Source organism: Caretta caretta, chromosome 7, assembly GCF_965140235.1.
Source record: "Caretta caretta isolate rCarCar2 chromosome 7, rCarCar1.hap1, whole genome shotgun sequence".
Classification (NCBI taxonomy): Eukaryota; Metazoa; Chordata; order Testudines; family Cheloniidae; genus Caretta; species Caretta caretta.
This window is the reverse complement of record NC_134212.1, coordinates 110,738,292-110,810,380: the sequence shown is the minus strand read 5'-3', so window position 1 is coordinate 110,810,380 and position 72,089 is coordinate 110,738,292. Positions and strand designations below refer to the sequence as shown.

The following is a 72,089-nucleotide window of genomic DNA, read 5'->3' as shown; positions in this document are numbered from 1 at the left end:
TTCCAATTTGTTATTGAGATACAACTGATTCTGAGTAGAGGATTTATCATCCTTTGCAACATCAAACAGATCTTTATTTGACAATATACCTAGATATAGCTTATCCTTTTCATAACCAACTTGAGCTGGCAATTGGCTAACATGATCCTAGGGTAAAATCATATATTAAAAACTTACATTTATACTTGTGACCTCCAGAAAAAGAATTGTTAAAAATTCTATTAATTTTATCAATTTAAGAACACCTTATGTGATATATCATTTACTGTTATGGTTTGTAACACTTTGAATATCAAGTTTCCCTCTGAGACCTAGAAGGTAAGTAATTCTAATGCCAGTATGGTGATAACATGTCTTTACACATTGCCTCTCTCATACATTTACAACTGTTGATTTAAATCTATTATTATAAGACTATTTTTAGTGGAGAAATCCTTGTTCACTGAAACATGGATCCAATCCTATATCCCTGATTCACAACTATAGTCCCGTTAAAGTCAATGGGACTACATACAATAATAAACATTTCAGGGTCTGACCCTGTATTTTCTCTGCATCTTAAAGAGATATCCCAATTCCACCCTGTTAATACAACATAAAGCCATTGGGAGAGCTGGTGAGACAATATGGCCTGAAGTGGCCGCCGTGTGCAGATGACCCCCAGCTTTTACATACAGCTTCTTTATGTTAGACATCAATAGCACTGTCTATGGTAGTCCCATAGATACTGAATAATTGGTAGGAGAGAATCAAGCCTTGTGGATGGTGCAAGTGAGGGCTCTGAAGAATAAGGAGCAGTTATCCATAATGACCCTGTTTGGTTTGGTCTGAGAGGAAGAACTTGAGCCAGGACTCCATTCACTCCTGCAGCCTCTAGGAGGTAGAACAGGTGTATTTGGTGATCAACAGTATCAAATGCCAGCAGGATGCCCACGACCTATTTAGTCAGGACTAGTTAAGGGTTCAGGATTCGTAAATACTGGCTCAGGAACTGAACAGCAACATTTACAAACGTACTTTAATGTATAACTTCAAGTTTAACATAGCATACTTGCCTTGACAAAAGCAACTTTTAAAAATATTCCAGTGGAACAATCTTGGAATCATTTATTTGATTTATTACAGATCTTGTGTCTTATTGTTCATGTAAGTTACTTTCTTATTTATTATAGATGTCATAGCAAATCCCAAAATGCACAGCTGCTTATAAAAATGGGTGGAACAAGGTTCCTATATCAGATGCCTGAACGGAGTCCAGTATAGTGTCATTTTTCAGAAAAACCCGTCCTGAATAATTATTATGGATCAGTGAACCTGTCAGTTTTGAAACTCTTAAACAGTTTCCAGGCTAAAAATGGGAGTTACTTGAGGGAGAAAATGCTGACAAAACCAAGCTACTTTGGTTTTTTTTCCCCCCTGAAGTTACAAGAATTTGTGTACAGTAATGTAATATTTGCTAAAATGGTGACAATCCCTTTTAATTGAATAAATTTGTTGAAGAGCTTCATCGATGTAATGGTTTTATGAGTCATTTAGTAGAAAAGATTGAGCTCTTTAAGAGGATCCAGCTGTAACTTGCCCTGAGCATTGTATGAATTCTTCTGCAGAGTTGATGACTTTTTTTTGTACGGGTGGTTGAAAGTGATACCCAGTAGTTTCTTGTTTATCAGTGGGAGAACTTGTTTAAACACATTCAGGACTTTGCTGCTGTTTTTTATTGAACTGAATCCATCTGTTTCCCTTATTTAGAATGGTTTAAGACAAATACAGTCAACTTTGTGAAACTGTGCACTTAAGATTCTTATTTAAATTAAGAAACAATATAACTGCAGTGTAGGATGATGTTTTCCAAGCCACAAAGAATGGCGAGGCTACAGTAGATCTGCATAGTATTTTTGGCAAAGCAGCAGGGTCTTTCATAATAAAGAAAATGACTTTTCTCCTTTACCAAGAAAATTGAAGTAAAATTAGTTTTTGGCAAATTAGTCATCCAATTTTACACAAAAGTCAACCAAATAAACTGCATTTGACCTCATATTGTAGCATGTTGGAAGTCACCATCTCACACTAATGAAGATTGTTTTACTAGTTCCATTTATCTGAAGGTATAGGAGTTAGATCTTGGAAAAATACTTAAAACAGCTGTGATGCTGTTTGTTTTAAACTCCAAGAATTTAATAAGTTAAGTCTCTTATGCCTTTGTCTCTCTCTGACTGATTATTTCTAGATCCAGAGCTGTTGCCTATAGGTTTAACCCAGGCAAACTAACAAAACACTATGTGGTGCCAAGATGCTGCAAAAGCCACATGGTAAGTCAATTACCTTCACTGAAATTATGCATTTACTATATTGTTTCTTGCACAACAGAATTTTCTGTTTGACAGGATGGGCATACAAACACATTAGCATAAAACTGGTATGTGTGTCAGAATTACTTGTCTGAAGAATTATTCCTGTCTGAAGAAGCTGAAAAATCAAATTGTTCTGTCATTTATACCCATGCAAACCCACAGAAGCTAAGGAAGCTGTATGGACATAATGCATACAGGATTTGGTCCATTGTAGGTTTCACACAAAATCTGAGCTACCTTCAATTGCTATAATCAGGTGGATTCAGTGGATTCTAACTGTGGATTCTGATGTGCCTTTGTTTTTGAAAAGCTGCTTTGCTGAGACCCTCCCCTCCGTTTCACCAATGATGGGACCAAACTTCTTGTACTCCTGATACCATTTTAAATGGCAGAGATATTTGTAAAAGTGTGTGACTTAAAAGCGCCTTGACTTTCTGGAGAGGATATTTTAGGCGATATATTTTTTAATCAGACTGTGCTTAAGATGAACCTGGCACAAACAGCGGTTAACTAATACTATACTGAATTTAAAGGAGAAGTTATTAAGATACATGCTTGGGAGTGTGCAAATATATCTGGAAAATGTATCTGGTGTGCAATTAAGGAAAACAACGTGGATGGGCAATATATTATTTTATTTAATTTATTAAACTTCTTAAACTATTTTTTCCAGCTTACCAGAGCACATGTTCCATGACAATTTGAATCCAAATCAAAATTTTAGGAGCACCAAAAAGAGCATTTGACAAATTATTTTAGTAGCGGGAAAAAAAGTTAATGTTCAGAAATATCAACTAAAACTGCAGATCTTCTTCCAACTTCTGCATAAACATATTTTTAGGTTGAGAACAAACCAAGAAATTTCAGCCCTAATTGTCACTTTTCAGAACAATACACTTTTCATATATTTCAGTTGTAATATTCTACAAAAAGGAAAAGTGTAATTGTAATTGGTGATAGTGATAAGATTAGAAATAAATAGAAAGTGACTAAGTAGACAAAATTTACAATTATGCCTTTTCACCTAGGATGGAAGTCACTTTGACATGGATCCCCTGGCTCCTGTCTCTCACAGTTGTGTTCTGGATCTGTTCAATGCACCCAAAGGGAAGTTAGCAGGGTTGGTAAATAGCCTGTATCTTTTAAATAAGGATCAGGAGCAGGGTAAGCATTAGAACAGGAGATAACCTGATGCCACTGACACCTTTTCAGAATCCTAGGCTATGGGCAAACATTTTAAAATTGATCCATGGGAGAGGTCAACATGTCTACTTCATAGAGACTGTAGAGTCATATTCAATCTTTATTAATTACTGCTTTGTAGACATGTGGGATCAGCTTCTATGTTGCCCTACACCTACACCGTATGTAGTCATTTAAATCAGTTCTAAGTGCATATAATGATTATTATTCTGCTTTAATAGCATTTTACACACACTTTGACCTAGTGTAAATTACTATACAAGTTGCAGGGACATGAAGATCTGGCCTAGGTTTGAAAGATCAGAATTATGTGAGGTCCACAACTTTATATTTGGTGAAGGACCAATGTCAAATAAACTATAGTATGACTTCCTGAAAATTTAAAGGAGTCTGAGTTTTGCTGCTCATGAAAGGTCATCTAAGAGCAATGACTAGAAATATACATAATGTTGGTAGGCATTGGGCAGGTTTTCTCCAAAAAGCAGTAGACAAAACTCCTGGACTATGTGTAAGCATCATCTTGAGAAACACAAAGACTAGATATGTACGCTTTATGCCTCTGAAAAGCTAGGTGTTTTGTTTTCCCAATAGTTTAATTAAATATCCAACAGTTTGAGAGATATTCACTACTAAAAACATATTGTATTTGCACTAAGTGGAATAGAAAAGCAAGATAATTATCAGAATGATGTGATTTTAAGATCTGAAATCTCAATCTGCATGAGCTAAATAGCAAAGCTTTGTCAAATATTTTTGGAACAAGTAAACTTTCTAAGCACTAGTCCTGCTCCAGCAATCAAAAAGAGTGATGAAACCCTGGGATTCTTTCTGAAAAATTATAATTCTATTCCTTAGTATGTTTTTGTTCTCCATATAAGGCTATGTCCTTTTTAAAGATTTAAGACAAAAAATGTGGTTTGATAACTGGAGTTCTGAATACTTGAACTTGGCAGTGTTAATGTATTAATAGCATCACCTTTACAGCTGTGAACCTGTGAGAGTGGCAACTATTCTGTTGTGGTATTAACTAAGGGAAGCAAATTATGTTAGGAGCTAGGATTCATGATGTGACGGAGAGACTGCCGAGACTCATCAAGCCCGCGGATCGCTACCCCTTCCTGCTTCTCCACATGGGCACCAATGAAACTGCCAAGAATGACCTTGAGCAGATCACTGCGGACTACGTGGCTCTGGGAAGAAGGATAAAGGAGTTTAAGGTGCAAGTGGTGTTCTCGTCCATCCTCCCCAGGAAAGAAAAGGCCTGGGTAGAGACCATCAAATCGTGGAAGTCAACGAATGGCTACACAGGTGGTGTCGGAGAGAAGGCTTTGGATTCTTTGACCATGGGATGGTGTTCCAAGAAGGAGGAGTGCTGGGCAGAGATGGGCTCCACCTAATGAAGACAGGGAAGAGCATCTTCGCAAGCAGGCTGGCTAACGTAGTGAGGCGGGCTTTAAACTAGGTTCACCGGGGGAAGGAGACCAAAGCCCTGAGGTAAGTGGGGACATGGGATACCTGGAGGAAGCACGAGCAGGAGAGCACACGAGGGGAGGGCTCCTGCCTCATACTAAGAAAGCAGGACAAACAGCAAGTTATCTCAAGTGCCTATACACAAATGCAAGAAGCCTGGGAAACAAGCAGGGAGAACTGGAAGTCCTGGCACAGTCAAGGAATTATGATGTGATTGGAATAACAGAGACTTGGTGGGATAACTCACATGACTGGAGTACTGTCATGGATGGATATAAGCTGTTCAGGAGGAACCGGCAGGGCAGAAAAGGTGGGGGAGTTGCATTGTATGTAAGAGAGCAGTCTGACTGCTCCGAGCTCTGGTACTACGGAAGTTACTAGATTGCAGGCCCTGGTTTCCATGGGAGACTTCATTCACCCTGATATCTGCTGGGAGAGCAATATAGTGGTGCACAGACAATCCAGGAAGTTTTTGGAAAGGGTAGGGGACAATTTCCTGGTGCAAGTGCTGGAGTAACCAACGAGGGGCAGAGCTCTTCTTGACCTGCTGCTCACAAACCGGGAAGAATTAATAGGGGAAGCTAAAGTGGAAGGGAACCTGGGAGGCAGTGACCATGAGATGGTAGAGTTCAAGATCCTGACACAGGGAAGAAAGGAGAGCAGCAGAATACAGACCCTGGACATCAGAAAAGCAGACTTTGTCTCCCTCAGGGAACTGATGGGCAGGATCCCCTGGGAGAATAACATGAGGGGGAAAGGAATCCAGGAGAGCTGGCTGTATTTTAAAGAATCCTTATTGAGATTGCAGGAACAAACCATCCCGATGTGTAGAAAGAATAGTAAATATGGCAGGCGACCAGCTTGGCTTAACAGTGAAATCCTTGCTGATCTTAAGCACAGAAAAGAAGCTTACAAGAAGTGGAAGATTGGACAACTGACCAGGGAAGAGTATAAAAATATTGCTTGGAATGAAATCAGGAAGGCCAAATCACACCTGGAGTTGCAGTTAGCAAGAGATGTTAAGAGTAACGAGAAGGGTTTCTTCAGGTATGTTAGCAACAAGAAGAAAGTCAAGGAAAGTGTGGGCCCCTTACTGAACTAGGGAGGCAACCTAGTGACAGAGGATGTGGAAAAAGCTAATGTACTCAATGCTTTTTTTGCCTCTGTCTTCACGAACAGGGTCAACTCCCAGACTACTGCACTGGGCAGCACAGCATGGGGAGGAGGTGACCAGCCCTCTGTGGAGAAAGAAGTGGTTCGGGACTATTTCGAAAAGTTGGACGAGCACAAGTCCATGGGGCCGGATGGCTGCATCCGAGAGTGCTAAAGGAGTTGGTAGATGTGATTGTAGAGCCATTGGCCATTATCTTTGAAAACTCATGGCGATCGAGGGAGGTCCTGGATGACTAGAAAAAGGCTAATGTAGTGCCCATCTTTTAAAAAGGGAAGGAGGATGATCCTGGGAACTACAGGCCAGTCAGCCTTACCTCAGTCCCTGGAAAAATCATGAAGCAAGTCCTCAAGGAATCAATCCTGAAGCACTTAGAGGAGAGGAAAGTGATCAGGAACAGTCAGCATGGATTCACCAAGGGCAAGTCATGCCTGACTAATCTAATTGCCTTCTATGATGAGATAACTGGCTCTGTGGATGAGGGGAAAGCAGTGGACGTGCTGTTCCTTGACTTAGCAAAGCTTTTGACACCGTCTCCCACAGTATTCTTGCCAGCAAGTTAAAGAAATATGGGCTGGATGAATGGATTATAAAATGGATAGAAAGCTGGCTAGATTGTTGGGCTCAATGGGTAGTGATCAATGGCTCCATGTCTAGTTGGCAGCCGGTATCAAGTGGAGTGCCCCAAGGGTCGGTCCTCGGGCCACTTTTGTTCAATATCTTCATTAATGATCTGGAGGATGGTGTGGATTGCACTCTCAGCAAATTTGCGGATGATACTAAACTGGGAGGAGTGGTAGATATGCTGGAGGGCAGGGATAGGATACAGAGGGACCTAGACAAATTGGAGGATTGGGCCAAAAGAAATCTGATGAGGTTCAACAAGGACAAGTGCAGAGTCCTGCACTTTGGACAGAAGAATCCCATGCACCGCTACAGACTAGGGACCGAATAGCTCGGCAGCAGTTCTGCAGAAAAGGACCTAGGGGTTACAGTGGACAAGAAGCTGGATATGAGTCAACAGTGTGCCATTGTTGCCAAGAAGGCCAATTGCATTTTGGGACACTGGTGAGGCCTCATCTGGAGTACTGTGTCCAATTTTGGGCCCCACACTACAAGAAAGATGTGGAAAAATTGGAAAACGTCCAGCGAAGGGCAACAAAAATGATTAGGGGACTGGAACACATGACTTATGAGGAGAGGCGTGGGAATTGGGATTGTTTAGACTGTAGAAGAGAAGAATGAGGGGGGATTTGATAGCTGCTTTCAACTACCTGAAAGGGGGTTCCAAAGAGGATGGATCTAGACTGTTCTCAATGGTAGCAGATGACAGAACAAGGAGTAATGGTCTCAAGTTGCAGTGGGGGAGGTTTAGGTTGGATATTAGGAAAAACTTTTCCCTAGGAGGGTGGTGAAGCCATGGAATGCGTTACCTAGGGAGGTGGTGGAATCTCCTTCCTTAGAAGTTTTTAAGGTCAGGCTTGACAAAGCCCTGGCTGGGATGATTTAGTTGGGGATTGGTCTTGCTTTGAGCAGGGGGTTGGACTAGATGACCTCCTGAGGTCCCTTCCAACCCTGATATTCTATGATTCTATGTTATGGTCACAAATTATGTTACAGTTACAAGATCATCATCATTTTGCGAAACAATTTCCGGCACAGAAAGGGATCTACCATTTTAATATCTCACCTGAAGAACAGCATCATTCCTGATCTTCATTTGTTTTTTGAACTAAATATTAGGTTCCGGTATTTGTCAGATTAAATCTCACAGTTTTCTTTGTCCAGAATCAAGGAGGAAATCAACTAAGACTATGGATGTCCTAATGTAGCTTATACTGGTATGTACATGCAATTTGTTCCCTGAAAGATCTCAGGGGCAAGTAATTCATTATTTAATCCAAGTTTGTCAGTAATAAGGTCCTGGAGCTGTGCCTGCTTAGTCTCCTGACAGCCTAATGAACACATCTGGGCTTCATCAGCTAACCTGCCTGAAGGAAAGTCTTGCCTGATTGGATGAAGAAGCTAACAGGCTTGCACTTAAGCCCAGCAGCAGCAGCAGCAATTCACTGCCTGCTCAAAGTGTTCACCCTCGGCTGTAATAGCTCCTGTACCTGCTTGTTCCCAGCTTTGCTTCTGTCCCACTCCTGCCTTGTTCCAGCCCCACATCTCCCTCGCCTCACTTCGGGTAGCCCCAGTCTGACCCTCAACTCCTATTCCTAACTTGTCTTTGGCTGGCCTCTGACTTCAGCTCCAATCTCTGGCTACCAAATCCTGCTCCAACCAATATGCATGATTGCCCATGTCCTGGTCTCTGACTAAATCTTTCATTTTTTTGTTTTAATTAGGATTATTTATTTTTGGCAATTACAGATCACAGTAATTTGTGTACTCTCCAAGTGGGAAACTTACTGTACCAAGTCAGAGTTGTTGTTTTAGTGACTTGAATGTTTTTTCTACAAATATAGCTGTTCCAAGATCCAGCTTTGGAAGTATCTAATTTGTGTTATTGGGAAGCTCATCAAGCCACGTTTTTCCCTTTCCTATTTTATATGAAACATTGTCAGAACTAATTTTATATGTTGTCTAGTAGCATCTGAACAAAATTTCTTTTGTAAAGTGACTATCCAAAAAGTGTTCCTTCCCTTCCAAAATTAAAATGTCCTTCTCTCTTCTGACCCTCCAACTTCCTCCCTCCAAAGAATAATATTTCCAAGAGGGTTTTCTCCCATTTTTGTTCGACTTTTTGTACACCTTCAAATGTCTGACTTACATAGTGATGACAGGGAGATACACTATTTGTGAGGGGAGCTGTGGCTGGATTTCTGGGACTTTTCTATAGAAATGGTCTCACTGTCAGGTAGATTCCAGAGCCGAGTTCTGCTCAACGTTATGCTTCGTTTAAGTACTGTTTCTCTTTTTCATCTCCATAGAATACTTATATCTCTCTCTCTCCAGCAGAGCACTGCATCCTCCCCGGTTAACATCAGCTACCTTTGCCTGGCTACACAATTTTTATTAGAAGTATAATAATGAGGTAACAAATAATAGTTTAGGACTGACCAGATACGCACACAGAGAGGAAAGATGTGGTCCCTACTTTTCCAAGCAAATAGGGTGAAATTAATGAATTTAAACCAGACACTGCCTTAGCCCTAAGTAAGATGGAAAAAAGACAGTCTACCCTGTCATTGGCTTATTCAAAGTTAGATAGATTATTTTTCAGAAAAACTGATCGCATACTTCATCTTATTGGAAGATGCAATAGTTTGTTTTTAAATGCCATTTAGCTAAGTCACTGTCAATTAGTCAGATGTAGCAAGAACATGGATCCCTTTTTTAAGCTGCAAGACAAAGGAGAGCATGGCCACGCTGACCTATATGCACTCAGCAATTCACCTGTGCAGTCACTTCCTTTTCCCTGCAACGTACGCTGGCGTATTATTTTAAACTTTCACGACTCAACTCAGCTTTTAGTTGAACTATGTTTCTCATTAGCTCTGCTGCTGCTGCTTCATTTGAGTTAGCCTCTCAAATCTCACCTTCTCTGTCAAGACCTTCAAACAATTACCTTGTTCCTGTTCCACTTCTAGTTTTACCAGTCAGTGCAGTTACTTAGGCCCCAATCCAAAAGAGACCAGGAATTGAAAAAAGAATAGCCTTTAAAAATGACTACAACTAAACTTTTTCCTAAGCTGGTTTAGCCCACCAATATGCATGGGAATGGTATGTGATGGAAGGAGTTTTTAAACATTGTCCAGAAATACTACAGAGACGGGCACTACGGAGTAACTAAAACACAATTTGCAAACACAATTTTAACATGGCTCAGCTCCATCAGTGCTATTTAACTCTTTGAAATCAATTAAACTGAAACAATGGTTAAATACAATAGAACTTGATTTGAAGCCCACTTTCTATGGAACCCAACAAATCTTATGCACTAGGACAGTTATGTCTCTGCGTTTCTATACTAAAGTGATTATTCTTTAAGGTTAAAATGAAAATACCAGTGAAAATACTCAGCAGTATTTACCATTCAGATCAAACAACATCAGTTTTTTATTTTTATTAGACTTATTTCTCTTCTTCCTCACTCTTGTTGCTGGGTTCCTTCATTTGGCATCTCAATTTAAAGTGCACATTATTCCAGTGGATTTTATGTTGAGTTATGATGAGGTCACCTGAAAAGGAGTCCCAAACTGCAACTGTCATGTGACTGGTTTAGCCAATCATAATCCATTCTTTAAAAAAATAAGTTCATGTTTTAGAAGGCTTATATAAATCTAACAAAAGACAGACAGGCAGTAGTCCTACAATTAATTGTAAGTGCACAATCCTGGAAACACGTTAGCCCCTTTTCTTCACGCTCAGTATGTCCTAACAAGAAACAAGATTAGACCATATCTCATAAAATGTGTCACCCACCTTTTTCCTTGATCCTTTAAGAGCAACATTTAGCATCTGCTGTAATCAGATTCTTTCTATTTCTCTACATTCAAAAAACAGGACAGTGAATTTGAGGCAAGCCTATTTGATGAACTAGTCCTTGAGACTCTACACAGAACTTTAGCTACATTAGTTTAACACGAAGATTAACAGAAACATATAGGTGTAAGTTTATTTTTAAAAAGATCATTTTTAATTTATACATGCAAAATAAAAGTTATACCAGAATTTGCCCAGATACCAATTTAATCTTTCTAATGTTATTCTTTCTATATATAAAGCATATGTATATTGCTGCAAACACTTATTTAAAAAAGCCCAAATAATTCTACAATACTGCCCAACACTACAATAATTATTGATGTATTGTAAGTTGTGGTGTTTTAGACCATTACTGTAGAATATTGTAGCATATTTTTATAAGGGAATGTGAAAGCTATTAAAAAAGATTAAATGAAATTTCTAAATCTAGAATGGAATCATGTATGAAACTATTTCAGAATGATTGTGATTACTCACAGCCTAGACAAATGGAATCATTGAGTCCATAATTCAGGTCTAAAACAAATATATAAAAAACCCTACTTGGGAAGATCAGGTTCATGTTCATTAACATATTTATTAAGTAAATTATGATTATAAAATATCAATATATTTAAGCCATATAATTGTTCACTATTTGCAAGTTAGTTAAATGCACAATCCTTTATAATTACAAACTTTATAATAAAGGGACAATAGAACATACTGATAACTGAACAGTCAACAGCTGTTATTAAAATAGGTTATTATGTGGTTTCTGACTGTGTTCTGGAATCAGTATATCGACATAACTGGTGCAATAAGAAGACATCTTCCTTATGCCATTGTACGAGTCTTTTACAAATGACTTAAAATTCATTAATTTTAAAACTAGTCACTTTGATGGACCCTCTAAAGGGATCCAGGGGAGTCAATTTTCAAGGAATTCTTAATGTAAGCAGCAGATATCTGAGAAGGAAGCCCTCATCACCTAAGCATGAATCATTTACAGAAGGAGGTGACGTGACACATTTCCGCATTTTCCTTGTTATAGTCATTGACACCTTGTGACAGACACCTATATGGGGCAACAATAGAGGCAATCTGGTCTGCCACGTGATGAATCCAACACCAGATCTCTTGAGGCACTTTCTAACTTCCCAGTGAAACTGGTTAGTTTAATCCCTAAAGATTATAAAAGTGTCCAGGTGGAGGTGACAGCTGGTTGAAGCTCTTCACTTTTGCCTGACATCTGCCTTATAGGTAACACCCTACTAACTAATCCATCTGCTAAACTTCCCAGTGTTAGCTACTCCTGCTGCATTATTTCATTTCTCCCATTTTCAGTGTGATGCTGATCCTGCTAATAAAGGATGCCACATTCAGTTCACTTGAAGAAAGAATCTGGCACATGTCTAGCAATTGGTTCAATGGGATATTAGTGGTATTTGGATCAGATGCCCCAATGTATAGCCTAAAGACAATTCTTCTCCCTTCATCAATTTGCTTTGTTATATTCAATATTTTATTAGCTCAAAGACAAGATGCATGGTGAAAAGAGAAGACAATCATAGGAAATGGTTCTCTTTCCCTTAATTGGTTCCATTTTAAAATGTTTGGGATATAAGCATGAGTGCTATCAATACCTTTTAAAAATGATTATTTTTAAACTAAAAGCACATCAGAACTTAGTCACAGATTGTGCTTCTGAGTATAAGCCAATCGTTTTATAAAACGCACTCAGAGTATGTCTAAATGCTGTACAAAAAAACCACTATATAAATATTGCAAATTCCAGATGCCAACCAGCCCATGCTGATTCTGTGTGCTGACCTTTATTTAGCTATTGCAGACACAATGTCCTGAAGTCCCCCACTTCTCAAGTTGCATTTTATTTTGCATGATAACACCTTAAGAGCCTGCCTTGGAGAAACAGCACCATTTTAAGCTGACAGCACTGTATGGGCACCAGGACTAGGCAGATTTCCTTAATAGTTATTCTTACTCTTACCTCTCATAAAATGATGCTCATTATAGAATAATTCCAACATTTAATGTACTAGTGCAGAGCCAATGATAGGCTTTTTTGGTCATTATTTATAGTTTTACTGAAGAACCCAAAATTACAAAAAAGGGCAACATGTCCTAAATAAGCTGCGGACCAAGCTAGCAACAATAATTAAATAAAAATAGTATACAGTTTGGTCTGTTATTAAAATACAGAAATGAGATCTTGAGCTTTGTTCTAATGAGCACTGCAATCAACCAATTTTGGTTTACATAGTTGGAGAGGTACTGCCCCCTTCCTGTCCCTTGTAGATTATATCTAAGGATTTTAGTAGCCCTCTCAATTTATGTTGGTTTTTTTTTAAATCTGTAATTCAACTTTCATTGAGGGTTTTGGAGGGCGGGGGGGGGGGGGGGGAGAATAAAAAGATTACAACCAAATCTAATATAGAGAATCTGAAAGCTATAGAATCTATCCAGAACTATATCTAAGAATTTATATTGCCCCTATAACCACAGTTTTTGAGCACATAACAAACACTGATTTTATCTTCACAACAGTCCTGGGATGTGGGGACATATCTTCATTTTACAGGTTTAGAGAGATTAAGGTCTAGAACATCTGTGGCATAGCTGGGGATTGAACCCATATCTGCAGTGCAGTGCTTTAAAAGACCATTTTTATTTTCTTCAGCTGGAAAGGACAGACCTTTTAGCCCCCTATTCAGTGAGGAGAGTTGCAAAGCTCCTGAGGAGGGCAAGTAGCTAGGGCGAAGGGAAAGCTAGAGCCAAGGAAAAGTTGCAGAAAAGTGGGGGGAAATCTACAGTAAATTGACTAAAATTTTCCATTACCAACACTTGGCATAGATGCCTCAAAACACAGCAGCACTTGTGAACCTCATTCTCAAGACCGTATTGAGAACTAAAAATCAGTAACTTTCTGGTGGCATAAGCTCCAGAAGGCAACATGTAGGGACTGACCTATTCAAGAGACAAGTCCACCCACTGCAAGAAAGTCAAAATCCAAACAGCTGTGCATGTATCGGAATAAATTCTCCACCTTGAGGACCGTTGCTCTCAACTCCTCCCCAACATCAGGTGAAATTACTATTGTCCTGGGTTAGGCTCCACCCTCAGGTTGCCCCAAGGAAGTAGAGGGGCAGAACAAGAATTAGACTGGGTGGCTTTAGTATGGATTCATGGGTTCAATTGCACCCACAGAAATCATGAAGCCCAGGCCCTGTGTCACGGTGGCTCTACTCCCACCCATCTCATCCCACTGTGCGATGTTATCAGTCATATGCTGCTTTGGATACCGAAGAGTAAAATCTCCCAGAGGGAATTTGGGAGGTGGGGCTTGGGAGATGCCCCCAAAAGTCCAGGAAGCAGATACACGTGGCCAGGATGCTGGCTAAGGGCAGGGCCTTCCCCCACTCTGAGCAGCCGGATCTCGATGCTGAGCAGAACTGCGTTCCCCAGAACATATCAGGTGGGGTCTCTCTCACTGACTTGTGTAACTGGGACCGTCCCCAGGGTGGCTGTGCAGAGTAAAGCAGGCCCTGTGCTAAGGCCTGGTGTACCCATTGAATCAGAAGGCTACATCTGCCACTGAATGAGGTCCTTTATATTGATAAAAACAGGTGAAAACATCATCCTTATTGATGGGATTGTGGAAAATATGACTTCTTTGGAGCGCCCTAGTTGTAATCTCTCTCTGAATGGATTCTGTTTTGAAATTGTTAGAGAGGGAAAGTGATGTGGATTATATATCTCCTATCATTATCTTCCATGGATGATTGTCAGCATGGTAAGTGCCACCCCAGACATTAGTATCAAAGCCCTCATTACTATATGTCAGGTTTCAGAGTAGCAGCCATGTTAGTCTGTATTCGCAAAAAGAAAAGGAGTACTTGTGGCACCTTAGAGACTAACAAATTTGCTTGAGCATAAGCTTTCATGAGCTACAGTAGCTCATGAAAGCTTATGCTCAAGCAAATTTGTTAGTCTCTAAGGTGCCACAAGTACTCCTTTTCCTTTTGCGATTACTATATGTGATGTTTTTGCTGTATGAAGTCAGAAGGGGATGGGGTTTGGTGACTGTTTCCTCTATATTAAAAGACACACACACACACACACACACACACACACACACACACACAGCACAATGGAACAAGTCAGGTCTCTTTCAACAATTATGTTCTCAAGAGGGTATTCTAAGAGGAAGCTTCCAAGCAGCTATGAAATACATTTACAACTGTCCTTGAGAAAATACACTCTTTGTAATTCTCAAAAGCATGGTCACTATGTCCTGAAACTACACATTTGATTAGAATGCTGAAATCTTGCATAATTTTGCACACACACATTAGACACACACATATTAAACTACAAGACATTTGCTGTTGTGCGCTGTGTTTTATTAGCGTTACGCATGCAATACTGAATGAAAATGAATTCAAATATTAAAATGACGTATTTTAATCAACTGAAGAGAGTTCAACACCTTGTGCATATAATATAACAAAAACGTTTCATGCAATATCGTATGTATACAGTTGTCACGGGTGCATATAGTTGTGAATCTCTAACTTTAAAAATGTACACAAGCTACCATTCATTGCACGAGACAAATCAACCCTTTTGTTTTAAGTAATGCTCACATCTTTTACAGACCTCCTATGTAACTTGGATCTTCAGCATTTTATTGTACCTAACATAATACAGGCCAGCTGGAAGCTTCTAAGAAGAATAAGAGTGACTGTATCATTTGTAATACACTTAACAGCAAATAGAGTGGATTTTTCAACATACAAATTATGAAAGATAAAATAAATGCTGTCTTTGCCTTTCTCAACAGAAATAAATCTCCCAACCTTCATAAACAGATTAAAGTGCCACCTATTGCATATTAAACACTTCCAGCGACTATATCTAGATTTAGAAGTTATAAATCCCTGAAAACAGGGGTTTAGAATGAAAATACTGATAAACCCTTAAATCTAATATCAGGAACACAGCAGTGCTATAACCCTTCACCATTTACCTCAAAAGAGAGCAAGTGGATCAAGAGGCTATAACCATTTTAAAATGCACAACTGACACCTCTAACATAACTACCGTAGTTATGGATACACAAACAGCAACAAAGCATGAGTTTAGTTTAAAAATTTGGTGTAGGACAACTTTTTTTTTTAAAGCTATAGGTGTAAATAAAACTCCAGTGCAGTAGTAAAAATATTAAGACAGCAGTTCTGTTTCTTTTAAGATGCACCTAGTTAAAGAAAGGACATCCTTACAGCAAAATAATGCAAGCTGGTTACTAATGAGCTCAGTTCTGTTTGGGTCCCCATTTGTAGAACCCTTTCAAATACAAGGCATTTTTATAGTTGGAAAATTACAACTAATTCTTGATTTACAGACAACAGCACTAGATGGAGTTATGTATAATCTATGGATAATGCTACACTCATTGGTAGGTGGCAAAACCAAGCTCAACATAAAATACAGCAGCAAAAAGTAATACATAAATATTAAACAGACTTATTGAATGACAAGAAGTTCATTGGTTATTTACAACTCTAAAATATTGCCTTGATATTCATTCAATAAAGTAGTTAAACACATTGCTAGTACCAGAGCTGTTTCAAAGGAATATTTCAAAGTACAGTACATATACTGATGAAGCTTCATGTTAATTTTTCAGAGAAAAGATCAATAAAAGTGTGTGGATTGCCACTGTTTTCATCTTTAGATTTTAGAGTACTGAAAGATGGATTGTGTGTGGTAAGGTATTACAGATTCAGAAGCTGTTAGAAGATGCATTTATAGTGTTATGCTTAAGAGTAAAATCAACAGAAATTTCCTTGTGTCTTATACACATACGGAATATTCTGCATGAAGTGTTTTGATTTGAAAATTTTGCATGGTCCATAAAATACTTTTACAGTCAAGATGTCCTTGAAAAATAGCCTGTAAAAATCCCCACAAAATGTGAATCATTTTAAAAAACCTACTTAAAGAAGAAAAGCATGTGCATTTAATATCTTTCCAAAATTAAACCAAAAATAACTTGTACCTTAAATTACACAAACACTGTACAAATATTTTTATAGTTGTACATGCTTCATTCTGCATACTTTAGTAATTGTACCTTTTTCTAAGCTACATTTGTCTTTTTCAAGACATAGTGATAAACTAGGAGAAACAAAAGGTGCTTTTATTCAGTTACAGATCAGATAAAGAACTAGATAGCACATTAAAAATTTCACTAAATTTCTTCACTAATGCAGTAAAATTGATCTTTTTGCTACCTTTAATCTGCTTATCATTTCTGCTATGCAAATATGTCAAATGATCTACTTTTAATCAATTATGCATTTTGATATTCCACATTAACATTCCAATAGAAGTCATTTCAGAGGTTCTAAATACAGTAATGTTTCATTTCAATAACTATAGGTTGGCTTGGAGAAGTTTAAAGTCATTGGGGAATATTTTCCTACTGGTTTGCTTGTGAAATTCCTATTGATATGTATAAGACAGTGATGAGAGAAGAAACCTTACAAACGTAGGATCACATAGCGCTAGTGATTTTTGAAATTAATGTGGAGTTCAGCTTCAAATTCAATGGCACATTTCCCCAGTATATATAGAAGTCATTAGCTTTAGACAAACTACTCTAAAATGTTTGAGAATCTTTGTGGGAATACTGAACAATTGACATACAACCTTGTATAATTTCTAAATTAAAATCTCCTTCAAGTGCAAAAACTAACTGAACAATAAATGAACTGTAACTTAATATGCTATCTTTGGCACTCTGAATATATTACAATAAACTTAGTCATTTAGAGTTAAGTAGACAAAAGAACATTCATATTAGTTTATGAGGTACAATACCTGATGAATCCTTGGGTGGTCTTAATAGCAACTACTTAGTAAATCAGGCCTTAATCCTGAAACATGATCTGCTAACGCAGAACACTACAACCAGGAGGAGTCTCACTGTAGTCACTCCGCCCAAGCATAATGGTTCATGCTAATATAGCCCAACACAGGGTCAGGACTTTCATACTTAACACTTTTTATGAACCTGGCACAATCAATCTTTTTTCCCATCCCAGGTACTGTCCCACGTCATTTTGGAGAATGAAAAGTAAAACAAGAAATAAAGTCAAGAAGTGAAAAGTTATTTACACTGTACAAAGAAATAATTTTCTTCGGAGTACAATGCAATGCTGTTGTAATATAGTTACATTGTCAAGAGGTCTCTGATTCCAATGGTTTATCTCATAGTGTCCAGAATCAGAACAATTCAAGGTGGATTTATTCATTTTTGAAGTCTTAAACATGAAAAAAAAAAAGTCTTATTCTTTAAAACAACAACAAAAATTGGAAGTTTAGGCTTTTTTCCTCCTCAAAAAAGCCCACCACATGCCAGTGCAAGAAAAATAAGCAGTTTACAAGAACAAATGGAGAAAACAAAAAACAAACAATCCTGCCACCATGCACATAAAATTTTCTTTCAAAACCAAGAATTTTAACTTCTTAAATCCAATGCTATTATATTCTCCTGCATAGGTTCTGATACACCTCAGAATTTCACAGTAACAGACAACCCATTTAAGACTTACAAGGCAATTAAAATAAAATAATTTAGTGGATATTAGTACAGTAAAGTTTTTTTTCCTTACATCATTGTTTCCCATTAGAAGTTGATTACTGTATTTGGCTGATGTGTGAAACAGTACATACTTTTGTACACCATGTTACATGCAAATATAAATGATTAGATGCATGCTTATTTAAATACCTCTTCCATCATCCTTATTAAAAGCAGACCTTCAAAATGGTTGAAAAGGAATACAGATCTCCTCTTTTTAGTTTCAGGTCTTTGTGAGGCATGCCTAAGCAATACACCCTTTTCCTAGCAGCCTTGGAAATCAAAGGAAAGATGCATCACATGAAAAACCCAACTTGAGATTGGGTCACTTTAGTTCTTCAGAATCATACCTCTAAGTCAGTCTTCTTATTTCTCTTCCTAAACTTCTTTTTTCTGCTGTAGGATTTGAGTGAAAAAAGTATTAACCTCTTTATCCACCACTTTCTTCAGTCCTACTTCTGACTTGGTTAGCATTTTGTTTACACTATTTTAATGTATAAAAAGGCATGCAATAACTTTACACCAAAAACCCATATCGTAATTAGCTTTTAACTTACTGATTTCAAAGTTCAATGTTCATTGTTCACAAAATCCAGAATTTACGTGTGAAAATAACTGATTGAAATACATGCCATTGTTGAACTGACATGACATTTTAAAACATTCTTAAAGTGTACTGTACAGGATATGGCATTTCCTCTTTGTTTCCACTGCTTCTCTCTAATAAATGCTGAGAATTAACTATATTGAAATATCACATTGCAACAATCCATATTCACATCTGGCAAAACGTACCATACAGACTTTAGCATGACACCCGTGATGGAATGCTGTAATACTAAAAAGAGTGACTCTGCATAATAGTGTATCAATAAGTAGTAAAAGTAGACATATGGTATCAAACCGCAACAGGGCTAGGAGTAAGTTATCATGTAAAACAACTGAATGGACATTTTCAAGGTGTATTATTTACAGTACTGCAAGTAAAATATAGCTAACTGTAATTTCCAAAAAAGAATGTGAGAAATTCATCTACTATATCTCCTATTTGTTTTTTCAAAGTTCTTTAATAAACATAGCAGACTACTAGTTTCGACGGTCCCTGCTAGCATTTGGAGGACAAAACCCTGAATCTCTCAGAATGGGAAAGGAGTGGACAATAGAACAAAATTAAGAAATCAAAATGTGTAGTGCAAAATGTCCTTCCATTAACACATTCAATAAAAAGAACCATGAAGCGTTATTGCCTTAGCTTTTGGAAAATTTGCCAGCTCTTCGAGAAGGTTCATATGGCACTCTGAGAATACTAGGTGTTTCCTCCATTACTCGTACAAGAAGATTGTCAATGTAGTCCTCAAGTTCACGGATATGGGTGTCTTTCTTCCTAAGTTGCTCTTTATGTTTCACCAGCTCCTGCAAGACCTCTTCATATGTAAGATTACGGTACCCTGCAGTGGCATCAAAAGGATTTCCATCCTATAAATGAAAAAACATCACAAAATTTTAGTAGGCATATGGAAGACAATCCAATATTGTGAATTAGTTGAGAGGTTATGAAACAGAAAGTCACTTATGATATTGCTTTCAAGCAGGGTACACCTCACATCCAGAAATAAGCTTCTCTCCATGGTAATATAATGCCCCTAAAATGACTGACCCACCAAGGAGGGGAAGAAGCAAGACAGCCCTGGACTATTCAAACCTTACCACCACTATTTTGAGTCCTCTTTCTTTTATTGTTCATCTTTTGAGATGACTACAACAAAGACGCTATCTAGCTTTTTAATGACATCAGGACCCATCTGTCTCTAATTTTCCATTCTTGGCCTTCAGTGGCTCTCCAAGTCCTGGCCTCACTCTCTGCTTATTGTATATTAGAACTCCTTATTTTATATTTTGGATGAAGTTAAAAAGCTGCACGAGAGCACTAATTGCACAAGAGCACTTACCTAGAAAGGAGAACTAACAGAAGCTGAAAAAAGCATGTGCTGCACTGAATTCTAAATTAAGTAGCAAGAGAAACAGCAACATTTCCAGCAGTGCTTTCTGATGATTCACTACGTGTAGAAGTATTAACAGAGATGGGTACGTTTAATTCCCGTAATAAAAGCAATGTACAATCCAGGAAACTATAACCCTGAGTGCCTTATTTTCTACTGGGGAGAGATAACATATAATTAAGAAAACGATAATTAGCAAGAGTGGGTTTATGAAAATAATAGCACTGTTAGACGTGTATAATAATTAGCTTTATCTAGTTCAGAGACTGGGACATTTAAAGATATAAAACATTTGACTAAGTAAAATCATCTAACCTCTCAATCCTGAACCACTGACTTGAATATAAGGTGAAGTAATTCTTGCTTAGGAGATATTTTTTGTTTACATTTGAATCTTCTCATTAAAAATGATAAATCAGGCACAATCAGCAACCACTCTGAGCAGTAGATACATACAGAAGTAGCCTGCTTCACTCCTTTTCATTTCAGCACAGCTCAATATTTACACTTTGGCACCCATCTCATCATTAAAATATGCAGGTGGCCAAAGTTTTCAAGTAGGGCTAATTAAAAGTGATGGTGTATTGCAAATCAGTTGGAATGCTACAAGTTAACCAACCTCTCTCCATCAATTGTTTTCTATTAGTAACTCTTGGCACTATTTAACATTTTAGGATTTCTGACTGATTCTGTGAGATTTAATTTCAGCTAAACATCAGCATTTACTAACAGTTAATTTGCTATTGTCAATTTACTAAAAAATCATCATAGCAGATAATTTCTTTCCCTTCATAAAAATACCTAAGTTGGTGAAACTTCCAATAATATGTACAGAATAGAAAGCATTTCCAATTCTTAGTCATTCACGTATTCTGCACATTTTCTTCCACCCTGAGGAAGGAAATTTTTCTGTTTACAGTACTAATACTTCATATATATCAGAAAAAAATATTAACACTTCCATGTCTAAAAATAAAGGGCTTGCTCAATTTTATAAATTGGAAAACATTTAGATCCAGTATGCAATGATGTTTTTAACTATTAAATATTGTTTCCCATACATAATATGTATGTTTTAAGAGGTTTTCTTACATTCTTTTTTCACCAAAACATCAAGCAGATATACAAGAAAATTCCAGCTAAAGAAAAATAAAGATTCAACTATATATCAGTATGTCTTTAATACTTAAGGAAAGGACAATGCCAACACTATGGGGATAACTCACATTTTGGTTGTAATTTTCCATTTGAACATTTAGGCAACACAGCACGTTAAAAGATTAAGGAATAATCTAATTTTTACTTTTCAAAAAAAATTGCTACCAAAGTTTTACTAGGACACAATTATCTTATAAAATTTAAATTTTAGCAAAAGATTTTAAATAGCAAAATATTTAAAGAAGGGTTGTCCTAGTAACCAACTTTATTGGGGTACAAACTGACATCCACAGCAACTGTAGGAGAGCTACAGAGATAAGATAAAGGCTTGACATTCTCTGATCCTTTTGTTCTAATGAGGAATTTTGCTCTGGGAATATCATCTCAGCTGCTTTCACATCTTTTGTCCTACATGCTTCATCTCCCTTTCAGTTCTTAATTAGGCCTTAAAGAGCTCATGCTGCCCTTTCAATTGGCTACTGCTCCTGTTTAAACATTGCTTTCAGAGACAGGTGTTGGCACCAGAGTAGAAGATATACAAACTTAATTGCTAAACGCTACATCCAAGGGAAGAAGAAAAAAGTTACTTGGTGGAGGGCTATTATTGCAGAATCTAATATAAATGACTTCAAATATCTTAACAATAATCATGAACATTCAAATTTTTCAAATAGTTTCCTTCAAAAACTAAGGGATATAAAGATAGTGTCTTCTCCTCTTAATTATATCTTACATTAAATGAACACCACCTCAGAATCCTGCAACTGACATTTAGCATAGCTGGTATTCCAAAGAAACATCACAACATCAAGGATTTCTTTTATCACCTTTAAATAAAATAATTCACATCATATTTCTTAAAAGAATTCTAACGATGCTTTTACCAACAATAAATTACATGATTTGAGGTAGTACATTTACAAGCACATGGAAACTGTAATTAAGGTTACTTTACAGACAATAGCTGCTAAGTTAAATCAATTTTTTGATGTTGCTTTTTGTCAGAGATTAAGTAACTGCTTGGTAGAATTCAGCTTACTATCTGATCAAAGGCAGTCTTCATACATTACGACATCTCCCACCAGTTTCTCACATTATGAAAACATTATGAAAAGGCATTTATTATGAAACATCAAAAGTTATTGCAAGTCATTTACATAATATAGTGAAATACAAACAGTATAAAGTCCTATCTATTTGTCTATGCAACTTATTTTTTTAAGAGGGAAAACAAACCCACTTTTAAAGATCTGATCTGCTCATAAAAGAAATTGTAGCAAGATTATATTTTCTTTTGTACAAAGAAATTACATAGTAAATGTGTAGAATTTTTTTCTTTATTTCTTAGTACACACTATATTTTTGCTATTTCTAGGGCCAAACAACTATTCCAAAGAATAACTTCAAGTTTCTTTATTACAAGGCCTTATTGCTGTTCTTCATTAGGTTGTTCATTTGTTATTTGTACTTCTAACCATAACATAATTTACTCATTTTCCTAAACCTGCAGATGACTTGCATTTTGATTAGCCTGCTAAAAACTGTCCTTCATAAAGAATCATAGACTTCACAGATGGGAAACACCTGTTAAAATCATCTAGACCAGGGGTTCTCAAACTTCATTGCATCATGATGCCCTTCTCACAACAAAAATTACGGGGGGACTGAAACCTGAGCCCACCCAAGCGGCGGCGGGGGTTGGGGGGTAAGCAAAGCTAAAGCCCAAGGGCTTCAGCCCCGGGGAGGGGTCCTGTAACGTTAGCCCTGCCTTTCAGGGCTGAAGCTCTCGGGCTTTGGCTTTGACCCCAGGCGGGTCAGGCTTCGGCTTCTGCCCCAGGCCTCAGCAAGTCTAAGCCAGCACTGGAGACCCCATTAAAACGGGGTTGCGACCCACTTTGGGGTTCCAACCCACAGTTTGAGAACCGCTGATCTAGTTCATCCCCTGCCAATGCAGGATTGTTTGCCAGGCAACACATTCTAGTGCTTTGTCCAAACTTATTTCAAAATGGCTGAAGCAAAAAGTGTCTCACTACTTCCCTTGGGAAGATCTATTCTACACTATAACTTCAGCGGTTATTCCAAATACTCTGCAAAGTCTCTTTTCAGTTCCTTTGAATTAACCCAGTCTCCGACCAGGAAAGAGAGACTTTTGTTAAGAATTGCTGGATAAAACAAGCAGGAAAGTTTTTAAAATGTTCATATTAGAAGTTAGAATAAATAACCAAACATGGTTTTTATTATTTCAGGCACCAAGTAGGTGGAGAACTGATAGTTCTCCATTACGTTGTCACTCACCATTGTTTTCCTGAGGTCTTCAATGCTTGCAGGATTCATAGTAAAACTACGGGAATAACAAAAAACAAAATATTACAGGAATGTACTCCAACAAAAACACCATTTTGAAAATAACTTTGTACCGAATGTCAACATTACTAAAATAGCTTATATGAAATGTAGAAACAGTCACATAATTTCTTGACTTCAAACACATTTAAGAAAGACACAAAATCAAAGATAATTTTCATAAAACAATATGTAAGCAACATTTCTAAAACCTGTAAATATATTAGAGTTAAAATCATGATATTATAATTATAATGACCATTAAACACAGAAATTAAGGCTTTGGGGAGATGGTTGCAAATGATAATTCAACAATTTGCTCTGCAGTAGTATGCAAAATGCATTTTTCAGAACTTTATGATTTTAGATCAAGTTAAAACTCACATTTTCATTTTTTGAAATCATGTTTTCTACTCTAAACATACATGAAATTGCTATAATTTTTCATTGAAAAATAGAAAAAAAGCCTTTTAAAGATTTTTGTTTTATTTTGTTTTTTTGGTAAGTGAATCAACTGTTCAACCCACAGCCCTGGAAATTCAGGTTCTCTACAGATGAGACCAGGTAAACTTCAGATAATGAAAGTCACAGTTTGCACATATCACAGTGCCATTATGCTTCAACTTGACCTGAGAAAGATCATCTCCAGAGATGAGATGCTAATACAATTTCCATGTCCACTTCGTCATACACATCTAGACTGAAATTGTCATTACAAAGGTACCAATTAATGCCAATTTTTCTGGTGTCTTTTTACTGGAGATCTGCTTTTCAGAAACCCAGTTCAAATCACTAGCTCATTTTATAGGTTGAAAAACCATCTCACATTAACAATGCTTACCCCTACCAGATCTAATATGAAACAATTTTTTTCTCCTTCCAGTTTTATACTACTTGTCTAGCTTTTCTTCCTTGCTCAACACTACTGCTGCTAGTTTTATTCTGATCCAATTCTTTTAACACATTTAGCTCCTCACCCCTCTTGCTCAATTTTCCAAAATCCCCATTAGTAAACTTCCCACAGAACTTCTTGTAGCCCATTGCTTTCATTTAGCACGTACCTCGGACTCCCCTACTCCCTGCAGCAGTCATAAACAAGTATTTTTGGTGATCCAGTAGTGCGCACACACATTTAGAATGCTTTGGTTACAGTGTATTAATAAAAATTAAATAAGTATTTAACACTGGACAATATATACTTAATTTATCTGTTTTTATATGGTCAGACTAAAGGACAAGGTACAAATATAAATAGCAACATGCTTTAAAAGAAGCATAATAAGATCAATAAATAACCACTCAAACCTATTAAATTATTCACATATAAAAACACAGCTATTTTAAAATTTTCCCAAATTAACTGGGACAACAGACTGCTGATATGGATAATACTAACGTTGCCATTGTCAAAGTGGCAGGCATGTATGTATATATGGTAATTTTCTGAATATATTTTCATTTTCAAAACCAATGCTTTTGTATCCTTTTATAGTTGTTACAAATGATTACTGAAATAACATTTACTCTCTGGAAAATGGGTTCAGATTCTGGATTATAATAATAAATTATTCGACAGCATTATTTTTAGTCCCTGTATTATATATCACAAAATCTACTATTTGGTAAGACTGTAAAGGTTATATATAGCCCAGGAGCACACATGTACTGAAAGTGCTGAGGCTGAAGCTTGCTGGCAGAGCTTTTGCCAAAGGGCCCTTCTCAATGCTTGCTTGCATGTAACCTGTATCAAACCATTCTGATCAATCCAAAGCCTTCTTGGCTCATGAGTAATGAATTCACCTTTAAGTTTTAAAAGGAAGAAGAAAAAAAAATCTCAGTAGCCTAGTACTCATGAATACATTAAACAAGCTGGTGCATGAAAAAGGAAAATTAAATTTGGTAATGAAACATTTCAATTTCAGGCTACTGAAAGGTTATTACAAGCATCTGAAAGAACAATTTTAAAGCTATGAAAACACTGTACAGCATTTGTAGTTTTAATATAAAAAAATTAACCTAAAATAAGTAATGACTATTTTGTTGCTGTCCATTCCTTCCTTTGCTAAGCCTATAAACCTTTGATCATATATGTAGTTGATATGGAAGGGTGGAATGGGCATATTTTATATAGAGGCTTGGAAGGATTAAATTTTTGTTGGTAAATGTCAATTTCACTACACACACACAGTGGAAGAAGTAATGACAGAAATAATAACAGAAATTCACAGACAGACAAAGTAAGAAAAAATGCTGCTTGAAAACATATTAGAGTTTGATTTAAGATCTACTTTGTATATTTTAACATCTGATGTTGATGACTTGTGTTTTAACGGTTATAAAGCTTTAACTTTTTGAATCTCAACATCTACTGTCATTAAATAATTGTTGTCTATTGCCCCTCCCCGCATACTTTCCTGCAATGGTGAAAATTTAAATTGATAAAAAAATGAAAAAAAAAGTTTAAAAAGTAATATACTTCCAAATTATAAAAAAATTAAACATTGAATTTTCCCAAGCCTATTTATATAGCAAGTATTTTGCAATTATACAGCAATTAAAGGCCAAATGAGCTCTAGGAAAGTTTGGTCTTTGGTTTCTACTGAAGCACAGTGAACCAATTGCAATATTTAGAATATTACATAAAGGCTGGATTACATGAACAGTCACAATTGTGAGGGAAAAGTGTCTGAGGAATCAAGTTCTGGTTGATTTCTATTATACCAGTTTGTACAGTGATCTGAGGCGTTCTGTCCTGTTCACTAGAGAACAGTTTTGAATGAGGGGCCTCTTTCATCAGGTATTGTCCACACATCTAAAGGCAGGAACCCTCTCACAAGGTCTGCCTTTTAGTCTCACACTGATGTGTCAAACACATGATGAACTACTCATTCATGGCTGTCTTTTGTGATCTGTTCTGAGAACAAAAAAAATGAGTTAAGTGAACTGGATCGAATTAGCTTGGTGAAAACCAAGAATGTCTTTATTTAATGAAGTGTGGAGTTAATTTGGGATACCTTTCTTTTGGAACGGTTTCCTCATGTTAGACAAGATACAGAATAATACAATGACTGCTCAACTGAGTTTCTGAAAGGTTAAGGAAGCAAGATCTTTTATAGCATTGAACCACTTAAACGCTCCTGTGAAGTAAGTTCTGAGATACCTGCTCTTCTTTATCTGCTATTATGGAAGAGTAACAGTCACTACACAATAAATCTGTATTTTGAAATTAGAAATGTAAACCATTGGGAGTACTGACTTTTTTAAAACTGAAAAACATGCACACTTATTATGACACAGTGGGCATCTTAATTCCATCTACAAAATTAGCAAGTGTTATGTTTGGTACGTAGTTAACTGCAATTGCACACAAATATGACAGCAAGATTACAAATGAAGCACACACTATTCAAGTTTTAAGACATAAGTGGGAAATATTCTCCTTCCCAATGAAGCAGGAAGAAACAGGTGCTCTGAAACCTTGTAATTTTTTAATTTTTATTTTTAAATGAGAAGGTCTACTAACTAACTTGGGAGCTCCATGGTCTCATTGAGCCTAGCATGGTTTCCTGCCAGCTCCTCCAACCAGAGGTGAGCCTGAGCAGTTCCAGACTCTCTCAGCTGTACTCATAACTCACTAACTGAGAACCCTAGAATACCTTTAAAATTGCAAATATAGGTTTTTCTGCATGTGTTGTGTATTTGAAGTTACTGGGTTCTTTTTGTTTCTTTTGTTTCATAATGCCACACCCTTAACTTAAATTTATTATTTTATTTGACTATAATTATGTAAAAAGAAACAAAATGACATACTCCTTTACACTATATATAAATACAGTATTGATCATAAGCCTTTCCATCTCTTCAGCAACATTTTCTTAACTACACAAGGCCATTCTGATTTTTTAACTGTCACTGATGTAAGTCACTGATGTAACCAATGCAACATGTTTCTATAGGATATGTATATCTGACTGATAAAACAAAGTATATCAGTTTTGCTGTTCTTCTAATGGTAGCAGTACACAACATAGCCAAAATAGTTAAGGTCCTATCCTTATTTTTCCCAGGGTTTGATATACTGGCAGTGAAGTTTTTCTGTGGAAACATGACAAAAATATGTTCACAGCTTGGAAGCATTTTTTTCTGTTTGTTTTTAAAGTGTGGTTCCACTGTCAAAAATGACGGTAAAAATTGGCATTGTGGTATTTTATATTTATTGTTTCTCATTTACTTCAAAACTAAATTTGCTCAGTTTACTAAACAGCTCTGTCAACTCCTCCTGGGAACCAAAAGTCAAATTGGTTCTTTCGGGCTCACAGGTTATCACCATCAAAACTGTGTGATGTGTATGCCTGGTTACTATTTCACAAAATGGATTTTGTATGTATTGGCTATTAGAAAGGCATGCTCACATGCAAAGTAAAAATCAATTTTAACAGGATTTTGCAGCTCCACAAACAACCGTTCCAGAAGACAGGGTACCATTGCTCAGTCAGCACATGCATGATCCTAATGTAAATGATCTATTAATTTTAGTAGGAATAGTATGTAAAGTGTAGTTTAAAATTGCCATTATAATCCAAAATGACTAAGACAGATATTAAAATAAGCTTCATTAAGATGACATTGGGCCCAAAGACGCTTAAGAAAATGAAAGAGATAATTGGTAGATCAGCTGACTTCTGCTGCTACTAAACACTGCTTATTTATTCCTTCTGCTCTTTTTTTAGCACCATGATCCATGTAGCTCCTTTAACTCCCATCCTGTGTAGTAAAATAACCTCCATGTCTTCTTTCAAATCCCTCCCGTGTAATACACTACTCCTCTGAAGTGTTTTCAATGATAATCCACCCACCAATCTGCCACAAACATTATACCACCAACTTAAGATCTAGTCTACACTTAACAAGTTTTTCTGGCAGAACTATGTTAATAAGGGATGATTTTTTTTTAATTAGCTTAGTTATCCCAGTAAAACCTCTACTGTAGACACAGTTATACTAGAATAAGGCGCTTTATACCAGTAATGCTTATTGTGGTTCATTAACCAGAATAAACTATACTATCATAAATATTTTTATACTGGTATAATGGCATCTACACTAGGATTTGTTGGGTTTTTTTGCCACTTTAAGTATGTCAGCATAGTTAAAGCGGAAAAGCTTTTAACCGTATACAAGGCTTTAGTATTTGTGTGTCAGAATGGTGTTATTCCAGTTAATTTTAATGGGATTATCTATGAGAGTAAAGTTAGGCTATGCCTACACTGCACTGTCGTTGGTAAAACTTTTGTCGGTTGGAGTGTGAAAAAAACAAACCCATCCCCCAACCGACAAAAGTTTTATTGACGAAAAGCGCCGGTGTAGACAGTGCTTTGTTGGCAAGAGAAGCTCTCCCGCCGACAAAGCTACCGCCCCTCGTTGGGGGTGGTTTTATTTTGCTGACAGGAGGGCTCTCTCCCACTGACAAAGAGCGGCTTAAATGTGTACCCTACAGCAGCACGGCTGTAGTAACACAGCTGTGCCGCTCTAAGGTGCGCAGGGTAAACGTAACCTTAGACACATACATAAGTGTCTGCAGGATTAGGATCTTAAAACGTAAGAACTTTGAGGCAGGGACCAGATTTTTCTCTATGAATGTATAATGCAAAGCATTCTGATGCCACTCAAATGAGAAACAATAATGAAGTGTGTTTTTTCCTAGGGGGGAGAGATCACAATTAATAAAAGGGGAAAAGTACAAAAGATTGTTAAAACAGAATAAAGGGCTTTGCTTTTATCATCAAAGCAACAAAATATTGAGATGTTTGAAATGATGGTTGTCACTGCCCTGAGCTGTGCAAACTTTTGATGTAGAAGGAGTTTCAGACAAGTCCTACATGCCACATGTACAGTATTTAAGCACAATGGTGAGAAGTAGACACTTAATCCATACAACATTAAGGAAGCTCTTCTAGTTCCTATTTCGTCCATCACCCTAAAGGAATCAAGGCATTTCACACCCCTCCCATGACTCCAGATTGCCAGAACCACTCCCAACAACCGCACACACTGCCCACAGCATGCTCTCTTCCCAATTTGCCACTGCTAGCCACATTGTCAGACTCTACACCCAGGTGCCATGCTGGCTTCCATGAATGTTCCATACCTGGTCTCTCAATGCAAACATCCCTTTATCAGTTCTACTCTCCAGAAGAGGGGTCATGACTTAGCAAAAGGGAAGTAAATCAAATCAGCAGAACAGGCCAATGAGAAGAGTATAGATGCAAAATCAGCTGCCGTGAAATGGTGTAGGAAGAAACATATTCCAATCAAGAGACCTGTCCAACATCCAAATGCCAGAAACCTAAGCTCCCTCCTAAGCACAGAAAATTCTACCTAGCATAGTCATTAGCCAATTCCCCCATGTCACTCACCTGGGAATCAGCTAGCTTCCTAAGGGTTATATTATTTATATCTGTTATTTTTATCAGGTTAAATCAGACCCTTTATTTTCCTGGAACTATTTTTTAGAATCTAAATTTTATTAAATAGTAAAACCTGTTTGAAATTTCCTGGCTTTTATTACTTTGACTTCAACTTTAACTTATTTGAAGTCACAGCTGAAACTCCCCTTAACTCCTGTCACAATGAAAAAAAGTGACTAGAAAAAAAATGACATAAGCTAAGATAGACAGACTTACCATAGTTATGATTTTATGGGTTGTCTTGGTTTGCATCACGACCATAAAAATATATTATTTTATACTTAATTTATCATGTGTGTATGATTTTTCCACCAGTTAAATACATTTATTTAATCACAGTGATATAAAATATCTAATTTTCCTTCCAATACAGCCACCTGGAAAGAGTTAGGTAGTTTGGTGGTTGTACATTACTTGAATAGTCCTTTCTAAGTTGCTCTGATCAGTTTTATGATTGAGACTTATGTTCTTGAAGATTTATGATGGTAAACAAATAAAACATTAGACATATTGGCTGTTTAAATACTTGGTTTCTAAATATCTAGAGATTAAAGCAATGTTTATAAAAAACTGCTCAACAACAAATTTAAAAATATTACAGCTGGAGCAGTTTACTTTGACACTGTGATGAATATGCGGCAAACATTTCTAACATACTGTATGTAAATCATATTTCCCCTAAGGAGCAAGAGCTTTTTAGATATCATCTTTCACTATTCAGATTAGTTATACAATCACTACTGTGTATAACTTTTCAGTATAAAGTATGTATTTACATTAGTCTTTACTATTCAAAGTATTAAAATCATCTTGGTTAATATAATATCAACACAGTTCAGTGAGTGCTTTCATCATATGTTACACAATGCCCATTTTATAGGTAATTTGCAAGTTACACCAATTCTTTTTTTACTTTACTTAACACGGGTATTTTTAAGGTGAAGTAGATCACTCCTATCCAAAATCTTTAGACTGTGGAATGTTTCTTTACTCAGAAGTGATGCACCTTTCAGGTTTCTTTCTTTCTTTCTTTTAAAGTAAGTTTCATGAACTTAAAATTAATTGTAAATTTATTTTCATAAAAATATATATGAATATAATCCTACCACCAACATACTCTAGGGGGAAAAAAGGAATAAATGCAGATGATATAGTTAATGAAATTCAGACACTAACTTTCCTTCAAATATTACCAGCCATAGCAGGCTAGTAATGAAGACACCACTTCCTAGGGGAAATTACAGTGCAATATGGCAGCTATGGAAGGATGGATTGGGCACATTATTGCCATCTACTTCCCAATGAGATTCTGGTGAACAATGTTTTGGGATTCACTGCTATATAAATTGTTCTGCCACAAAGCAATCATTCAGGGCTTTCTGGAGTTTATGTGACCCACAAGGTTGCAAAAATAATACCAGGAATTGGTTGTTGCCATCCTTCTATTTTGTTAACATTTCTATGAATTTGCGAGTTAAGGAGTTAATAACAAATCTTGGATGGAAGACACTTTTTGTTGCATCTCATCCTCCATCTACATGTTGTGTATACAGACCCTGATTCTACAATAAGTTATGCACGAGCAGACTTCTGCATTCTTATGGAGCTCCATTAAAGTCAGTGTGAGGCTCCCTGTGGATTCAAGAAGTCTTGTACACAGAGAGCTCATTGCAGAATTGGGGCCTTAGACTGTAAACCCTTCAAGGCAGGAACCTTTTCCTCATATCTGAAGAGCACTTACTTTATAACTGATTTAGGGTATGTCTACAGAGGCGAAGTTCAGCGCTACGGCGGCAGGGCTTTAACATGGCTGTGTAGTCTCGGCTCCAGCGCTAGGAGAGAGCTCTGCCACTGTACACTGCCACTTTACAGAGCTGAAACTTGCATCACTCAGGGGGGTGGTTTTTTACACCCCTGAGCGAAGGACGTTTCAGCGCTGTAAGTGTAGACAAGGCCTTAGTACTATACCAATAATGTTAATAATGAAACTTTACATTTACGTAGAAATTTTTATGCAGAGAACCCAAAGAACTTTGCAAAACTTAGACCACGTCACCCTCTCAATGAGGAGTTAGATTAATTTTAAAGATTGGTGAACTGTGGAAAAGTGGTTGTGACTTGTCCTGGGTCACATAATAATATTCTCCACAGATCGGATAACGGAACCTAGACCCTTTGTTGCTCTAACCAATAAACCGCAATTGTTCTCAGATATTGGACTTAATCTGATCCATTGTACTAAGCAACCGTCAGCTGTTACATTGAGTGTCTATCACAACTAACAGCCTGCCTATTCATATATAAAAGAAAAGAGTGCCTGCTCAATAGAGGCAGAGAGAAAAACAGACTGAGGTGGAAGTGAAATATAGGTCAAAAACTTTTCTTAGTAATTTAGAAAACTCCAACCAAATACTTTTTAATCTGGGATTAATATTAATGTAAACTGCAACAATACTTCTTTTAAAAGTACAATTTATGTGATTTGAAATTACGTTTTTTCTTTTGAAAAAGTGCAATCATGAAATATAATAACTTTAGAACACCTTACTGGAGGTCGCTTTGTTATATTTATAAACAAAAGATAAAGGACATAATTCTCCACTGCTGTGTACCTTATGTAGCCATTTACATGTGTGCAAAGAAAATAAAAAGTTGGTGTAAAATGCCAAATGAGAATGGTAGTTTTACCCCCACTTTGCACACGTATAAATTGCAGCAGAAGTGACATGGCAGTGGAGAATCAGTTCTACAGTGGGTTGAAGGCAGATTCCGAGACGCATAATGGGGCTTTCTGAAAGTGCTGAGAGAAGAACAAGTGTGGTAGGCCATGCACAGGGGCCCTGCTGGGATGATGGTTTAAACTCTCTCAGGCCTGGTCTACACTAAAAAGTTAGGTTAAGCCAGCTATGTCACATCCCTGAGCGATGTAGTTAAGCCATCCTAACCTTTACGATATACAATGCTAGGTTGAAGAAAAAATTCTTCTGCTGACCTAGCTATCACCTCTTGGGAAGGTGGATTACCTACGCCAATGGGAGAACCCCTCTGCCTTTGGCATAGGTGGCATCTATACTGAAGCACTACAGTGGTGAAGATGCACCGCTGTAGCTTTTAAGGGTAGACAAGCCCTTAGAGGCAGTTTCAAATATAAGTACCTTGAAATAAGTGAACTAGCACTTTGAATACAACCACTAGATGTAAGCACCACTATTTCCAGATTACTATTAAACTTGCAAGTGCAATAATTGAATAATTGCACAGGGATTAAAAGACTATTTGAACCTCAAATATAAAGCTGCAGTGATTTTGCACTTTATGCCAGACTGAATTTTATTGCAGTTTCTATAAACAAAATTGGCTAATGACAATAACCTTAAATAAAAAAGGAATATTTCTAAGCATTTAAATATTTTTCTTTTTATTAGGCATTTTTATACCAAGCTAAGAAATCTAGTTTTGAACAGATGGTGCTCTACCTGAATGATTAATGATGTTTCATCCTCAAGAGATGTACTATGGATCATTCAGGTCATTCTAGTTTAGGTTGTGTAAGCACTTGAACTATAAGGCACAAATTCAGGGATCTATAACTCAGCTCGAAAAATTCACTCCAGATTGAAATTAGGTATTTAAAGTCTCAAGGTCAAGAACTATTTCTAAAGACTTCAGAACTAGTTCTATTATTAATTTATTTTTACATCAGTGAGAAAAAAAGGGAAGTTTATCAGTTTTAGATTCTTTATGCATTGGTTTAAATTAAAAAAGAAAAAACAACTTCACTTGAATAAATGAAATTTGAGAAAATAATCTAAAGCAATTGCAATTTTTTAAAGACTTGAATAGCCAATGCAGTCTGCTTTGAGTGGAGTCTACTATATATGCGCAGGAACTGAATTTCAAAGGATTTTATATGCCTTAATATGCATTTACAAGACTGTAAACGCTTGTAAAAATCTTGTAATTATTTAGTAACATGAACTTTAAGCACCATCAGTATTTATAAAATAGGTATTCTAATCAGAGATATCTGATTCGTTTACTCAAGTCAAGACCAATTCAAACAGTTAATAGAATATCCCGTAAGAGTCTATCACTGTTCCAGTCCAGCGTAGGTAGTGACTCAATCATGGAAAAGTTGCTTTGTAATGGCCTGGGGGTTGGTGGTTTCAGCCCTGTTCAGAGTTCATTTGTGTGCGCATCACAAAACCAAAATCACAGCTGGCAGGTTTAGCTCAAATGTCAAGACAGAGACATGAAGATGTAACTACTTTCTCATTACAAGAGATGATCCTTCCACATCAGAGATTAAGCACACTGGCAGGGTGGAAATTCTGTACTGCTCCTGCAAGCACTGTACTTGTTCTGTGCTTCAGAAAAAGGTCGGACTGGTGCCTTGCGTACTGAATTCACAGTTCATATTAAAATTCTATAATAATACAATACACTGACTCATTCTATCATTTTCATAATATTCTCAATAGGTTAGGCGATCAAACCAGTAATCTAATTTAACTAGAAATGTGGCAATTTAGCTATAATCTCGTGAATACCAGCAGAGGAAAGTGAAGAAAATAAACAAAATGCCATCCAAGTTAAAGTTAATACAGTAACAACGTATGCAGCTGCTTACAGAGAAGAAATTTTACAAAGTCAGGAAAAAGAAATAAAAATTCAAAACAGTGTAGCCTACACACCTATGCTTTATGAATGATTGACAAAACACAAATACGTTGAGAGACTTCATTACTGCAGCAGGCACAATAATGGGTTTTCAGGAAGCAGGATCTCCAAAACAAAGTGTATGAAGGAAAGTAGCTAAGAAGAGAGATGCATTGCTTATTCCTTTTAAAAGTTACAACATTGCACTCCTTTGCACCGTTCCTGTAATGGGCTCTGTGCAAGAGCAGGGGTCCACTCACACGGAGCTTATTGCAGAAAGAAAGCCCCAGTGCATCGTGCTTAAGGGCGAAATTGAGAAGTAACAGTGACACATACTAAACTTTAATGAAATTTTAAAGCCTGAAAATATACTGTGTGCTGCTCTTTGTTCTCAGTTGGTATGTTCTGGTCACTTTGATGCTCTCAAAATTCCTGTAATTTTTGTGCCATCTGACTCTCAAACGTTATGTTCTGTGAAATAGCATCTGAAAATGAAGAGACGGCAAGAGCTGTTTGGTGAGAACACAGTGATGAGAGGTCAGGAAGACAGGAGCAATGCAAAAATCTGTGTTATTTCAGACTTTCACAATTAGTTGAAGTATTTGTAAAGAGGAAGTTATCATCATCATTACTAACAGCAGACACCCAGCAACAGCCAGGGCTGACTGTTAAGCATGACGAGATGCACAACCATTGAGATTCACTGAAGAGACAAACTGTCAAATCTAGGAACGGTTCTCAAAACAAGAAAGATAAGCAAAACAGAGTAAATAAAAGCCTTATTTTTTTTTAAATGCAACTTTTAGGTGTGTTTGAAGTAGCAAAAGAACATTTAAAAACACAGTAAGTTGTCACTATAGATTACAGGATAGAAGGAATGCAGGTTTTATTTGTATTTGTTGTTATGCTATATATTCAAATTGAAATCTATTTCTATAAGAATTTTGTAAATATTTCTTACAAACACAATTGTATGTAAAGATGTTAATATTACAGTATTAATGTAATACACATAAGAGGTGACAAAGTTAGTATGGGAATAACGCCTATATTTTAAGCACTATAAATTCTCTTTTGGAATCAACACAAAGGATGGGTAAATTTCCACCCCCCGTACGCTATTGTGACCTTTCCACATTAACATTCTTTGACCAAATTGATAGTATTTTTCTTCCAAAACTGTGTGGATGGCCAACAGGTTGGTACACCTCTACCCCGATATAACGCTGTCCTCGGGAGCCAAAAAAAACTTACCATGTTATAGGTGAAACCGCGTTACATCGAACTTCCTTTGATCCACCGGAGTGCACAGCCGCAGCCGCAGTCCCGTCCCCCCCCCCCCCCGAGCGCTGCTTTACTGAATTATATCTGAATTCATGTTATATCGGGTCACATTATATCGGGGTAGAGGTGTATATCTAAATGCATATTTGAAGAATCCCTCCTTCTCCACTTCTACATTTCCCTTCCTCTTTCCTTAAAATACACAACATAAGAAGTATTTTATAAGAAACCAGAAATCAAGAAAGTAACCAAATTTTCTCTTATTTTTTCTGAGTGGTTTCATCAGAACTCAGATATGTGAGGAGAGAAGGCTCTTCTTATTTACTATAAAGGCATTTAACTCAATCTAAGTCTGCTCAGCTTCTGGAACATCTAGTTCACAGAAAGTTTAGTCAGTTGTTCAACTGACTTTTTTCAAAAACAGACAATGATTATAGATACATGGCACTTAGTACTAATTCCTCTCATGCTTCCTTAGTATGTCATTTCCCTTTTGGGGTGCTACATCCATTTGATATTCTATAATGAAATTTCAATTTTAACTAGCTCCTACACTGTTTAAGTGTAGAATTGCCGTTATGACGACTACTCTGTCATAGAAATATAATCTAAAGGGTTATTTTTAAATCATTCTTCGAAAGTTCACATACATCTATCACATACATCACTTTCCTAAATCTGCCATTTGATCATACTAGTAACAACCTGTCAGCTTTAACTATTGGACTATCTGTTACCCCCTGTCCAGTACCCAGAAGCTCATTAATTACCTAAACTCCTTCTGTAGGTCTTGTTAATTACCCGTCTTCTGTCTCAGAGGACCTTGTTAATAACTTGTACAATCTCTCTAAAGAGGTCCTAACAACACATTAGAATTAAAGATGCTTTTCTTTTAGCACCTGTCAAGTGGTGTAAATTGAGAAATTTTCACATCAGTTTTATTTTTTTAAACAAACAATTTTAGAGAAAAGATGCACAAAGGTTTGGTCATTTTATGAAGGATTTTTATTTTTCGAAGACAAATATCTATTTATTTAGGTGTGTTCGGTATAAAGACAACATGGCTGGTGTCCACAGATTAACCTCCTGAGAGCTCTATCAATTAATGGGAGCAATTACAATAATGAATGCAATATAATATATAGGGCAAAAGTTTCAAAGCAGTGGATTAGGAATTATGAAGACAAATCCTATTACTGTTAAAGGATGACTAGGAATACTAGCATATATTGTATGCTTAGTGACTGCTCATTGGCTGCATGGTGTAAATGCCTTGGAACTAATGGATTTATAAACATTTACAAAAAGTGCGTTTTCTTTTATTGTAAGCCCATAACTTATTTCAAACATCAAGAAGTTAGCACAGAAGTGTCTAATACTCATTTACACCAGACAATAAAAGAGGAAGAAAATAATCCTTGCCATTTACACAATACATTACATCTTCAAAGCCTTTAATCAACTGTAATATCATCCTCCCAAAATTCTTAAGGGGTACAGAAGCATCATCCTCATTTTACAAATAAGGAAACTGAAGCAGAAAGGTTAAATGACTTGCTCAAGGGTAGAGAACGAGCTCTTGCCAGAGTGGAGATTATCAGAAATTATGAGTTCCTATATCTCCATATTTCCAACATCTCTTACTCTTGCTGATTTTATTGTAATTCTCTAATAGCAGGTTAACCCTTATTAAGCTAACCAGATCAATGAAAATGAAATCCTGCTTTCCCTACTGCATCCATCTAACTGTTAGGAACAAATAGGTGCTGTAAGCAAACTACTCACATCTCTCTCCACTTCTGAAGTGGCAAACACAATTACTTTTTATTTTCATAATGTATTGTTTTATAATAGTAAGGATAATCAATAAGGTGGGCAATTAGTGGATTGGCTAGGTGATGAACAAAAGCCTCCTTCCAGGAACTCATCTAGCCAATAATTATCTATATTACCAGGAAATGCTATTCCTCAAATTATTACTGTTTAATCAAAAAACGCCAAACTAAATTAATTAGGATTAACTTGGACTCTGATATAAAGCTCACTGAAGTCAATAGAAAGACTCGCATTAACTTCAAGAGGCATGGTAGGCCCACCAAGAGTTCATGTATGTATGTGTGTGTGGAAGTTAGCCACCTAATTACCTTCGAGTATGTGTGCTCCAGGTAGCTTAGATAATAAGTCAGACAAAAAAAAATTGCCTGTCTTTCAGATTCACTTGACCCAGACAAAAATCTTGCATCATCCCAATCTCCAGTCAGCTATGGTCAATACCAAAACTAAAGCCACCACCTCAAACCCTAAGTCCCAGATTCAAAAAGGAGATACACTTCCTTCAACATTAAAAGCTTAATTGTCAGCCATCCTGATGCCTGAAAAATAGACCCTGTCGTACCAAAGTACCTTCACAATAGTTTTATGTTCTTCATACATTCTCCATTTAAACTTCGTAAATGACAAAGAATTTATATTTCAGCCTTGAGGTTCTATCAGATAATCTTCAGACACATGCTGCATGAGGCCAGGTATATGGTTTCTTTGTAATTTAAGCAAGACAAGAGCATTTGTCTGTAATTTACATTACCTTGCCTTTTAAGCCTCTAGTTGGGAAATTTACCCAGATATTTCTGAGTGTACTAAGATGGGGAGAACTGGAGGAAGACTTCAGACTAAAAACTGTTATTACGTAGTATCAAAAATATGCTAGGTACTTGATGAGTAAGGAAACAAGGTCCCTTCCACAAAGAGATTAAAATGTGGAGAATGAGGAAAATAGAAATTAAGCAAAAAGCAGCTCAAAATCCAAATTCTCAGTATGTACATTTTATCCGAATATTGAACATGCATTTAAGAAAGTGAACTTTTTCAGCCTAACTTATGCTGTATCTATAAACGTATACATTTAGACATTTTGTACCATATCACTAATACCACATGTACATTAAACATTCTATTTTACTTACATTCCAATTAAAATTTGTAAAAATAAAGTTAAATTGTGAAGTTATTACATATATATGTTTCATAAGTAAAAGTTTCTAATTCAAAGGAAAATATTATTTGCACATAATATATGTCAACACAGGGAGAATACACAAAGATTTTGATATGACTATAATATTGGAATGTGTAAAAAGTAAAATTTTTCATTTAAATCTATTACATGATGGATATTTTCTTACAATATTCATCATATAGTAAAGACGACTAACTTTTATACTTCTGGCTCTGCGGAATTAATGGAATGAAATTTGCATTATAAATGCGATGTGTAATGTGACCATAAACTAGGGGAAATTAGGCGTTATTCTAGATCCAGGTAGCAAATGCCATTATAAGATTAAAATTTATCAATACTTGCACTCTGTATCTAAAATATCACAATACTTCTACTTAGCAAAGGAAATAACTATCTTATCTTAGACACAGAGGTGTTGTAATAATTAGTGACTTCTAAAAAGTGATCACTATTTAGATTCAGTAGTAAACAAGCCTCCATCTAAAGCCAAGACTTTAAAGACAAAGCCATGCTGAAGATGTATAATGTCTTCAGAAACTCAAAACCCAACAGCACTCACAGCTCATGTTTGCAATACACAATGTAACTTCAAAAAGATCCTTAGAAGTATACCACTGGAAAGAAAATGATCAAACTATATGAGAAATTCATCCTTTTTACTTACAAAAGGATGAGCCGTTGTATAAACGTATATAATCTGTATGCTTTATTATATACTTAAACACATTTTCATTTATATAACATGCTCAAGATATCAGGTCCAAATAAAGTAAAACTTACCTAGATGTAGGCAACATGCTTGTGGGCTTGAAGTTGGTTGTAAATGGATTACGTGAATCATAATCAAAACTCTCCTTATGACTTGCATCAAATGCACTAGGGGATTTCAAGTCAGTGGAACTGTCTGATCCCCCGTTGCTAAGTTTATCCAACTTCTTGCTATCTTTTTTTCCAGTCACTCTTTCAAAAAGGCTAACTTTCTCCTTTTTCTCTTTTTTAATTTCTTTTTTGATTTCAACAGGCCTGGAAAACAGACTTATGTTTTGGTCCCATGATGCAGGGCTTTCTTCAAATGGATTTTTCTGTCTTGGCAGCGTAGCAAACTTTTGGGGTAATGAAGCACTCACATTTGTAAAGGGGTCATTTTGTGCTTTAGATGCTGATTCACTTTCATCAGCTGTGTTGTCAAGCTGGTTCATTTTAGAAGTATCAGCACTTAATGTCCTCCTATGTGGAGATTTTAGACCTCCTGCAAACAATTTTGTTGTTAGTATATAAGCAGTGAGACATTACCTCACACTTTATGACCAGTGGAGAGCTCATGTTATTAAATTCAGGTTTAGAAGTTTTGCAATTGGTTCTAATTTCAAAAAACAATTTTTACTGAATTTTTTAAAAAAGCAAAGCGGTTGTGGTCCCCAGTATGTGGTTAAGGAATTTTTAAGGAATCCATATGCTCTGCAATAAGCACTTGTTTTCTATCTCAGTGGTTCTCAAACTGCGGTCCGTGAGCGTACTCCAGGGCGATCTGTCACTCATGTCTGGGGCCACTGGCCCGCTGATCAGCAGCATCCAGGAGGCGCTGGGAGGGAGGAAGAGTTGGGACGGGGCATGCTCAAGGGAGGGAAGAGGTGAAGAAGAGGAAGGACAAAGGTAGGGAAGAGGTGGGGCAGGGCCTTGGAGGAAGGGGTGGAGTGGGGGCGGGGTCTGGAGCTAAGCAGGGCTTGAGCACCCCCGGGGAAAATTAGAAGCCGACTTTGAAGGTCTGCAAAAATTTTTAAATCACAGTGGGAGTCCTCGGATTGCTAAAGTTTGAGAACCACTGATATGAAAATTAGGTTGTACACATGAGGTGGCTGTGACTAGTTTGAAGTTTTAGAAAATGACAAACATATTGTTCTGCAAGAAATTTTGCACAACTGAAAACATTTTCAATTCTTCATCTACATTAGAGTTACTCTGGTGATAGTTTCTAGACATTCTAAAAAACATGATCAGATTCATTTTTTTCTTAAACATTTCTGACCAGTTAAACTATTTTTTGTATTGGATTGCTACATAAAATGTCATGTTATTACTGTATACTTTAAACTTAGGAAAAAATGGGCAATGAAACAAGTCACAGAAGCTAGTTATTCCCTGTTTCTTGGCAACAACATTTAAACAGGAAATACGCATCATTTACTGATCTAAACAAAAAGGCAAGACTTCTATGAATTAACCTACCATACAGAGAAATAATTCTAAACTTCTTTGTCTGGAATTTAAAGCATGCACTAAACTCAACAGATACTTAAATGTTTTCACACTGATAGCAATGAGACTACAATCATAATGACTAAGATGAAGAAAAACATGTTTTACTTACCACTTTCATCGACAGAACTAAAAGATTCTAACTGACTTCTGAAAAGGTTGGTATGGCCAATTGTGCTGGATTTCATTTTTTCTGAAGAGACATGTGATCCAGTTAAATCAGACATTGAATGAGCTGAAGATAATCGCTGAGGTCCCAAAAGGAAAGGTTTTTTAGGTTTTGATTTTATTTGTATTTCATTACTGGAGATGTCAATGTTCGTATCAGGTATGTGAGTACTCAGAATGATTGCAGAGGATGTATCCGAAAGTGTCCCATCATTCTTTCGACCCTTCATTTTGTCTTTCAGTTTAGCAAAGGGGGATTTTGTTTTGTCCTTCATTGACAGATCAAACATGCTTGCTGTCATATTATTCCTCATAAACTGAATATTGACCTTTATTTCTCCTCTGTCTTTAGTTCTTTTCCCTTGTTTGGACTCTAGGCTAAACCATCTTAAAAGAGAAAGGAAGCGAAAGAGAGAGAAAGTTGAGATATGTTTCATTATGAAGACTGGTCATAAAGCTGCATGCTATTTACAAGTTAAAATAATCTTGATATTGTAAACTGAACACCAGTACTATGAAAATTTTTATTCAAGCAATTCTTGGTTAAGATTTTCTATGTAATAAATTGACCAAATTTATATTTTTCCAATATAAATTCTTGAAAAGGAAGCTTTAAAAAATTACTTTGGCCTTGGAATGTGAGACGAGTGAAAAGTCAGACTTGGTGCAAGTGTACTAAACCCCACCGACGTCAGTAGAGTTTCATATGCTTAACAAGGCTGAACTTGGCATCTAGCATTAAACAACCAAATAATTTTTATTTTGCAATTTAAAGGACATTGCGAACTTTTCAAAAATAGCCTTTATTTGTAAATAATGTACTACATAAATGTATATTGTGTGCCAAGTGTTCTACCCAAAACTCATTTTTGTTTTGGTTTTGCTTAAGTTTATATGCCAGTAAATATTTGTTTGCTCCCCTGCTGAGGTTTACGTGGGTGGCTCTAGCAGAGAAGTGCTCACACACTGCTTTTGGGACCTCTGGTAATTCAGGGCCAAACATCCCATCAGTTATGCAAGTTCATCTCCAACTGCCTTTAACGGTAGTTGCAAGAACACAAATAGAGTAAACAGGTCCCACTTAGGTATGCCCCCACAATGAAAGGCTTGCTCCTCCTGTTTGTTGGTCACCGTAGCACTAACATCTACCCCCTCCTGTCTGGTTTTGGAACCATATGGACTCCCCACCCCTTCATGGAGGAGACAAAGTGAGGTCCCCAACATTTCCCGTTTCCCCTAAAACCAGCCCAGTGATGCTCCCTGGTCAAAAGGATTAAGGGCCCACCTGACCCCAAGCATGCTCTATTCCTACTCTGTTTTGCGCCGTAGTCCACTGGAGGCATCTGTGGAGCGAAAAATCCCTCTACTTTCTATATCTACTCCACCTGTACACAGGACTCAGTGAAGGTCATTATCTCCTCCCACGTTTCTTCCACAACTACTTCCCATGTACTGAGCAGAATTTGGGGGGACAGAGTCACACACAGAGTCCCCAATCCTGCAAGAGGGGGAACAGGCACAGACTGAAAACATTCCTACATCTCTTCTTCCATTTCTCCTTGCCCTAAGGGGGTTTGAGGTTTCCTCCAGCTTCCACTGCTCATACAGCTATGTGAAAGGTATCAAGGGACTGTGGGAAATCTTCATTCTCTAGCATCAGAGAAGAGAGACAGGAATGAATGAGGGAAATAGGCTGTCTCCATGGATCAATGAAAGGGTACAAGGAAGCAGACACCCAGATACCCACCCAGCTGCTCATTTACTTGGCTCTGGCAGGTGTCTAGGAGGTGATGTTACACGTTGGTTCCTGAAAGACCAAAACAATTTCCCTAACAAACCAATTTTATATATATATATAAAATGAGGGCTTATCTACACTGGCAATGTGGGAGCATGGCCACGGCAGCGCTTTAATGTGGCTTGTGTAGTTGCGGCTTTAAAAAAAAAAACGAAAAAAAAACACCCCCATGAGGGGCGTGACTCCCAGCGCTGGTGCACTGGGGAGGTGTTTTTTCCACACCCCATAGCGAGAAAGTTGCAGCCACTGTAGACAAGCCCTGAGTTAGTCCACAGCAACATCCAGCTAAACTGTGAAGTGTCAGCAGCTGCACAGCTCCTGCACTGTCTGGAAAAAACACATGCATATGTATTCCCACAACAGTAGATTAGCATAATGTTACGAAGTTAAAACAGGAGAGTAGGAAGTGACACTTACTATCAACACAGATAAGAAAATGATTATGCACACAGTACTATCAAATACTCAAAGTAAATAGGCTGAAAGAGAAGAGAAAACTAGTTCAATACCCTTTAAACAAGTGATGGCTTAAGTAAATAAAAAGGTTTCAGATCCAGAAATATGAATTCTGAGTTGAGAATGTCCTTCAAAAGGTGACCTGTCAACGAAAAAATAAAAAGGGAGAAGAAGGGACATTGTCTTTTTTTTTTTTTTTTGCTTCTTCATGATGTATAAAGAAGGTCCAAAAAGTTTTATACATTGCCAGTATCAAGTCTTGTCTTCCTTATTTTTACTAAGTATACATTTGAAGGCCCAGACAAGAGGATTGAGAATTTTTTCATCCCTTCACAAAAGGGGTAGGAGAATTATATTTCTAATAAGGATACTCTTCCTTCTAATTGTTAGGCATTTAATTTGCATATACGTTAAACAAAAAGCAAACAAAGAAGTGTAAACAGTGAAGAAAAATATTTCTCTTTTCAGTTAAGCCAACTGCACCCTCTTTGGTATCAGTAATGCCACAAACCTAACTAGTTCGTCCGACTCTTTAACGGAAAAACAAGGTAGACAAAACCTAAAGTTCTAATGTAAACAGAAAACACATACACACACATATACCAGTCCTTTGTACATCATAAAGTAGTAAAAGAAGAAGTGAAAAACACAACTCCCCAAAGCCCTTTGAAAGGTCACCTTTAAAAGAAAGCTTGCTCAGACTCCATATGTTCTACTGTCTGTATTTAAACAAAAACATGAACAAAGAAACAAAAAAAAATCCACACACATAGAACATAAGGGTTGTATATGGTATATCACTGGACTTAAATTGTACATTATTAATTAAAGCAGATCCAGCTTCTCAGACAAGCAAAAGCTGAGGCAGTGAAAGCTCCCTCTTCTACACCATTTACTGGACAGGCCAAAATTTCACATGGGATTGTGGGTCTGGTTGTTGTTGGAGCACTCTGGAAGGGGAGAAGTAAATTCTGGCAAGAAAGACCAGGAAACAAAAAATTATACAAACTTTAAGTCAGTTTTTCCAAATTTAAGAAGTCCAACCTCAGCAGTGATTAAGCATTCCCCCCTCCCCCGCAATAAATCTCAGACAGGAATATTGTATCTTTGACAATATTCTTGCAAGGATATTCTTGAATTTGCATATGTTTTCATTTAGGGATCAGAACATTACTGTAATTTTAGACTGACATCTGATGTTTATTATCTTGTTTTGTAACAAATGTCAAAACACACATTTAAGGTTTAAAAACAGAAATGTTAGTATATCTGTGTGTGGATCTTTTACTGTTTAATGTCAGCCAACTACTGAAATCATTATCACAAGTTAACTAATGCATGCATCCGAAGAAGTGTGTTTTAGCCCAGAAAAGCTTATGCCCAAATAAATTTGTTAGTCTCTAAGATGCCACAAGTACTCTTTGGGTTTTTTGCTGATACAGACTAACATGGCTACCACTCTGAAAGTTAACTGATATGTGTCACTATCGGTATCACCTGTTGTTGGCACACATACAGCAAACTATTCTGACATTCATAAAAGCCTGAAGGAGTTTCATTATAGAATGTTTACAACTTGCATGTTGCCTTCAGAGTATGCGCAACTTGCATTCAAAGACTTTAAAGATCTGCATACTAAAAAACTAGTTCAGTTGCGAAAATGAAACAAACAAAACAAAAAGTCCCTTGGAAAATAATAAAAGGACATACGGTACTTGATCCTGCACCCACTGAAGTCAACAGCAAGGGTCGCATTGATCCACTGGTACAAGACTAGGCCAATGGAGCCTGATCCTGAACTATTTACTCATGCAAAATTCTCAATGATTTCAGTGGAGTTTTGCTAGCATGAGGACGATAGGCTCAGACCTTTCTTCTTCTTGGTACAAAAACACACATTTGATTTTTATGGTGAATACAAGGTTATTTTGGTGACTTTGGAGACTGTATCTTACATTTTAGTTATAATGAAATTTCCATGAGAGAAAAAGACTCAATTTCTGAATTTTTATTCTGAGTCAAATATGTAATTTTTTTTAATACTGATAAGAATAAACCTTAGTAATAACAAATCTTGTGAAGAGTTCATTGTGAACAATCAATTCTGAAAGAAAGTGAATATCTCTTATTAGAATCTGTTTTTAAAGTACAAGGTTGTGTGCAGCAAACAGAGAAACAATGTACATAATAGGAAAAGGATTTGGAAAATAAAATTATGTTTTCAGATAGCAGCATATTGGGCCTGAATTATTAAATTCCATTATACTGTTGCCAATTTTTATATTGTAGTGTATTATAAAAGGTTATAAAACTTGCTATTTTGGTTTTGCTTACAGTACTTTTAACCACAATAAATGTTGCAGTTGACAGGATGCCATGAGCTTAGAAAGCCTGCATAAACTAGGAAAATGGCCAGTAATATGCATGAACAGGGACTTTTATTTAATAACCAAGTATTACTTCTATTCTTACAGTCTTATATAAACAGACTTCATACCAAGGCTCAACTTCAAGGGAAGTCCTACTGCCTTCTGCTTCAGATTCAAAATTCTTGCCCTCACCTTCAAAGATTCTGAAGACGATGCCTTTGCTTATATCCTCTTATTTTTTCCTTACTCCTCCTTCCCTCTCTGAGTGTGCCTCCCATCAAAACAATTTTTGTTTCCTTTTCTCATACATTTCTGAGAGTCCTTATCATGGGCTTTTGCTCCTCCCACACAAGCTTTTGGTTATCTTGATTTTGTCGGTGGTATTTATTATTTGTAGTGCTCTACTACACTCCAGCAGCCTTCTCAAAACATAAAGACTAGGAGACAGAAAGGTTCAAGACAAACTAGGAAAAAATCTTATTACCTAGCAGCCCAAGACAACCAACAATCCAGTCTGAACAAGCATGGTTATTTACTAACCACTAAAGAAATTACTTAAGAATCCTGTAATTAATAAGGAACCAACATCCACTATTCTGGCAATCTTCTTAATGACCCTCTCGATGCTACATATATAAACACCACAATACCAGGAGCACAGATCCTTTACCTTGGCAGTAGTACACTGGGAGGGTAAGGAGGTAACTAGTACATACTAATTAAGGCCAAATTTTCACATATACAAAAAGTCAAGTGAGACAGCAATTCAAAACGTTCACTCAGTGTAGCAAGAGAGCTTTAAGCCCACTTCTGTTTTCCTGGATTTCAAAAGCTGTTATTTTCTCTCTCCTCATTTTCTTCTGATTCTGTTGGTTTCTCCAACTTACTTTTTTCATATTTGATACTGTTAAACTTACACACTTTACACCCTGCTTCCAATAAATCTTTTGTGACCAATACTTAGTTTCTCTTCCAGTCATGGCGGTAGGTCGTATTACGGTCACTGTGATTCCTCTGTCTTCTCTCTCTCTCTTCTACCAATTGCCATAGAACTTTCCAATTCCAACATTTAATCCTGTCTCCTGTTAAAGGAGAATCGCTTAAAACATTCTGCTCATTATCTGAATAATAATATGGGTGCGGCAAAAATCTATGTACATTCTGTTACAAACCATAAAGTCTGTTACATATAGTCTCATACAACTCCCTGTGAAGACAATGGGAGACTTTCTATTCACTTCAGTGGGAGATGGATTGGGCCATAGAATCATAGAAGACTGTGGTTGGAAGAGACCTCAGGAGGTCATCTAGTCCAACCTCCTGCTCAAAGCAGGACCAACCCCAACTAAATCATCCCAGCCAGGGCTCTGTCAAGCCGGGTCTTAAAAACCTCTAAGGATGGAGATTCCACCACGTCCCTAGGTAACCCATTCCAGTGTTTCCCCACCCTCCTAGGGAAATAGTGTTTCCTAATATCCAACCTAAACGTCCCCCACTACAACTTGAGACCCTGCTGACGAGCATATTCAACCTGTGGCTCAGAATGAAAGCTGTCCCCCACCTCTGTTTCTTGCCACTGCCAAACATGCGAAGCAATGAAGTGATTTCCCCATTGAGTCCACTACTTCCCAAAGTTCTTCCTCTTTTCCCTCTCTGCCAATGAAGTATCTACTGTTTTCAGTTAATTTTAAATTTAGGTAAAGATTTTAAAAATAGGAATCTAAGGTCAGTTACCTAAATCAGGATTTAGATTTCTAAATTAGTTGGTTGATTTTTGAAAGTACCGAGCACCCACATAGCGTGACCACTATTCCTATGGTTTCAGTGCTTTGATTCCACACAGTGGCCTAGTGATTAAAAAGAAGAAAAAGAAAAAGAAAAAAGGGCTCAGCTAGACCAGCAGTTCTCAAAGCCTGTCCACCACTTGTTCAGGGAAAGCCCCTGGCGGGTCGGGCCGGTTTGTTTACCTGCCACATCCGCAGGTTCGGCCAATCGCAGCTCCCTCTGGCCGCGGTTCACCGCTCCAGGCCAATGGGGTCTGCAGGAAGGGCGGCCAGCACATCCCTTGGCGTGCGCCTGAACAAGCGGGCGGACCAGCTTTGAGAACCACTGAGCTAGGCCACTTACCAAAGAGGAAAAAGGAGAGTGCCCTACACCAGCAGTTGCCTCTAAAATTACTTATAAATACCATCAAAATCCAAAACAAATGAGAGAGCACATGCAAGTTCAACAAATCTTTTAAGCACTAGACCATCTGCCTTTCAAGATAAATTGCTCCTAGTGGTAATCCTCACCGTCTTGTTATACTGGAGTGGTAGACAGTGGGTTTTCTTGAGTGAACGTAATGAAAGCAAACCCATGCACACGCACATACACACCCGTCCCAAAGCAAAACCCATTTTTGGACTGAATGCAGATACGAGTGAATACCCCAAGTGTTTCCAGTCCCATCAGTCCCTTGCTTATAAGGGAACCATTTACAAATCAAAGTGTTTCCAAATCTTGTGCATGAGGATAAAGCACATCGGCATTATCCATCAGGTATTAGAATTTTTGCTTATATTTGAAATAAATGTTTACTGTCTCAATTCTAACTTCATCTTAGACAGGCACTGGAAGGGACATTTTAATTTATATTAAAGTGAAGGCGAAACTAAAACATAACACCCAGTGAATCAGACATGCAAAAATCAAGGAAGTAAAAATAACACTCCCTACGATAATACTCCAAGAGAGAACAAGCAGAACACAAAGAATGTCTAAGATAATCACAGCTGCAACAGTATTTCATTTTAAGTTACTTGAGAGAATGACACCATAGCCTGAAAACTGGGATAACCACATTTTCTTGCAAGAAAACCAAATTTGAAATCTTCGGTGCTCATGGGGAAATGATCAGCCAGGATTTCAAGTATTCCAAGGACTGACTCGGCATTGGGAATAACTAATTTTTCCATTTAGATTAGTCCCTTCAAGATTAGGGTTTAAGTACCCTGAACATTTCCTCACACAACTTGACTAGTGTGATAATCCATAACTATCTGATCTGTGAGTAGAAAGAGGACTTCAGTGTCCACAGGTATAAATTCAACATTTTTCACTATCACTAAATTTAATTAGAAAAAATGTAGAAGGCTGTTTTCCTGGTAAGATGATCAGACACTGTATCAACAATATAGGTTGCATCAAATCAAAAGTTGATAAATGGTAAAATTAAGGAAGGAAACAGAACAAAGACTGTACTGGTTAGGGAGGGAAATGATGGGGGAAATTGATTCATTATTTATTAAAATAAAATCTAAGATATCATTGAAAAAGATATAAACCAGGAAAATATAAACATTATTTTCTGGAAACTAACTTAAGATGTGATACAGAGTTTAAAAAAAAAAAGTATACAACAGCAATATCATGTCACCACAAAATAAATGGAAGTAGGTGTACTAGGATATCTTACTATGGGCTTGTCTATATACGAACTGGAATCAAAGTAACTAAATTGGCTTTAATTCACACCGTTACTTATTTCAGCAAAGACTATGCATGGACACTCTTATTTTGGAACCAAAGTAATTAAAGGTGTGAATTTAAATAGTTAGTTATTTCAGATTCAATTTGTGTGTAGACAAACCTCTAATGTGTGACTGAAATTGAAGCCTGAATGAAGTTCAGTCCAGATGAGTGTGTGACAAGTAATGAGTTAAAGGTTAGACAACCTATAGATATGGCCGGAATTATATCTGCCTCCCTCATTCAGAGTGCATGCTCCCACTTGTTACTGAAGTTTTCATTCAGGGAGTATTATTGGATCTTCAGTTACTGTGAAACGATCACACAGCAATCTGGGAAAGGAGCTTTCCTCTTTATCTGATCAGAATATTATGACTGTTTCTTTCAGAGGTGGACCTTGTTACTACCAACTATGCCTTTGTAACCTAAATATTGATATACTATAACGTGTTACAACTAAAATCAACTTGAATACCGAGTCTAGCACAGAATGCTTTACTTATTACTTGTCATTGACTCATTTTATAAAAATATAGAAAAAGCACCAATCCACAAAAAGCTCTGGGCTCCTTGCCATCATAGTATATTAAGTTGGTGACACCAGTGCACTGTGATCTGCACTCGTAGTCCATTTCCAAAACAACATTGTGCACTCCACCCAGAAGACACCTAATTCAAGAGATTCCTCCCTCCCATGGCATGCTTCCACAGCAACAGTCAGAGATGCTCAAGGTGCAGCCCCCTCAATGAAAAAGAGAGGGCAATGCCAGCAAGACAGTAACCATAACTAGCCATAACTTTTGGAGAATCATTGGTTTAAAATAGCCTGAATCTGTCAATAAGACATTCAGCAAAATCATTTAAACAGGCTTTTGAGGATACATGAACACAATAAAGGACAGGTGTTTGTGATGAAGGGATGTATTGATTGGAATTATTTAAGTTTTGGTTATTTTCGGAGGTAAAGGAGGTTGGGATGAGCAGAACATGCTGGCGACTATCTTACATGATGGCAAAGGTCTCTGGAGCCTAGGCTGGCTCCTTTTTGTGTATTAAATAAATAGCCAAGAGAAAAAACACATACTTTTCACTTTTGTCAATAGTACCTACAAATAATTTTTCGAGGTTAGGTCACAAAATGGAGATTAAAAAAATCCTCTGCAACAAATTTCAACATGTAAGAAAAAGTATAACGAAGAAAAGCTCAAGTTGTAATACTTCAGACAAGTGTTGCATCTCAAAGCAGATCATTTCACCAGGAAAAGTGGTAAAGGAATTGATAATAAATGGTTAGAAGACAACAAGAATGAAGAGGATGCAAATGAGATGAGTGACACCAGAAGTAAAAGTTAATGGAAAACCATTGTTGTATAGCTCTATGAACTTAAGGTATAGCACATGACAATAAGAGTTAAACACAGAAATGTAAACAACTACAATTAAATAATTTGCTACAACATTTTTAAAGAGTCAGTTATTGGAGATTATTGTTTTCATGCTGGTTCAGGAATTTATAGTCTTTTATTTTATCATGTTATGCTTGTCAGGAGGCCAGAAGACTGTGGGCAGAAATGACCAATAGATAAGTATGTACATATGCTTTAACACACACACACACACAGAAGCATACACACCCAGATATTAAATACAGAATGCAGTGGCAACAGGGATGTATTTACTTTGCAGTAACAGACAAAAAAGCTGCAATGAAAAACTTGGTTTATATAATGGAAATACAGGCATAATTAGAGCCCTGCGCAGATACAAAAATGTGGATCTGCATCCAATCCGCATCTGCCAGGATCAACCCATGCTCCACTAGCCATCTTTTACCTGTATCCGCACCCACATCCGCAAGCCGTCTCACAAGGGCTAGCGACAAGGGGTGGGGGAAAGGGAGCAAGGTCTTGCAGGCAAGAGGCAGCGCGAGGGTGGGGACTGGGGGTAAGGGGCAGCATGGGTGCGAGGTCTTGAGGATAAGGGACAATGTGGAGTGGGGGCTGGGAGGAAGGGGCATCACATCGTGTTCTGTTCCCACAGGCAACGGTACACGGCAGCAGCAAAGCATGTTGCATTCCAGTGGGGTGGAGGGTGCGGTCCCGGGGTCCTGCCAGCTCCAATCCCCATGGCCGGGGGCAGGCCCTGCTGCCCAGGAGAAGGCGGGCCAGGCCTGGGAGCGTAGCCAGTGCTGCTGGGCCAGACCATAGTGTGGAGGCTGGTACTGCCCAAGGAACCTGAGCTGCTGGACAGGAAGCGGCATGGCAAGTGGGTGCTGGACACTCCTGACTCCAACCTGCTGCCCAGCCCCAGCCTGCTGGTCCCGAGCACGCTGTGCCACCCCCTGGACTACCTGAGCTGGAAGCCAGGGGCCAGGTGCCGCTGGTGACTAGAGCCCTGTGCGGTTGTGTGCCGCTGGTGACTAGACCCCTGTGTGGTTGTACCTGCATCCGATCCACTATCCGCAACAATGGTCCACGGATATGAAGCAGATATCCATGGATTTGCAGGGCTCCAGGCATAATTACCATACTTGCTAAAACAGTTTCTATTATGAGGATATAACACAGAAATATTAAAGAGACCTTTAAAGGGCTATTCTAGAGATATCCTTTAAACAAATCTGACTATTTCCCAAGATCTTGGAACACTAAAAACACAGCATATTCAGCCTGGCTACCAGAGTGGATCAATACTCTAGTTTTTCATCTCTAGAAATTTGCATTCAAATTTATCACATGAAATGAGTCTGATGACCCAGAGTAGTTCCAAATGGACAGAAAAGCAAACTACAAGACCACCACAGCATAACTGGCACTTTCTCACCAAGACAAAGAAAGAATTGGAACTGGGGTGTTACATGTTCATTGGCTGAAGTATCAAGGAGAAGTTTGGAAAGTGACTGCCTGAGTCACAACTGGATTTAGCCATTCCAACAACTTTCATTTTTATGAATGTGAAAAATCATCAATTGGTAAAAGAAAGAGTAAAGATATTGCATAATGGCATGTAAAGATATTTTTTACCATCAAGTTATAATAAACATTGTGTTTTATTTTCTTAAATCTTGTGCCAGAAAAAAACAAACATTAGAATACAAGATGTGTAAGTCCTCTCACCATGCCTCTGTTTGAAAACTTTATTGTTCAAAATATATATATATATTTTTTAAATCACATTTTCTCTAAGGTACAACAAGTAGCAAATAAAAAATCTAAATGAAAAAGTCTATTTTTTCCTGTCATGTGTTCTTGAAGCTGCAATGAACTTGTAAATATACTAACAAACAAAACTGTACGTCATACACCCTGCAGTGTTCCTAGGAATGCAAAATCAGCTGGTAGCCTTCACTTCTCATACCTATTTCTATAAAGCACTGAGGAATTGCTGACAAAGTTCAGCATTGTGCAGAATATTAAATATCTTTTTTGTAATACTCTAGTGACTCTTGAGTCTTACAATGCCATATGCACAGCTGCGTTGGAAAGAGGAAGCTATTAAATATATTAAAAGGTAGAAATATTACCAGTAAAGACACAATCAAATAACTGGATCTCATTTATCCCCAAACAAAGCAAAAAATGTTAACACTACACTAACATAAGAAAATCACTCTCGATGTAATAATACCACAAGCCTGTTCAACATACCTGAAAGCAGAATCAGAGTTTAATAAACTAAATTAGTGCTTTTGAAACAATCAAAATAGCATTGAGGCATCAGACTTATTTGTGGTCAAGAACAACAGGCCTGACCCTGAGATGTGTTAAGCATCCTCAACCTTCACTGACTCAACCAGTTAATGCTCATGTCGGAGAACACTGTATTTATTCTAACTGCCAATGTGAGGTTAATAGGATGTTACACCTCCCAAAAAATCTTTAATAATAATAAAAAAGCCAGAATTTAAAAGAATGCTTAAGATTATTTCACTTTGTTAGCGAGCCTGCCTTGGTGTACGTATACCTGAAGGTTTGTTCTCCTCTCAACAAACATGCCTAGATCTCCAGTTAACAGTAATCGGAAATAATGCTGACACGTATGCATTCAGATACTTATGTAGAGACAGTAAAATTTGCAAAACCACCTGAATGTATTAGTAGCCTAAGCCAAATTTTCAAAAGAGACTTAGGGCCAGATGGTTCAAGCTATGTAGGCACCTAAAAATGAAGAAACATGCCTAGTACGTACTTTTGACAATCTCAGCAGGTGCGTGTCTGCATCTTTATCCACATAAATATCTTTAAAAATCTGACCCTAAGTCACTTTTGAAAATAGTTCATGGTTGCTTTTGAAAATTTACCCTTTGGCCCCATCTTGAAAAGTATAGTTTGTAGGGCACAGCTGCAGCTTTGTGGAGCCCCACTGGCTTCAAAAGGGCTCTGCAACAGTGCACCAATCTCTCACATTTTACATTATGCAGGATAGGGGCTTCTTCTCAAACTTGAAAATAAAAGCTATAAAGATACAGAACATATGTAAACTTGTGCTACCCATAAATACACAAAAAAAGAAGTATCTTGAATGTTCATTCAGTTATCACAAGGATCTTATTATTTCAGCGCATACAATCCTGGAAATCAAGTCAATTGCATTTTCCAGGAATAATTTTGCAATACTACAGTTCAACCATTACTTTCAGTTAGATTATAAAAGAGACGTGAAAGTACTGTGCAAAAAAGTTGCACTGCCCCAAATGGAAGGAGGGATTTTTCACAATAATTCCGGATTGCTTTATATGCATCTCATTTTACCTTTTCCACTTTATGAACATGTATATTCACTTTGATTTACTTAAATCAAGTTTTTATATTTACTGTTGTCTTGTTTTACTTTGTCTTTCATTTCGTCTTTTTGTTTTCAATGGAACTAATCACATCCTTAAAGGTACGCATGTGATTAAGTGTTTGCAGCACAGGGTTTAATCATCACTTCCAATTATAGAACACTTAATAACACTTAAGAACTAATTTTGAAGAAACAGTGAAACGTGTTTGAATCAAACTGAAATAGAAATTAGCACACCATTAAGGTTATAAGCATTAGCATCTATTTCAGCGGAACAGTTGCAATTCTTTTGGCCTGCCTTTAAAAAGAGAATAAATTTAAAAAACTAACCTATGCTATGATTCTGCAACTGACAGTCTGAGCGGACATCTACACACATGTAGAGTTAATTGCAGAACTGGAACTTTAGATGGTTAAAACACAAACAGCAAGTCCAATTTACACACCTAACTTATGGCTTGTCAGTTTTTGAACTAATTTAACTATATTGGTTTGAGACTGGTACAGTTAAAGTTATATGACCTCTAGCATGGATATAGTCATACCAGTACAAAGGTACTTACACCAGTACAACTTATTCCCATATATTCAGAAAAATAAGCCACACTGTACCAATATAATTGGGTCCACACTAAGGGTTGTACCAATTTAACTACTTCGGTTAAAAAAAAAAAACCACCTGCACCCTAATAAAAAAAGTTAGATTGGTACAAAAAGGGGGGTGTTTACCAGGCCTTAGGATACTCAGTCTTTAAATACATAGTGCATTTACTGTGCAAAATGACATTTATAAACCTAACTTTTACATTATTTCCTTTGAGTTCTAGTTGCAGAATTTGTTGGTTAATTAGAGTTTTATTTGGGTGCTGCTGAAGGCTACTGCAATAGAAGATACTTCTAGGAACTGGACTAACATGAATAGACCAACTCCAGTTTGTCGCTAAGGCCCAAACCCTACCATACAAGTTTCTCTGCATGGGCCTGCAGTGCAGAACAGTTTGCAGGATCAATGCCTAAAATTCTAATCAGAATCAGAAAAGTACAGTACAGCTGTGGTAAACCTTAATTTAGTCAAAGTTCATTCAACACTAAATAATAAATGTGGAAAATTTAGAGTCGCTTAGTTTTGCAGAATATGAAGACTGAACACTAGATTAGACAGGTTGATGCTAGACATATGCTTGAATTTAAGGACTTCCTCAGTCAGAAATATAGTCCAAACTGCATGCCACAAGTTGAAAATGGTTGTACAACTGAGTAGTATGAAAAAAAATTAAAAATAAAAAGTAAGAAGATGTTAAAAATTAATATATTTAAAAATTGTAGACGATTTTATTATCTATGGTCCCACTCTGTCAAGGTGGGCCCATGTGGTCACAAGAAGTCCTACTGACTTCAATGAGGATATGCCCTTGAAGAGCTCATTGTAGGACAGAGGCTTATGATACATCGGGTAACAAAATATAATCTTAGATACCTGTTAATTTTACTTTAGCTATAAGGCTTCTGATCTGCAAGTACATACCTCAAAAAACACAACAACTATAATACAAAACATGACTTACTCTGTTTTTCTTCGTTGCTTGTCCTCAAATATATCATTTAGATTTATTGCCACCTGTCCCAAAAACTTATCCAGCCCCACCAGCGACCTGTGCATGACAATCAGGTAGAGGATGTATTTCTCTGGATTCCCCTGCATCAATAATCCAGGGAGCTCAAATGAGGCCTCTTCTTTCCAGACTGGCTCTAGGGTCTTCTCAGCTACTGAGGTGGAGTATTTTTCCTTGCCCAGTTGTATAATAGTGTAGGTATCGTTGGTGCCATTTTTGCCTTTTGGCTTCAGATCTTTGGCTTGAAGAACTGTAACCTGCACGTGGGTTGGGAACCACTTCTGGGCTTGCTCTGCCAACATCATCCTTGAAGGGTTCAGTAGTAGTAGCAACAAAATAAAGTCTGTAAATCTCCTAATTACTGCGTAAGTGCACTTAAAATGGGGATAGCTATGAAAGCCTCAGTGTTTTTTTCTCTAAATACTTCTTTGGTAGTTTTGTTTTTTTGAAGGAGAGAGAGAGAGACTAACCATTGCTTAGATTTTCCCTCCAAAGAAGTAACACCTTTAGCTCTATTACTAATTTTTGAAACAAAATTCTCTATTATGTTTTTCTTCCACAGCAATTAATCAATCCACTCTTCTTTACTCAGCTTCTCCCCTCACACCATAAAAAACAACAACAACAAAACCAACTCCCATATCCTTTCATGATAATCCTGAACTTTTAACAATTTCCCATTCCCTGCAGGGCAGCCTAATGGGGCATGGCAGGTCCCTCCTTTGCAAAAGGAAGGGGGCAGAGGGTGAAGGACTGGGGGTTTCAAGGGCTGTAACCAACTCTAGCCTGCAGCTCTTCTCACCCACAAACTCCCCCTAGTGATAAATACACCCTGGTCCCCCCGGAAACCATATCCTCGCAGGAGCCCCAACCTACCCTCCCGCATAGATCATCCCTGCGTCTGGAGTTTGGGGTCCCCTTCAGCAGCGCTCCACCACCATGCCCCACTTGGTACTGGGAAGCCCTGGGGTCCCCCCCCCGCCTCAGATGTGGGAAGCCCTGGGGTCCCCCACGCCGTTCCCCCCACCCCCCGACGTGGGAAGCCTGGGGTCCCCCCCTCAGCTCTGGGAAGCCCTAGGGCCCTCTCCCTCCCCGGGTCTGGGGCGCCCTGGGGGCCGCTCACTCCGCCCCTCCCGCCCCCGGCCTGTGAGGCTCTGCCTCTGCCCCCGCTCTCGCCGGCCTCCCGCTGGCCCCTTACAGCCTCGGCGCCTCAGTCCCCAGCCCTCCCGCGGCGGAGGGGGGACGGGGGGCGGCTCCTGGAGCGCGGCGATCCCGGGCTGGGCTCCCCGGCGGCTGACGGACGAGCGTGCCCGGCGGCTGGCGGCGCGCTCGCGCCCCGCACTGACGCCGCCCAGCTGCCCGCCCGCACAGGCTGCGCCGCGCTCGGCCTGCTGCCGCCGCAGCTTCCGCCTTGGCGCTGCAGCGGCGGCTGCCTCCTCGGCGGTCAGAGGACAGGGGGCAGGGTTCAGTCCCCTCCCTGCCGGCCCCCGGGCCCTGGCAGGCCTCTGCCAACCCCACCCTGCCTCCTGGGCTAGCTTCAGGGAGCCGGTCCCACTCCCGCCCTACAGTGGGGAAAGAGGGGACCCCCTAATCCTGGGGGACTCCCGAACAGTAGTAGGGAGGCAGGGTCCCCTATTTCTGGGCAGGGGGATTCACTCTACCAGCGGGGGCAGAGGGAGAATAGAGGGGACCCTCTTCTGTGGGAGGGGGGAACCGTTGCATTAGGAGGAGAGACGAAAGCCCCCCTAATTTTGGGGTGGGGGAAGGAAAGAAGGAATTCCTAATGTTTTTAGAGGCAGAAGGGCCCATGGCGGGGTTGGAGAAAGGAAGAGGGGAGACCTTGAATTCCTCCTTTTTTAAAGCAGGGCAGGAAGAGATCCCTGCTACTATCTTGGGTGGGAATGCAGTTTTGTGGAGGAGAGACTCCCCCAGGCTGTGATTAATTTTACAGCAGTGTTTGAGAAAACGGGGGGGACCTGATAAAAGTCTTCTGATATATGAAGGGCTTTTATGAAAGAGAAGAACGATCAATTGTTCTCCAGGCCTGCTGAAGCCAGGACAAGAAATAATGGGCTTAATCTGCAACTAGGGAAATTTAGGTTAGATATTAGGAAAAAAACATTTTCACTTACAAGTGTAGGTAAGCTCTAGAAGAGGCTTCCAAGGGAGGTTGTAGAATTCTTGTCATTGGAGGTTTTTAAGAACAGATTGGACAAACACTTTCCAGGAATAGTGTAGGTTTAGTTGGTCGTGTCTTGGTGCAGAGAGCGAGACTTGGTGGCTTCTCAAGGTCCCTTCCAGTCCTACCTGGCCTTTCTATGATTCTATGAAAAAACTCTTGCAACTGAAAGGCGATATTGTTGCACATTTAAATAAGACATTTAAAATATCACTTTCTTGACATATAGATCATTCAGATTGTCCCAGCTTTTTGAAACTACCAAATATTTCATCACTTCTGCATTAAAGATTAGTGTCCACACTTGGGGAACAAATCTAGATGTACAACTAGTCGAAGCCTGTCACTCATATCTGCTACTCTAAAAGAAGTTTTAAAAATTCCCAATCTTGAGATTCAAGATTTTGTGAAGTCTGTTTCAAGAAACTCATTTTTTTTCAAGTCACCCCACTTTGACAACACCTAAAGAGCAAAAGTAATTTTAAAGTGTTTGGGGATACAGTTGAACACCAGAGTTACGAACTGACCAGTCAATCACACATCTCATTTGGAACCAGAAGTACGCAATCAGGCAGCAGCAGAAACAGAAAAAAGAAATAAAAAACAAATACAGTACAGTTCTGGGTTAAATGTAATCTAAAAAATAAAGAGAATGTTTATAAAATAAAGAAAGGTAAGGAAAGTGTTTCTGTGTTTGTTTTGTTTAAATTAAGATGGTTAAAACCAATATTTTTCTTCCACATAGTAAAGTTTCAAAGCTGTATTAAGTCAATGTTCACTTATAAACTTTTGAAAGAATAACCATAATGTTTTGTTCAGAGTTACAAACATTTCAGAGTTATGAACAACCGCCATTCCTGAGGTGTTCTTAACTCTGAGATTCTACTGTATATAGTTTGAATGGTGTTACCCCCCCCCCCCGGGAAACTTTTGTGTGTGTTTGCCTGTGCGTAGTCATAGCTACAGATACTAGCTATATTTCTACATACACAGGCAGACACTTTATGGTTGTTAGACTTTATATCCCACCAACACAAACCATAAAAAGTAAAGAAATAAACAATTATGTCATTCTACACCTCATGCACACTAGTCATCAGTTCCCCTTTGCAACCACAGCTGCTTCTGGTACACAGCCCACATGTCTCCACGCTCATACTGTACAACTACTGGTACTCTTGAAGTCTGATTGTGGACTGGTTATTTGTTTGTGTACATTTATTGATGATTAAATAGGGTTGGTGTGTCCTTCATAAATTACCATGTATGTAGTTTTCTTTTGGTGTAAGACTACGAGATAATTTTTTTTGTAATGGTGAGAAAAAGGTAAATGGATAATCCATGTTAATGTGATAAATTTGGTATTTTTGTGTGGAAATTACAAATATTAAATCTGCATATCTATTTGCTAACGTGTATTATATCTGTGGTCAGAATTAAGGCTGCACATTGGCTGTTCAAGATGAACAGCTCTTCCACACACATGCTCCTTCTTTTGTCTCTCCCATATCCCCTTCAGCATCCCCAATGATCATCCCTTAGATATATATGGCAAACACTGGAGTGGGGGTGGGAGGATATAAGGAACATGAAGGGATGAATGGTCAAGGGGAGTCAGTAAGGATGTTGATGATGGTAGGTAAAGTGTAGGGGAGAAGATAGGTTAAGGTGGGAGGACTATGGCAATGTTGTTTTGCAAAAAGGCTGATTTGGGGGATGCGGGGAAGGGAGATTCTTTGGGATCTTGTGGAACACCTTGATTATATCTTCCACAAGTATTCACAATGGAAACAGAATTTGCAATTTGAGTATTTGCAGCAGATACTAAGAGAGCTGATCATCCAATCAGGAACAAAATTATACCATGTGACCTACGTGTCCCCTCAGAACTAACGAGGACCACCCAATTATCCAAAGTTTAAAACAAATAGGTACCAGTGATCTGCTGAGCAAAAATTATTCCCCAAAGTTATCTAGCAAATAATTCCAAATAATGCAGAAATAGCAAACTCTTCAATTTGCAAACCGAAAGCATAGAGAAATTCATTCATCAAATAAATTATTTGCTGCAATTTATTCATTTACCTCTGCAAGTACAGACAAATGTGTTGATCCTTTTCAGTAAGTACTGTTCTGTATGCAATCGGAAATGAAACAGAAGAATGGAATGGTCTCAAAGCAGCCAAGTGTAAAAGGAGAGTGTTTTCTTTTACAGGGGCAGCCAAAGTATCAACTCTGATGTGGAATTAGATGTATTGTTGGCTCACTGGGTGAGAGCAGAGAGAGTATTTAAAATTACTGAAAATGACAGAATTCTGCCACAACTCTTGGAATTCCACAGGTTTATTTAAATACTGATCTCTTGGGCCAAGCACTGCATTTCTGCATTTCCTTTTATGTTAAAAAAGTTTCAAATGTTTATGACCTTCAAACAGATTTACTGGGTTGGAGTGGGTGGTACAGAGATTTTGTAAGGATGACCAAAATATTATCCATCTTTACATATGACATGCTTTTGTGTTTGGTCAAACCTGAAAATTGTTTTTAAAAAGGAATAAAGCTATTGGAAGAATATGGTCCTCATATTACTCAGTGAACTATGGAAAAATCAGAGACTTTTATCATTTTCTGAATCTGAGGTGTCTCTGGAGACATTTTTCCTGGGGTTTATGTCTCATTTTTTTATAAGCTGGTAATAAGTTTCCAGAGATCTCAAAGACCATTATGTCACAAATTATCCTGAAATTATCAACTCCATTAAGGACAATCTCAGAAAATACTTCTGTTTCTCTCCAGTGAAATCATTTTTTTAAATGAAATGAGTCTCCAAAACAAAATTATTCTCCTTGTCAGAAATAATCCCAAATACTGTATTATGTCTTGCAAAGTTCTTGGTAATACTACTTTGAACTTGCATAGCTCATAGTTCTTCCATAGTTCTCAAAGTGCTTCACAAGCATTAAATATTCAGCTTCACAACACTGAGTGCCCTAGGTGTTATTATACCCATTTTACAGATGGGTAAACTGAGGAAGAGAGAGAATTGTTGCGTGTTCAGGGTCACAGAGTTGATGTTAGTCAGGAATAGATCCTAGGAATCCTGAATCTCAGCTCCCCACTCTATTAGACGACATTCTTTTATAAGTTTTGTATTGCACACTGCGAGATATGATGTGCAAATAAAGATCAGAGGGCGTTAGTATTTGCAAATATCTGAAACTACTATACCTCCATTGTCTTGATATGTGTTAAACTGGTAGCTCACTGTAAACTACTCACCTTTAAATAAAAGAGTCAAAAAGTCACTATTATTGGGTTTCTTAACCAAGAGAGCAATTATAAAAATAATATACATAAATTTTGGTCTCTTCCTAGGCTTGTTTCCCAGGCTTTAGCAGTTTCTAATATTCTTCCCATTAGGCCTTCTCTGACTCTGTCTCCCACTTCCCTTCTCTTCAGAGAGCAGTTTAATGAGGCACATCTGTTGTGACGTTTTGCAGTTCAATCCAGACCAGTGAGAGACTGTGTCACCACCTGCCCTGAAACCTGGGGTCTTTAATGCTCTGCTGCTGGATCTCGCAGCCTGAATACCAACAACTGGCAGACAAACATGTAGCTCCGTGAGGGTCTGTGTGCTAAGCAGCTCTGATTCAACACTCTGACCCCAGCAGCCTGCCTGCAACACAACAGCTGCACCCTTGACTCCACCAGCCTTGGTTACTACTTGCAGAGTGACCCCAACACACTCCCAGTCCCGAACTTCCCCAAAACTGTTGGCCCTGAAGTGTGCAGCCCTCTCCTGGAACACTCAAAGAAGTAATAAGGACCTTTGACAGAAGTACAAGATGTGGTTTCTTTCGTTTTCCTAAGCAAGTTTTTCAGTTCCCAGAGAATTCAACCCTCTTTGTTTAAGGACCTATCTTTCTCAGCTTGCAAGAGCTCTGGCCCCTTGTGACTGACCAGTGATGGATGCCATGATGGCTCTTTCTTTATATCATCTCAAACTCACTGTTTTCTCACCAGACACAGGTTGACCTCATGCTGGTCTTCCCTGCCTGTGGACTTCCCATCCCCCTAATGATTTGTATGTAACTAAGGCTTCCATTGTTTTGGTCACACCTTGCTTAACTGCACTGGAGACAGGTTGATAGCTGCCTTCCATCCTGTCTGGAAGAAAACCTGTTTCTCTGTTTGGCCAGATTTTAAAGCATATCAGTGAGTATTCATAGTTCGTCATAGTATGAATACATATATTTTACAGTGATATTAATCACCAGTATGTCATTAGCTTTCACAAAAGACCTTAGCTGATACACTTTTATAATACAATAATATTGCTTCTTCTTTGGGGTTCAGATCCCCTGTCTTTATAGACCAGTAAACCTTTGAAATGTATTTTTAGATAAAGTTCCTTTTCTTCTGTTACAAAGAGATGCCATGCAGTCTGGTGAAGACTTCATGCTGGTTCCTCCCTTGCTGGCGATAGTTGAGTTGTTGCCTTGGTTAGCTTGATAGCTTTGTTTACCTTTTATGTAAATATATTCGTTGTATCTGCCTGACAACCAAGCTAGTCAGACAAGCAAACTGTGCTTGTGCATTGCTTGCTAAACACATTTTAAGTACATAATTGTAGCACATATCCATAACTTTTTGTACATATCCCATACATACAACATGCAAGAATATTTATGATCAGTGAGTGATTTATTTTCCAATTATATATTACATGGCACCTTTTGGGTTTATATTATGACTACAGTGTGTTAGGTGTAGTGAGTGTGCATCAGTGAGTTGCTGTTACAGAGTAGTGAATCACCAGTGGGTCACTGTGTTACATATCCTCTAATTACTCAGCAGTACTTCACCTGAATCGACTGCAGGGTCCCAACACCTAGTAACAGGGTTGGACAAAAGAGAATCCTACCCCTCCAGTTATACCAACAAAAATATTGTGATATATGGAAGATGACATTATGTCGCTGTTCAACTCAATATTCCTCCTATTTCTACCTGCTCTAGATGGTAAGGAATATTCAAACTATTCATCATATGTTGCAGATCTGCTTTAAAGCCCAGGTGGGGGGAAATAAAATTAAATTGGTATTTTGAAAGAAGATTTCATTAACTGAGTGAAAGGATCAGTGTAGATTTTAAATCAGCCCTGTCTTAAGATTTCTCAACCTTTTCCTTTCTGAGTCCCCCCCCCCCCCCACAAAAAAAAAAACAACTCCAAAGTTCAGCTGTACCACAATGGTTTTTCTGCATATAAAAGCCAGGGCTGGCATTAGGGGGTAGATAAGGAGGGCAATTGCCCGGGGCCCCATGCCACAGGAGGTACCGCAAAGCTAAGTTGCTCAGGCTTTACCTTCAGCCACGGGTGGTGGGCTCAAGGCCCCAGGCTGCAGTCCCATACAGTGGGGCTTCAGCTTTCTGCCCTGGGCCCCAGCGAGTCTAATGCCAGCCATTCTTGGCAGACTCCCTGAAACCTACTTGCAGCCCCACAGGCAGCCCTGGACCCCTGGTTGAGAACCACTGCTCTAAGCAATTTTAAATTTGGCTACAGCAAGTTCTTAATATAAATATGTGATAATAGAAGGACATGTAACCCAGGTTAATATTTATGCAGGTTAAGCTTGTGCACTCCAATCTACCATTCTCCAACATTACTAGCACCCTCTTCCCTTTGGAGCACTGCTTATTCTTAAAAACCTCAAGCTGCTCCTAAAATTCTTCTCTCAGTAAAAACAATTTAGTTAAGAACAAGTTATTGAGAGAAGAATGGCTACAGAACTTGTGCATGCAAATAGGGAATGCCAGCTGACTGTAAATTCTATTCCTTTATGAGCACAGATAAGAATTATCTAATACCAAGTCATATAACAGATACATGTCACTCATTCCAAACAATCTGCTGTGTATCTTCTTTCCTGCACTAAATGTTGGAAGAATTGTGAGGGCCGTGGGAATTCTGTACATTTGTTTTGGCACTGGCTAGAGTTACAGGCATCCTGTAAGTCAGTACTGGATATAGTCTCATAGTCTGGATATAAATTAGCTTTAGGTGTATTACTGGAATTATCTGGGGATTATATTCTGAAATTATATTTGGGGCCTTAGATAAATCAGTTACTATACTAGGGCCAAATTCTGCTGTCATTTACATCATCACAACTCTATAATGCCTCCACTGAAGTCAGATTTATCCCTCTTGTAACTGAGAGCAGAATTAGGTCTTTGATTATTATTTACAGCTTTAAAGACCATTCTTCTATACTGGAAATTCACCAATTGTATTCTACCAAATTGGCACAGTGTAGCATTAGAACTGTGTTTGGCAGAATTACCTGCTTATGGAAACAAAACGATGTGGTCTGTTTAAGCAACTTATTCTTTGGGGAACTCTTATAATAAATAAAAATCAAAAACAGTTAGTTGTTGTAGATTATTTTTATTGATCTCTCATTTGGGATAACATTTTTATCTGTATTAATTTGCCCCTAATGCTGCTCCCTCCTCTCCTAGCTCCTGTCAATGTTAGGGAAATTTTCTAAAAGTTTCCCATCATTCCTAATACTGGCTCAGCTCCACTTGTGAAGTGCTGGTGCACACAGGCCACCTTCTGAACTGCTGTTTTAACCACACATTATTAAACCTGGGATATATGACAAGGTGGTTAAAATACTAGTGGCAGGTGTCAGCTCATCTACACTAAGACTGGTGGAGCTACATTAGTGTTGCAACCGTGGTAAATGTTCCTACTGTAGTCAGGATCTTTGAATTTCCAATGTATATTTGTATTATTTACTGTTTATTTGATGTACTACTGTTCCTGTGATTACCATTTACATATACAAAGATATATGGCTATCTAATTGTGAAAATGCAATGAACAAATGTAAATAAAAGTTGTCTACATCAGCATATGTTTTGAAACCCAAGCCTGCCAGAAAAAGTTCAAAACAAATATGCTGAAGAGTACCAGTGATGCAAGATAAATGGAGGAAACTCTAATCCTTAAGAAAATTTTCCTCTAGAAATAGCCTCACTAAAGAAGGAGCAAAAATAACTGCCCATGTAACAACATAGATGGCTCATCATACAGCAACATTCCTGACTTTATGGAATGCCAATGAATGGATATAACTTCCTAGCTGTAATTCAAAACTGGTATGCAAAGCACACTGGGATACTAGCCATATCTTTTTCAATGCAGTTTATTGTTCTAATGTGAAGAAGTTGTCTAAATATATCTTTTGTGAGTCATAATTAATTAAAAAAAATAAATTACCCAGATCTCAGAAGTGATTTTAAGTTACCATCAATATTTTGTCTTCTTTCAGTTCTCCTTCATTTCCTTGATGCAGCTCAATCTCTTTTTCTCTGTCTTTTCCACATGCTGCTGTAGCATCATGAGCAGCTCAACCGGCAATGGCACAAGGGGTAATTCAGCATTACGTATTACATGTTGGCCTGCTGCTGGTACTAATGAGTAGCTGTCTTCAGGATCTTCTACTGTGATTTCTTCCAAAGATCCAGCTCACTAGATCCCCAGTTTCTAGGAGACTGACAGGGCCAAAATGTCCCAGAGATGTATATTCAGGGAGATAGAAATGGCACAAGAGTCTGGTTCCATTCATGGGTGGGATGGTAATGAGGTGCTGAATAAAAGAAATTCCAAAATATTAATAAGCTCACTTCATCCGATGAAGTGAGCTGTAGCTCACAAAAGCTTATGCTCAAATAAATTGGTTAGTCTCTAAGGTGCCACGAGTACTCCTTTTCTTTTTGCGAATACAGACTAACACGGCTGCTACTCTGAAACCTGCCAAAATATTAATATTACTGTTAAATTAATCTTCGGTGGTGTCATTCATAAACAATTCTCAATACTGACTTTAGATGGTCTCCACCCAGAAAATCAGTCCACAAACACATCACTGAAACAGCCTGCAGGTGACTTATATCTCACAAGGCAGGACCCAGTTTAATACTTCATTAAATATCCAGTATATTTTCTGTTGGCAAGCCACTTTACCGACAAGTCCTATCCAACATCAAGCCTGAGTTTTAAAAATATGGGAAGAGACTGAGGAATGCTGAAGATAGGTAGAAGTAGAAATTACAACAGTTAGGGTTGTACATTGCACCAATGGATCTGAATCAGGAGCAAGATTTGATCTCATTTTTACACTCTACATAAAGATATGTCTGTTGAGATGTACAGTGATGACAGGCTTGATTTACAAAGGTATTTAGGCACTTAAAGATCAAGATCGCTCCTGTGGGGGGAAGAGGCTCCCTCAAGTCCCCTCCAACCCCCACTTCCAGTCCCTTACAGTGTCCTCCCCCCAGCCCAGTTCGTAGTACATAAGGGGTTCTATGAATAAAACAAACAGACCAAAGAAAGGTCCTCTCCCCTCTCTTTCCTTTATGAGAGAGGGGACACTGTATGAAAACAAAGAAAGGCAAAGGTGGCCTGGCTATCAGGCAGTCTTCCTGGATTCTGCCCTTTGGGCTTAGTCTACCAGCTGGTTTTTTGTCTTTTAATGGGGTCTACCTCCAGCTCCCCTCTTGGGGCATACTGTGATGCAGCTAGGCCATACAACTTCTGGAGCAATGAGGCCTGCTACTGTCTCCCTCTAGGCTGGCCTGTCTCTGCTGTAAGGAGGCTCTGCAGTGGAGCAGCCCTACTCCTGTCCCAGGTTTCCCCTTTTTAAGCTCCCTCCCAACCCTCCAGGCAGGAACAAGTTCTGCAAGTGTGCCTTGTTAGAGCTGAACAGGCCCAGAAGAGCTGACTAGTCTCTTCTCCACCAGAGTGAGGGCAAGTCCCTTCACAGGTGTCTAATGGGATTTTCAAAAGTGACTAAGAAGGTTTGCTGCCTAACCTCACTCCAATTGAAAGTCAACGGGAGTTAGATTCCTAACTCACTTAGGTGCTTTTATAAATCCCACTAGGTGCTTATCTGCATCTTTAGGCACCTAAACACCTGTGCAAATCTGGCCTGACATCATTAGTGGACAACCAAGGTTGGTGAGATTCTCTGAAATAATTTCTACACAAGATTGGTAGGACTGATCTAGTTAATATGAAGGATGATAATGGAGCGGATAATCAAAGATAGCATGGACTTTCTGAAAGAATGAGTTACTCAGGAGAAGTTAACTTGTAAAACTATGACTGACACTGTCTTGTCAAAGAACGAGAGATAGAAATGAATATTTAGTTATGGGTTATTAGTTCTTTCCACTTAATTACACTGAGGTCTGATCATTACTGAAGTTTATGATATAGTTATGAAGTCTGATCATTATTATTTCACGGTGAGTCTTAAAATTAGGTTGGCAATGTTGCATTTATATATATGAGAAGATACTAAATAGCCCAGTTGCATGTCATAATTAAAGTGACACTAAATTACTGAAAAAACTCTCCACTCCAAGAAATATGCACATATCAGTGTTGAGTCAGAAACTGGCAGTAATGATACCAGCACTTTTTGTAAAAAAACTATACTTTTACCTTTTGTATGACTATTTCATGACCTAAAAATATTGCCAGAAAAGTGTCCCAGGTTTTGACTTTGAAAATATGATTCCTTTAGGCATAGTGAGAGCATAGACCAATTTACTGCAAATTGCTTATTCTGAGTATAATATATTTCTTCAGGATCTTTAAAGATTGATCCTTGTAAAAGTTAAAAATAAAGTGGCAGTTTGTATATTTTAAGGCCAGAAGGGCACATTACATCATCTAGTCTGACCTCCTGAATAAAACAGGCTGAAGAATTTCACCCAATAATTCCCGTATCAAGCCTCAGAGTAGCAGCCATTTTAGTCTGTATTCGCAAAAAGAAAAGGAGTACTAGTGGCACCTTAGAGACTAACCAATTTATTTGAGCATAAACTTTGCATCCGATGAAGTGAGCTGTAGCTCACGAAAGCTTATGCTCAAATAAATTGGTTAGTCTCTAAGGTGCCACTAGTACTCCTTTTCTTTTTGCGTATCAAGCCTATGACTTCTTGGTTAAACTAGAGCATATCTTTTAGAAAGAATTTAAAGACTTCTAGTGATGGAGAACCCACCACATCCTTTGGTAAACTTTCCAGCGATAAACCTCACTGTTTAAAATTTGCACTTATTCTGCAATCTGAATTTGTTGAGCTTCAGATTCCTGCCATTGGATGTTTTGATGCCTTTGTATGCTGGATTAAAGAGCCCCCTACTATCAGAAATCTCATCATGTAGATCTAATAGATCATGATCAAGTCACTTATTAACTTTTATTTGATATACTAAATAGAATTATAGAACTGAAAGGGACCTCAAGAGGTCAACTAGTCCAGTCTCCTGCACTCATGGCAGGACTAAGTATTATCTAGACCATCCCTAACAGGTGTTTGTCTAACTTGCTCTTAAAAATCTCCATTGGTGGAGATTCCACAACCTCCCTAGTCAATTTATTCCAGTGCTTAACCACCCTGACAGTTAGAAAGTTTTTCCTAATGTCCAGCCTAAACCGCCTTTGCTGCAGTTTAAGTCCATTGCTTCTTTTCCTATCCTCAGAGATTAAGGAGAATAATTTTTCTCCCTCCTCCTCGTAACAACCTTTTGAGCTCCCTCCTCCTTGTAACAACCAATATATTGAACACTTAAATCTCTCACTGTCAGACAGGATTTCTAGAGCAGAAATTAGTGTTGTAGCTCTTTTTTATCCCTTTCCAGTTTTTTTCTACATCCCTTCCTGAGTCTGGACACAAGGACTGGTCACAGTATTCCAGTAATGGACTTGCCAACCTGTATACAGCTGTGGCTGGTGTGCCAGAATTTGAAGTCCGGTAATTATATCTTTGCTTTATATTTAAGAAATGTAATATTGGGTATTGGAAACCTGTTCTTTCTTTTTCAGTATAATTAAAATGTTTTGAAAGATGTCATTAGTTAAAAATAAATGCAAAAATTCTACATTAAAGCATCATTATGGTTGCATAGATAAAAATCCCCAAAACTCATAAAATACATACATTCAGTTTCCAATAGCAGTGTTCATGAAGCTGCATGGAAAAGTTCTGAGAGGTTTTCAAAAGCTATGCTCCAGTTATATCCTGAATCTAAGTCTGCTTATGGTCAAGTCACATCTGTATGGCAGCAGCATAAAGAGAATGGCATGCTATTTAATATCTGTCAGGCCTTTTTTCAACCACTTAATAAGCATGTATGTAAATTCTGTGCAATAAAATGTTCTAACAAGTAGACCAAGAATAACTTTTTATGTGGTGGCTCCCACCCTAAACTCCAGCCTCTGCATGTGAGTTCTCCCTTATCATATCTACCCCCTTCTCTCCATTTCTTGATGAGCGCAAAGAGGTTTGAAAAATTACCTGTGGTTTCGTTCCAGGAACTACCATTTCCCTCACAGAAATTCAGGCCTGGACAGAACACCATTGACCTCAGTGGAGCTACACCAGGGGTGAATTTGGCTCTTTAAGCCCTCTCACCTGGAGAATGCTAAGGCAACACTTTTATTCTGGCCGGAATAGGCAAGTGCCTGGCCTTCCTCTAGGTGGATTGTGGTTTGGCTCTTTGGACTGGTCAGCAAGAGCTATGTTTTCACACAACCTCCATCTTCATTCACCATCAAGAAAGAAACAGAGCTCCATAAATGCCACTTTCCCAACACCACCTGCAGCCTTTAGCATTGATTAGGATCTAAAAGTCCACTGAAAGCTAGTTTGTGGGGTTGGGGAAACATAAAATACTAGGAAATGAGGGTCTTTATTCCAGATTCGCTGTAACTGCACTTACAATAATCGGTGGTGGCGGTGCTTTTCTTTTACTGTTTTTTAATAAGACACATTTATTGCTGCCTTTTGATAAACAAAAGTAAAGCTGTAAAAGTGACTTTCATTTCACATTCTTTTGAGTTCTGTCTGGGTCTTATTCAGCCTCACTTGTTCAAATATATTTTGCTTTACATATCATGCTTGCCACATTTTTTTAACAGCTAGTCATTATCTCATTCAGTTGTTATAGAAAACAATTTTCATTCCCGGAGCCACCAAAAACATGAGTTAAAGTTGTGTTTCAGGTTTTGGAAAACTTGTCTGAAACCTGATCCTGTATCCTTACTTACATGAGTAGTTCCATTATATTCAATTAGATAATTCACGAGGAATACTCCTATTTAGCATGACTAGTCATAGATTATATGTTTAAAAGTGGTTATGTCTCTTCCCCTCCCTCCCCAATAGTTTAATATGTTAGCTGTGCAAGTTGATTATAGACTCTTACATTTCACATAGGGTCTAATCCAGCAGCCTTTATGCAGGCAAATCTCCCACTGACTTCAGCTGGACTGCAAGATCTGGCCTATGGATGACCTAGGATATGTCCATGTGAATTAAAAATAAATACTCCTCTGGAGATTCGTCAGTGATTCCAAACTATTTAAGGCTTAGACATTTCCTTCGTCTACTGGCCTAGTAAGCATTTCACCAAATAGGATTTCCAATATTGCCGCTAAACTCTCTGGAAATATTCTTTAGTACTTAACAATTCACCTTCTTAAGTTAATACCTATTAAAACCCCAAAATGAATTAGATTTGGAATTTCCTGGATTCTTGTGTTTGTCATGCAAATTTTCAGTTCTGTTCTTTTTATGATAATGTGAAATAAAGTAGTTTCTTATAGTAACATTGTAAATCATTTGCTTTCTATTACACGCAGCTGGTTTTGTTACAGTAATGATTTTGTATGGGTGCACATTGCAGAGCATATTAAAGGCAACGAGACATTCTTTTTCAGGGCTCACAAGCAATTGATGTTTGTACAAATATAATGAGATAATGGCAAAAAAGTAATTTATTATAATATATTTCGGGGGTTGTTCCCTCCCCCCCCATTCACCTCCTCATAAAAACTTTGTTTCTGGTTACAAAGATTATTCTCCCCCTCGCCCCCCAAATATGCAGTCTACAGTTTTCAGCTCACTAGAGATCCAAAATCAAAACTGAAAACAGCTGGTGTTGTTATGTGGGTGTCTTACTTTAGCTTACTCAAAAGAACACAAAATGAACAGTAAGAATTAAATAAACCACAAATTATTTTGGACTGTCTGGTTTATATTAGAAATAAACATTTCACTGCTGGTTGTTGTTTCAAAAATACTGTATTGCCTCTATTTTTGATATTCCTCCTCGTGATCTAATATGAATGATGTCCTATTAGTTTAATCCATTGTTAGTCCAGGATTATTTATTAATTATTATTATTATAGTCATGCACCATAAAATATTTCTCACTAGGTTTTGTTTTGGCCATTGGCCAAAGAGTAATATTGTTTCAAGTGGCATGAAAACACAATATTAAAAGAAATATTTCCCTTTGTTGTTGGCTCGTTCCAATTTCACACCTTGAAACGAGTCTAACCACATCAAAATGTGATGTGTCTACTTTCAGTGCACTGACTAGTAGAATACTAGAGTGAAGCGAAAGTCAAGAAAACATCACAACTGTATCGACATTTTGTTCATTTTTGTGCATAACTGCAACGGAAACAACTCTCTTCTGTAGATTTTCAAGTTGCTTATACATTTATAAAATATGTAAAAAATTATATTTTTCTGTTTTTTTAAATAAATGGCATGTTATTTATTTATTTATTATTGTTGTTTTGGTAATGAAAATGGGCCA

General features: G+C 37.9%; 1 protein-coding gene across 2 annotated transcripts; it reads right to left on the bottom strand.

Annotated features, from left to right (window-relative positions):
- Window positions 1-15,134: 15,134 nt before the first annotated feature.
- Window positions 15,135-57,566, bottom strand: RAB11FIP2 (RAB11 family interacting protein 2). 2 transcript variants are annotated; one of them, XM_075131062.1, is made up of 6 exons: window positions 57,418-57,566; window positions 56,172-56,525; window positions 41,633-42,075; window positions 40,045-40,513; window positions 23,788-23,833; window positions 15,135-19,810 (listed from the first exon to the last, which is right to left on the bottom strand). In XM_075131062.1, exons 2-6 carry the CDS (start codon window positions 56,522-56,524, stop codon window positions 19,583-19,585), a joined length of 1,539 nt encoding a protein of 512 aa, XP_074987163.1. In that variant the 5' UTR covers window position 56,525; window positions 57,418-57,566; the 3' UTR covers window positions 15,135-19,582. The 2 variants fall into 2 exon arrangements, with proteins under 2 accessions (XP_074987163.1, XP_048713764.1); XM_048857807.2 differs by lacking the exon at window positions 57,418-57,566 and having other exon boundaries at window positions 15,135-18,730; window positions 19,582-19,810; window positions 56,172-57,243.
- Window positions 57,567-72,089: the final 14,523 nt, after the last annotated feature.

Coding starts and splice junctions, on each gene's coding strand:
- RAB11FIP2 (XM_075131062.1), bottom strand. CDS start 56,524: ATGATGTTGGCAGAGCAAGCCCAGAAGTGGTTCCCAACCCACGTGCAG. Junction 40,514..41,632: donor TAGTTCTGTCGATGAAAGTG/GTAAGTAAAACA, acceptor AATTGTTTGCAG/GAGGTCTAAAATCTCCACAT. Junction 23,834..40,044: donor AGCATGTTGCCTACATCTAG/GTAAGTTTTACT, acceptor TTATTCCCGTAG/TTTTACTATGAATCCTGCAA.